Source organism: Lissotriton vulgaris, chromosome 12, assembly GCF_964263255.1.
Source record: "Lissotriton vulgaris chromosome 12, aLisVul1.2, whole genome shotgun sequence".
NCBI classification, from domain to species: Eukaryota; Metazoa; Chordata; class Amphibia; order Caudata; family Salamandridae; genus Lissotriton; species Lissotriton vulgaris.
The window spans coordinates 73,155,274-73,227,362 of record NC_141700.1 but is presented as its reverse complement, the minus strand read 5'-3'; the positions used below and the strand labels follow the sequence as shown (position 1 = coordinate 73,227,362).

Here is a 72,089-nt window from a genome sequence, read left to right as displayed (position 1 = left end):
GGTATTAGAAACCCAGCTAAAATAATTACACTGTGTAGGAGCGGAGCTATCCTTAGTGGCTTAGAGCCCTGTAGTGACATGCCAGAGTCAGCAGATATCTATGGGGTACTTGAATTATTTTGTCACAGGCATTAGACAGCTGACCTATCTACCAGGGCTCGTGTCTGAGACAGTAAAGATATCCATCGGGTACTTGGATTACATAGTCACAGGCATTAGGCAGCAGAGCTATCTCTAGAGGACTCTAAGCGTATAGTGGTAGGTCTGAGAAAGCCGGGATAGCCATCAGGTGCTTTGATTCTATTGCCTCCAACACTCGACAGCAGCGCTATCTATAGGGCTCTGATCGTATTATGACACTCCTGAGTCAGCAGAGCTATCCGTCAGGTACTTGGATTGTACTCACAGCCATTAGACAACTGAGCTATCCAGCAGGATTCTGATCAGCAGAGGAATCCGTTGGGCTCTTGAATTATCTCTCCGGTATTAGACAGGAGAGCTACCTATACTTGGGACTTTGGTTTTATAGTGACGTGCCTGAGAGCAAAGAAACCTATTGGGTTGTTTGGGTCGTATTGCCACAAGCATTGGACAGCAGAGCTTTCTACAGTGAGAGATATCTATTGTGTACTTTCATTGTATTATCAGCAGAGCTATCTTAGGAGAACTCTAAGCATATAGTGAAATGCTTCAGACAGCAGAGATATCTATTGGGCACTTGAATGATACCGTCACAGGCATTAGACAACAGAGCTATCTTAGGAGAACTCTAAGCATATAGTGACATGCTTAGAAAGCAGGGATGTCCATGGTTCCCTCTCATCATACTCTCAAAGGTATGAGACAGCAGAGTGTCCTCAGGGGACTCTGACCCTACATTGATTAAATCCGCATGCATGAACTGCTCTCTAAATGCTGTCTCCTGATGCACTTGAGCTTGCTCTGCTTAGCGGACGCAGCCAGATCCTTGATGGGGCTACCAGGTTCCGGATATGGATTGGGAAAAAATTCAAGTCTGGAGCAATGTTTTGACTCTACAATAGGTGGTTATGCCCTGGTCGCCTGACTGTGAGCATTAGCCTGACTGACTGGACATTGGTTTGACGCGTGACGCGGGGTGGAAGATTCCACTATTGCTGGTAACGACACACTCAATTATATCTTTTCCTGGAACCCAGAGCACTATTTTAAGCCCTGGGAAAGCAGCTGAATGTCCTGGGATATTTTGAGATGGATCCTTGCCAGATGCAAAATCTCCTATGTGCTGGCACCGTCACTTGCCCCTTCGAGGTGGCTAACCGCTATGACAGCTGCCCCTGTGGCAGTGGGAGGGTGGCGATTGAGTGGGGGGTGGACTGGTTGTGAAACCGGCGCGGGGCGTGGAACAGAACAGTCATCCCAGGGCTAAGCCCTGAATTAGTTGCGCCGCCTGTTAATTAGAGCATGTCGAATGGGGGCCCCCGGAAGTTATGCATACTTTGCAACATGGGCATTACCACGCATTATTTGTACAACACAGTAGTTACCCCGTAGGTAAGTGGCCCGCATGACATTTTCTGGCACGTTATAATGTGGTACTAGACCACATAGATAAGCATGTTTTAGTGACCATTAAAGAGGTGTAAGGGGTTTTCAGGGTTTAGGAATGGCTAAGAGTAATTGTAGGGGCTGGCAAGGGGTAGTAAGGAGTTTGGAGGGTTCGGGTATGTGTAAATGTATAGGGTTATGTTGCAAAGGAAAGCTCTGAAACATCAACCAGTGACAGAGAAGAACCCCACAACAGGTTGTAGGGGTTTTATTGTTGAGGGATGGGTAAGGGTAGATGGTTTTAAGGTTGTTGGGGTTTTGTAATAGGTAAGGGATAATCAGGGGTCATAAGCAAAGCTCAAAGGGGACGGGATCAGAGGTGGCACCACGTGCCCTTAGTTTTTTAATTTATGAAAAATCATTCCCCTACTTTTTGTTAAAAGAAACCCTTCCTGGGAAAGTTAATTCCCAGAGTTGAAATGCCTCCGCTGAAGTGAGATTCAGGGAGTCTCCTGTGCTGTGAAAGCGAAAGCGGAGACAGCTGAGAAAGAAACCAGCCTTCTTGCCAGGGTGCCTGCTGCCTGAAAGAAATGCAAATGTGCGCACCTGGTTATTCAGCAAATGTAAAGGGTGCTTGGAAACGGCACTGGCTTCAATTGATGAAATCGCTTGAAGCTATGTGATGAGAAAGATTTATTCTTTTTGAGTGGTAGTACAAGGGCTTTACCAGCTGAGCTGTTAGGTGCTTGCTTTTAAGGGACGGTTAGATTTTAAAAATTGCATTACGTACAGTCTGGGTAATACTAAAATCTGTACTTTGGAAGCACCATTTTATCGTAAACCTTTTGGCGCTTTTTGTAGCAGTCTATCTTATAATGTGTGTAATGCAAGTTTAAAATAATGACTCATATTCACAGTGCTTTCTGTCACAGGCTGGGACCTCGTAGCACAAAAATACACAAGTCCCTATTCTCCACTGCCCCTACCAAGATTTAATTCTGTGGCTCTCTGGTTACACCCAGAACTCTGCAGTGCATTAACTTATATAGATGTCATAATGTACTATAGTGCATTTACCTTAGATTCATTTTTTACATTTATTTCTCATTTAAGCTGCACATTATTTTATAATTAGCTACCTGAAGGTGATCGACCAAAAAAGTACAGAATATTTTGTTTTAGCCTCACGTTTGAACCTGCCCACACGTTCACTAACCCCACCCTACACCCATTGCATGCAGCATCACAGTTCCCATACTTTTTTTTAAAGCGCTTCGACTGATAGTCATAAGGGTTCCTGGATGGGGAAGGTATGGGGTTGTGAGACTTTTCAGGGTTCAGTCATGGGTAAGGGGCTGTAAATGGTAGTGAGCAGTAATTAGGTTAAGAGATGGGTAGTAAGTGATGTAGGGTATTTGGTAACATTTTAAAAGTATATATATATATGTGTGTATATATATATGTGTGTATATATATATATAAATATATGTGTGTGTGTGTATATATATATATGTGTGTGTATATATATATGTGTGTATATATATATATATATATATGTGTGTGTATATATATATATATATATATATATATATATATATATATATGTGTGTGTGTGTATTTTATACCAAATACCCTGGTAGCATTTTAAAAGTATATATATGTGTATATCTATATATATATATGTGTGTATATATATATATATATATATATATATGTGTATATATATATATATATGTGTGTGTATATATATATGTGTGTATATATATATATATGTGTGTGTATATATATATGTGTGTATATATATATATATATGTGTGTGTATATATATGTGTGTATATATATATATATGTGTGTGTGTGTGTATATATATATATATGTGTATATATATATATATATATATATATGTGTGTGTGTGTGTGTATATATATGTATATATATATATGTGTGTGTGTGTGTGTATATATATGTATATATATATATGTGTGTATATATATATATATATATATATATGTATATATATATATATATATATATATATGTGTATATATATATATATATATATATATGTATATATATATATATATATATATATATATATATATATATATGTGTGTGTGTGTATTTTATACCAAATACCCTGGTAGCATTTTAAAAGTATATATATGTGTATATATATATATATATATGTGTGCGTATATTATATATATATATATATATATATATATATATATATATATATATATATATATATATATATATATATATATATATATATATATATATATATATATAATACGCACACACACAATATCATGTGTGGTAACCAAACAACTGATATTCGCCCAGAAGTGTCATGGTAGCTCATTGAGACAAGTGGCCAGCACTGTCTGAGGGATATTTGAAAAGTCCTAGATCACTTGCGTATTAATGAACAATAAATTAGAATTGTAGCTAAGTATTAATTATATTCTAAGAAGGACTGCATTCATTTTGGATATGCATTTCTAGTAATTAAGTTCTCGACAACTGATACAAAAGACTTTGAGCCTTATTTAGAGCTTGGTGAATATAATAGTCCATCAGAACATAGCGGATGTCCCGTCCACCGTATACAAGCACCATACGACATCATGCATAATGGACCATCTGTCACATTTCCGACAAACTTTAAATTGGGCACTTTATTTCAAATGTTTTATGTACTCATTTCACAAAGTTTGGGCGATCCCGAATAAATCATTCCATTTCCTAGTGCTGAAGTTACCTGATCTGCTAAACTTTACGGCGATTAAAAAAAAGCTAAAAAAATGTGCCCAGTACTACACAAAATCGATTACAGTGAATATCTGAAAGGTTTTGTATCGCCAGTAACAGATATTGTTTTTTTTGTTTACAAGGATAACATGTTGATTACAATAATATGTCCATAGATTTTATTTTCGAATTTTTGGTGGAAACAAAACCTGGAAAAGTAACTAAGTACTCAACATTACTTTGGATCACCAAAAATATTCACTGCTCTTATTTCAATTGCCCTGCCAGGAAGTTAGTACCCTAATGTGATAGATGGGAAAGTGATTGTATCGTGACACGATTCTCGCGGAAGATGTGCATGCTGCGCTATCTTGGGCAAGTCACCATTTGTCCCACAGTTTCCGTAGTTGAGCTTGACATTGGGCACTCCTAAAAGCAGTGTCTGAAATATGCGTGTTGTGGTTGGTGCCTGGAAACTTGAATAACAATGCGCGCGGAATGAGTAGTCCTGTGCCAAACTTGCTGATCCTCATTGAATCTCCCAGCTGTCCTCTCTTAAAAAGGAACAGCACCTCCAGAATATGTAATTAATTAATTTGTATTTACTTCCAATCTAAGATCCTTCCTAGAAACCAGTCCACTTTTGGATATAAATAAGGTACTTTTAATAGTTTGTTTTTATAAATCTCTTCAATTCACGAAATTGTTTCTTAAAACATATATATTGATTATCTGGATAAGGCCCCTCTAGTACATTATGAATGTTTGATTTGTTATTAGTTCTTTTCTGGTGCCAATTGCTCAGCCATTAATTTGGTAGATCCAACTGTGGTAGTTCTCCAAAGTGTCTTAATCTGTCTCTCTCTCTCAACCAGATTATTTTTAGTACCAGATTAGACCTGTCGCTATTTTCGCACAGGCGAAAGAGGATAGGATTTTACACAGTAAGTATGAACTTTGGTGACAGAGCCGCAAGTGCAAGGATTATAAAATAAAAGAGTGGAAATAACTGTATTTTGTACTTTGTTTAAAACTGTGGGTTTAAGGAATATGGAATATTCTGCACATGGTTGCTACGGAAGAGTGGACTGGTAGGCTGACACAAAGTCTTAATTCACGACAAAAGCACACAATCTGATCATAGTCTTTATTATAATGTAAACGATACATGGGAGGGACTATGATTATTAAGGATTTTTTTTAAACTCAGAAGGCTACCTGCTGTTATGGGGAAGATGTCGCTTAGTACCTCGATTCAGTTAAAATACCAACCTACATGTGAAAACTTTGAGGTCATGCAGCTCCAAACATGCTCGTTAACTCTGGAGCCCGATTGCAAATTCGCTTGTATCAAGTTCAGAGAAGGAGGTGTAAGAAATATGATTCCCAATCTTAGCTATTCTTACTCTCCCCTTCCTGATTTCATTCACTCCTGGAGCCGGGCAGCCAACTGCGATTGGCTAGTGTTTTACAGCGTGTTCTCGCGTATTCTTTACAGATATGGAGAGAAGGCAAAGAGGATGAAAGGAAATCTTCGTATGATCAGCACTTGTGATCACTTCTTTGAAATATGAAGCAGAAAGTTATATATTTAAAGATTAATTAGGAATTTTGCACTTTTCCAAACATTAGATTGGCAGATGGCTTTATGTTATAATTGGTAGGGATCCCATAAAGGTTTGTACATAAACATGTTGGGCAACCCAATGTAGATTTGCATAAAAGGTTACTTTTTAGATCGATAGCATCTGGTTTTTAAGTCATTACTAGATTGTGCACAGTGTAGCAAGCAAGATGGGGGTTTGAGGAAGCGACGAAGGGCAATGTGGTTGTTATATGTTTTTCTTGAGGGCAATAGTTGGATTTCCAGTGTTTTTGGAATGCTTTGAAATGCTTCAGCTGACACGTAAGGCAGAGAGTCTCCTGTCCAGTGAAATCAAGGCCAACAGCTAAACAAGCCTTCCTGCCAGGGTGCCTGCTTCCCTGAAATAAATGAAAATATGGGCAACTGGTCAATCTGCAAATCTGAAGTGTGCTTGGAAGCCGGTACTGGCTGTAATTGATGGAAGCTTCATGATGGCACACTTATTGTTTGACACATATTGTAAGGGAGCTACCAGCTAAGGTGTATTGTGTGTGCCTTTAAAAGATAGTTATAAAAAAAGATTGCACTGTGTACAGTCTGGGTATTACTAAAATCTATATTTTGAAAGCCCTTTTTTATCTCAAACCTTTTCGCGCATTTTGTAGCAACCTATCTTATATTAGGAGTAATGGAAGTTAAAAATAATGACTTGCATGTTTACAGTGCTTTCTGTCACAGAACAGACTGTGACCTCGTAGCACTAATCATACACGTCACTATTCTCCACTGTAGCACAATGATTCATTTCTGTGGCTTAACTAATAGAGGTTTCATGATGTCTGTGTTATTTAAGCTTTGCATAATTCTATATGTAGTTTGCTGAAGGTGAAAGACCTAAAAAAGTTGCAGAATATATGAATATTTTTTTTTAGCCGCACCTTTGACCAATCCCCCTCGCTCGCTCACCCCGCCCCCATTGCACGCAGCATCGACGTTCCCATACTTTCTTTTAATGCACTTCGACCAATTGTTTTATCTTTTTGCAAATGATGGGCGGAGTGGGGATGCATTGCAGATGCTGTGGGAGCTAATTCAGTCATTGGGTGTGCTGATGGTAGTTCTTCTATTTCTCTGGATCAGCCACAGGAGTATTTTAGTCTCATCTTCTTTTTATTTGCTGTTCGAGTGTCTCTTTCCCCGTCCCTTCAAATTCTTGAGGGACTATTTATATCTGAAAAGCACACTATCTCATAACACATTTAAGTCCCTATCTCATTCATGCATGCATGACTTACATAAATAAATCGTTCCTGGTCGGGTGTCGATCTTACCCATTTGATTTTGATCAAATTATATATGTAGTACGCTTACATATAGGGGCTCTCTCCCAGCCCTCTTCATCCATTTGTATGTTATTACATCTTTCACATTTTGTCTTCCGCCCACTACAGCATACAGCATTGGGCATTGGGCAGTGGGCAAGCTCAATTTAGTCATTGGCTGACCTCACTGTGAGTGACAGCATTCTGCCATTACACAGGGATCACATCCACTCACAAAGTAGCTGTTCCCTTCTTGCCAGGGACTACTAGGTAATGTGACAAAATACTTTTGATTTTAGCCAATGTTTTTGCTTTTCAAGGTTGACTAAGGCATGGCAGCTTCTCCAAAAATAAAGTTATGCAAAAACAATAAAAGCAATGACCCAGCCAAAAGTCTGGTTGCCAGCGCCAGACTTTTGGCTTTGCAGACACTTGTTTTAAATCGTTTTGTGCTGTAAAGCATGTTTTTCTAACTTCTGTCAGCGCTCCTGTGTAAACATCAAACCGGTTGGCTTTGCCAATGCTTGTTATTCACTGATGTGGGAATCCCACATTTAGATCTTTGGCGTAACGAAGCCCAGTTATGGCTGGTGAGTATCCGGACAAGCAGGAACCTGTGGAGGTAGGTGTAATAGAGGAGCAATTTTATTGCCTGGAGTTTACATCCGGCGGTAGCTGCTACCTTAGTGGTGGGGAGTAGACGTGATTGTTTTGCCCAGATTTTGTCTACTGCCTTCATTGGACTGATATAATAATGCAATGTAATTGTTTTAAGTGATATATTTTTCATATAATTGTTAGATGCAAGTGGCCACAGAGGAGATAGGCAAGGAGTGGTGTAGTGTGTGACGTAAGGAACATCACGCAAGGTTGGCGGGTGCGGCCTGCCTTCAGTGGGAATTGGAAGAGAAGAGGAGAAAGGGTACGAACATAAGGGGCATGAAAGCAGAGGCAGTTAGCGCACTGTGGTGGGTAGTAGTACGTAATTATATGGTAATAGTTGACAAATGGCACTATGAAAGTTCAACCTCTTGATGACACTATCAGCCAAGGGTTGCAAGGGGCGAAGGAGGGTGAGCGGTTGTGAGGAATTGGTCAGTAAGAAGGAAACAAAGTAAGCAAGCAAGATGCCTTGCTTATTTGTTTTCTCTTTTTCCCCTAAGGTTTTTGCGTAAGTTGTTAATTGTGGGCCTATTCACTAAGTTATTTTTCTTTGTAATTGTCCCTAAATCTGGAACAAAATAGTAGTATGTCACACTTAAGTCAGGAATAAGTAACAACTACTGGCAGGAAAATGTTTATGAAACTGTACTTAAAACCAGCATTGGCAAAGCCAATCGGTCAGACCTTGATGGCCAGCGTCTTGGCTTTGTCCATGCTTGTTTTGGCATGTAATGGTTTTTGCAAAAACTTTTATTGTTGGGGAAGCTGTTGGCCCTCGTCAATCGAAAGAAGAAAATCAGTGGTTGAAGGCAAAAAATAGGTTTAACCACCAAAACCACGCATGCCATAGTAGTGCCAGCACTGAAGGGAACTACTGTGTGTGTGGATGTGCTCCTTGTGGAAGGGCAGAATACCATCAATCCCAATAAACTTAGCTAAAGGCAGAAGCTGACTGACCCACTGCCCATTCTACATCCTGCAGAGGCGGAACAAAAATGTGAATGACACAAGAACAGACAAATGGATGAAAAGGGCTGACTGGAAACCATTATATTTAAGTATTTCACCCATATCATTTTGGTTAAATCAAAAGGCCCATGCCAATGTCAGATGTAAAAAGAATAGCAACCCACTCTTGCGCCTTGCAATCACATAAATACTGTGGAAGAACGTAGGGGCCTATTTGGAGTATATTGTCATACCTTCGCTTGTACGTAGGGCAGACCATGCAATTGAAAGGCGCGGTGGATGCCCATTGAAACAGTATTGTTTTGCTTATAGTGATGACCCATTATTGGAGCACAAATGAGCAGACCCTGAAAGGAGAACACACACTGAAACAGATTAGAATCCGCTGCAGTTTAGACAACTGATACCCCAAGGATATGTTATTTTTTTTAAAGCGCGGTTTATCTCACTAGTTTCTTGAAGGTGCGGAGGGCCTTGTGTAGTGGACCATGATTCTTTTAGTTGGGGCGATACTGTCTAACCTATCGGAATCCATTTTTGAACACATATATTGAATCTCATTCCTGCAGCGAAGATTGTTAAGTACAATTGATCTTGCCTGCCTTGATATTCCTCCAGGCATGACCCATTAAAGATTTGACAGTTGGTTTCCTAGCTCCGTATCCAACCCAAAGCCAGTCAAAAATAAAAGACTGCCCTGTAATTAGTCCAAGTCAAGGGTAGTGGGTCTTTAGAGTTGTATTTTATGAATAGAGGTAAAAATTCAGGTATAATGTATGCCCTCCTTTGTCTGTGGAGAAATTGACATATTTGGTAATACCCCGGGTGTCGCAGTTGTTAGTAGGATTTGACAACTTCAGCCTATCAGGACTATCAACCCACATGTTAAAATCTCCTAGAAGATGTAAATTAGCAGACAATAAAAAGAGAAAAAAAATCTAATAACAGAACTGAACGGCCGAGCGAGTACATACCAAAGAAGTTCTGTGTAAGTGATCTGTGGTGAGAGAAACATTTAAAACCTAAAAGCTCTGGCCAGTGGAAGTTTGCCCCTCCTTTAGAGAGTGTCTACTGCCCTCACTAGATTGGCTACGAGAGACTGACAAAGATGACCGCGCAATTAAAATAAGGAGCTATGTTTTTAACAGCGCTTCTGTGGGGAAACGACCTACTGGGTCCCTGTGTTTAAAACCACCTTTTATTCTCATCCATCAGGTTCAGCTGTGTCCTCCTTAAAATTAATTTCTAGAGATGCGCCTTCCCTTCTTCCAATTTAGGAATCCCAAAGCTGGTTATGGTGACAAGCCATTGAAAACAGCTAAAGGCCTCATTGGTTCACTGGGAAAAAATATTTCTGATAGAATTGGTCTGATCTGTACGTTATTAAAAGTCATGATAAACACACTAAGCCTAACATATTGGTTGTGAAAAGCATGTTAAAAGTCAATGAGCGTCTATAACTAGATTTGTATTACTCTGTATTAAAGCCTACAGATGAATATTTGCTTATAAGAAATTTCAGCTATTGCTTTTTTAGGGAGAGATTTTGATATTGGTGACCGCCTCAGAAAAAACTAAATTTGTACTGTAATAATTCCTTTTAGAATTTTTTCTTACCTATCTGCCAAAATCTTGTAAAAATATGAAATCATCCATACATATATTCATATAAATATATCTAGATTAGTAAATTGCATTTGAGTTGGATTTGTTCTGCCAGTGATCTGTCATTTGCACAGTGTACTGCATTGGGTAATGGTTCAGTCCACATCAGTTATGGCTCTTGCCCTGTGAATGATCACATTTTCTGATCAGATGTGTACATCCACATGAAAACGAGTGTGCTTCAATTCAGGCCAGTTTGACTAATCCTTTAGTTTAATTTGTTCTCCTTTTATATTTCCCCTTTCATTTGTTTACTTCTATATTTATTTTACTCTTTCTTAAGAAGACACTTCAGATCTCCACATAATGCTAATGAGTTGCTCACGTGTCACTCATTTAATCTGCAATGTGCCTCATCGCACATGCCCACTTCCTCTAAACCAGGAGACCCTTACGGAACTCTGGTGCCACAGTGTATCATTGTTTTACCATTCCAAGGTGGCCAACGCATTAGCTCTAAATGTGGAGGCCATGCCGGAACTTTAGAACAAATGTAGACTATTTACAACACTTCTACAAGATGGCACCCGCTGCTCTATTTGGTTTTATAATCGCAATCATATGCCTGCAATGTTGATAGGTATTGTGTTTTTTTTCAACTTGTACTGTTTCAATTTATTTTGCATATGTTGCTTAGTTTGTGTGTGTTTCATTGGAATTGTCAGAGGGTGACTGTAAGAATGAGTGAGTGGATTGATGAATGGATGCATGAGTGCAAAGATGAGTGAAAGTGCTTGTGTGATCACTTATTGAGTCCCTAAACCCAATGTCAATTGGCATTGCCAATGCTTGTTGATTTTATCAAAAGTGGCATGGCAGTTTCACATCTAACCACTAGGTGGCATTATGATGTTGGGCATGGTAACCTCTATTTAACTTTTTTACATATTTTTCTTGCATTTTAATAACTTTAACCCACTCAAATCAAGCAAACAATTCATACAAAATCATCACACCACAATGCAACAATCAATAACTACATATTTCCTATATGATTCAGATATGACGTACTATAAATATTGAGATATAAAGTGACTCATGCATTAATTAACTATACGCCCGTTGATAAAAAGGGGGGGGGGGGGGTCCAGCCATGCTTTTGTTTAACACAGCCTCCATACTGCCATTGCCAAAAACATGAATGCTTGTGCGTGGGTGGGCACCAATTCATTATGGACCACAAGTAACACACGTTTAGGGGTTACCTCAGTTTTAACACCCCATTTTTGTATCCAAAAATGCACTAATCTCTTTTTAAAGTCCCCCAAGTACTGGGCACTCTGCCAACATATGTACCAAATCTGCCCCAAAAACCTGGCATTGGGAACACAATGTGACCACCCACCCCTCCCCTATTTTAATATTTTCTCATGGGTTATGTACAGATTAAAACATGTTTTAAAATGTTGGACTTGTAAATTGTCAGCTATTAAAGTTGATTGAGACAGATCTAAAGAGTCAACCAAATCATTACCTCCTGCATGTAAGTTCTCTTGCCACCCTCTTGCATGTTTGACAATGTCACCAGGCTTTTCAGTGCCCGGTACAGGGCCCTTTCTGAGGTCTCCCCACCATTAATCAACTCTACAATTTCCAATTTAGAAAACCCCGCTAATCCCTCTTCCTTCTGCCCCGAAAAATCCAGGATCTGTAGATATTTTAAAAATTCATTATATTCAAGCTTATATTTCAGCCCAATAGCCTTAAATGTATTTACAGTCTTGCCTAAAACAAAATCTCCAAATCTATAAGGTCCATGTTCTAACCAATGTTTAAAATAAGAGTCCCAAAAAATACTTGGTAAAAAGGGATTACTGTGCACCAGTGTATAATAAAGTGGTCAATACCCACTTTTTCTCGGACCGCTGGCCATATTCGAAATGCACAACAGAGTTTCTTAAACCTCACGCTCTTAAAATACCCAAATTCTGTCGTAGCAGACACCCCCAGGCCTTCTCTCCAACCAACAGCTCATATGTTGTGAGGGAGTTATTCACCAAGACCGCCCCCCCCCCCCTTAACTTGAAGAATGATAGCTATCTATGGGATTGCTGATGGACAATATTATAATCTAAGCTTGAGAACTGCTCAGCCCCGACTTTCTCTTGGGAGGGTCATAAATGTTAATGCCCTTCTCGGGCTAGCATAAGTCCACAATAATTGTGATATCAGCCCATCCAGCTCTTTAAACCACTTATTTCCTATTTCAAGAGGGGCGGCCTGGAAAAAATATAGCGTTTAGGCAAAAACATGTTTTATTATAATACTCCTACAAATTAAAGCCAGCTGTAAATTATTAAATCATCCAAATCAATTTTCACGATCCTCTTAATTTCTGCCTTAATATAACCCAGATAAACTGCAGCGTCAACCACCGTCTAGCCACAAACTCAATTTTCCTATTGCACAAATTACTACTTGTGTAACAATATATCTGTAAGAGACATTAGTTAGTGATAGATTCCATACCTTAGAATATCCCCAGGCGTCAGACTGGATCCGGAAAGTTTTACTTAGCAGTATCCCTGCGCGTCAGTAGGTGGCGTCCTGTGGCCCCCAGTCCGTCACTGGCGCCATCAGCGCCGAGATGTCGTCACGGAGAGTAATTAGGCCCACCCATGCACGCTGACGTCAGTTCTGTACACGACTTTCCGCGCCAAGAACACAGAGCCATGCAAGATACTGATCATTGATGCATAAAACTAAGGCCCTGAAAGGGATGACCCTAACCCTAGTAATCAGTCCGCAGAATAGGGAGGATGGGTGGGGGGGGTAAGGAATCTATCACTAACTAATGCTCTTACAGATATGTCGTTATGCAAGGAGTAATTTGTGCATCTGAAAGGGACACGTTCGTGATAGATTCCTTACCTTAGAATAGATGCCCCAGCAATACCAACCCCGGAGGTGGGTCTGCGAACAGGATTACACCAGAAAGTCATGGAGCACAGAACGGCCTAACCAGCAGTCTCTCCGGACCTGACTGTCAAGGCAGTAGTGCTTTGTAAACGTGTGCAGCGAAGCCCACATAACTGTCTGACAAATGTCTTGCAAGGGAATGCCGCGTCCCAAGCCAGTAGTGGCTGAAGTTGCCCTGGTCGAATGGGCACGCAGCCCCACAGGAGGCTCCTTCTTGGCCAAGGAGTAACATGCTTTGATGCACAGAACGACCCACCGGGAAATGGTCCATTTGTGCACAGCCCGACCTTACTTGGCGTCCACGTAGTCAACAATGAGTTGATCATCCACCCGGAACTGTTGTGTACGCTGCAGATAAAAAGCAAGCGCACATTTGGGGTCCAGATGGTGGAGCCTCTCCTCCCTGGAAGATGCAGAGGCAGAAAGAAGGTGGGCAAAGTGATGGTCTGCCCGATGTGGAAGGGCGTGACAACCTTTGGCAAGAAAGGAAGGGTCCTTAAAACCACCTTGTCCGGATGAACAGAAAGGAACAGAGGTTTAGAAGAAAGAGCCTGGAGCTCACTCACTCTTCTTGCAGAGGTGAGAGCAACCAGGAAAACAGCCTTTAAGGTAAGAAGACATAAAGGACAGTTGTGAAGCTCCTCAAAGGGAAGTCAAGACAAGATTCAAGTCCCACTGAGGCATTCTGAAAGGCACGGGAGGGAACGTGTGTGTAATGCCTTTGAGGAAACGGTTAACAACCGAGGACTTAAAAAGAGAATGCTGATCAGGAAGCCTCAGAAAGGCGGAGATGGCAGAAAGATAACCTTTGATAGTGCCCAGAGCAGAGCCCTGCTGGGCCAAAGTCAGAAGAAACAGAAGAACCTCAGAAAGGGGGGCAGAAAGGGGATCCACAGCCTTTGCTGTGCACCATGACACAAATTTGTTGCATCGGCAGGCGTATACCGTTTTAGTGGAGGGACGGCTGGCTGCAAGAATGACATTACAGACTTCAGGAAGAAGGTCGAAAGCCGTCAACTGTCACCCCTCAATCTCCACGCATGGAGGTGGAGGCTGGACAAGTTCGGATGAAGGACCGTCCCCTGCTGCTGCGACAGAAGATCCTCCCGGAGAGGCAGACTGATCGGGCCATCGATGCTCATACTGAGTAGCTTGGGATACCATACTCTTAGAGTCCAGTCCGGAGCCACAAGAATGACTTGGGTCCGGTTGCGCCTGATCTTCAGCACTCTGGGCAGAAGTGGTTTAGGCGGAAAAGCATACAACAGACCGCAGCTCCACTCTAGACAAAAAGCGTCTCAGAGTGAGTGTCGCCTTGGAAATTCCAACACGCAGAACTGATGACATTGCGCGTTCTCTTCGTGGTAAATAGATCTAACCAGGGCTCTCCCCACTGCAGAAAGAGACCCTGCACCACGTCGAGTTCAGACGCCATTCGTGACCCATTATGCACCAGCAGCTGCGTTCGTCCGCCCTGGCGTTCAGAGAACCTGCCAGGTGTTGAACCACCAAGGTAATGCCTTGACGTTCCAGCCATGTCCAGAGGCGCAGAGCCTCCTGACATAGGGTCCACGACCCCACCCCGCCCTGTTTGTTGCAATACCACATGGCGGTGGTGTTGTCCGTGAACACCTGCACTACACTTCCCCGGACAGAGGGAAGGAATGCCTTCAGTGCAAGTCGGATCGCCCGCAGCTCCAGAAGGTTGATATGGAGCCGGGACTCGACCAGAGGCCTCAGATCTCCACCTCTCCCAAGTGGCCTCCCCATCCTAGGAGGGACGCATCCGTCACTACTGTGTGCTTCGGTTGGGGAAGGGAGAGGAATCTGCCTTTGACCCAGTCTCGATTTGTGAGCCACCACTGCAAGTGACGTGCAGTGCCCTCTGAGATCTGGACATGTTCGGACAGGTTGCCCTGATGCTGTGCCCGCTGCAACTTCAGGTCCCACTGCAGAGCTTGCATATGCCATCTGGCATGTTGCATTAACAGGATGCAGGAGGCCATCAAGCACAGGAGCCGGAGGGTCATCCTGACAGAAACCCAGGACAGAGGCTGAAAGATCGGAATCATAGCCTGAATATCCCGGACTCACTGCTCGGGAGGATAAACCCGAAACTGCGTCGAATCCAGAACCGCTCCGATGAAAGGGAGCTTTTGAGAGGGACTCTGGTGCGACTTCGGCACGTTGAGAGAGAACCTCAGCAAATGCAGGAGGTCGGCCGTAGTCTGAAGGTGGATGACGACTGCCTGGGCCGAGCCCGCCGTCAACACCAGTCTTCGAGGTAGGGGAAGACTGACACCCCTGACCGGTGCAGATGAGCTGCGACCACCACCATCACTTTCGCGAACACCCGAGGGGCGCTGGTAAGGCCGAAGGGGAGCACGGTAAACTGAAAATGCTCCTGGCCTACCTTGAACGGCAGGTAACGCCGGCAGGACGGGGATGTGAAAATACTCGTCCTGCAAGTCCAACGCTACCATCCAGGGTCGAGGGCAGCTAACACCTGAGCCAGAGTCAGCATCTTGAACTTCTCCTTCCGGAGGAAGCGATTCATGTCCCGAAGATCCAAGATAGGACGTAGACCCCCTTTGTCCTTTTTGGGGACTAGAAAGTAGTGGGAATAACAACCACTACCTACGTCAGGCCCAGGAACGCACTCGATGGCCCCCTTGGCCAGGAGGGCAGTGACTTCCTGTCGGAGAAGAGCCAAGTAATCCCCTGACATGCAGTGGCACCGAGGTGGCATGGCTGGAGGGGCGGACTGAAAGGGAAGGGAGTAACCATGGCAAATTATCTGCAGCACCCACTTGTCTGATGTAATCTCGTGCCAGTGGGAGAGGTGGTGGCGGATCCTGCCACCCACCGGCATGGGGTGCTCCCCGAAGCTCAGATTAGGAAGGTTTGGAGGTGGAAGCAACGGAGTTGGAGGTGGACGGACCTGCACGCTGGTTCCCGGACCTGCCCCTGCGGAAACCACGGCCGCGCTGGGGCTGGTTCTGCACAGGCTTGGCGGATGGGCACGCCTGGCTGCCTCTATCTTGGCCACGAAAGAAACGAAAACCAGGAGAGGCCGAGCTCTTAGTAGGAAGACCTAGGGACTTGGCAGTAGCCCTCGAGTCCATAAAGCGCTCCAGGGCACTGTCAGTCTTGTCGCCAAACAGGCGGGGGCCATCACAAGGCATGTCCATGAGTGAGCTCCGGACATCGGATGAAAGCCCAGTCGAACGCAACACCACAGTCGTAGAAATTGCCCTGCCCAAGGAGTCAGCGTTGTCCAGCCCACACTGAATGGCGAACTTAGCCGCATCCTTACCCTCGGCAATTGCCTGAGAAAGGACAGTATGCACCTCCTCGGAACACTGAGGCAACACTTGAGCAACGGCATCCCACACCACGTGGGAGCAGCGGCCCAACAGGCAGGCAGTGTTCACCGACTGCAGCACTAAGCGGGCTAAAGAGAACAACCGCTTCCTAAACTGGTCCAGTCTTTTAAAGTCCTTATCCGGGGGGGCGGTAGGAAAAGCACTCTGTGACTTCGAGGCCTGGATGACCAGGCTCTCAGGCGTAGGGAGAGTGGTGAAAAAGGCGGGGTCACCAGGCGCTGGTCAGTGGCATCTGGAGATGTTTTTATCCACCGGGGCCCTCGTGGCTGGCCTCGACCAAGTGCCCAAGAGGACGTCTGTAAGGGAGTCATTGAAGGGAAGCAACGGCTCCGATGAAGCAGACGTCGTCTGAAGCACCTCGGTGAGGAGTTTTGTTTTGAGGGCCACCATGAGGAGGTCAAGGTTGAGGACCTCAGCAGCCCGATGGAGTACCATCGTGTCGGAGGCACCGGCTTCCATCGTAGGGGGGTGAGAGGCGAACCCCTGGTCAGAGGAGACATCAAGGTCGCCTGCATCCTCCACCTCTAAGTCATCCATGTAATCTTGCTCTGAGTCACATTGCCGGGCAAGAGTCCTCGGACCCTTCCCAGTCTTTGTCCGCCTCTGGAGAAGAGGGGGCCGGTCACGGCAGCAAAGCCGGAGACGGGACGAACGGCGTCTGGAACGGTGCCGAGAACGGCGCCGGACCGGCGCCGCCTCCCAATGCGGATTCCAGGCCGGAACAAAATGGTCCTGGGACCGGGGCTGGGGAGGGAGGCCGGCAACGCTGCACCTCATGGCGCCGAAGCCAATGACGCAGGATCATGTGGCACCGGAGCTGGCACCGGTGGCAGAGCCGCCGGGCCAGCAGGATCTGGACACTGGACTGCGGGGCCCAAAGGAGCGCCAGCGGGAGCCAGAGGCCTAAAAAGGCGGTCCATGGCAGCAAGGAAGTCTTGCACCTGTTCGGGAGTCGCCGACGGACCCGGTTATGGCAGGTAGGCCGCGGGACTCAAATGCCCCAGAGGAACCGCAGGGGCAAAGCCCCCTCGTCCTCTCCTGGGGAGCGACGGGGGGACATCGAAGCGTGAACACGCTTCTTCAACTTTTTTATGGCATCGCTTACCGGAATCCGAAGGCAAAGACTTGGAGCCCAAGGAGCGACGGCTCCAGTTCCGTGAGCAGTCCCGGGAACGACCCCTAGACCAGGAGCGGCGGCGTGACGAATGTTCGAACTCCAGCAACTTCCTGCGCCGCTCCTCCAAGGCCTTGGGGACCATGGCTCAACAGTCCCGGGAGTCGTGGTCGGTTTCCAGGCAGTAGAGGCAAACATCGTGGGGGTCCACCACCAACATATTCCAGCGACAGGCCCCACAAGACTTAAAACCGGGCGTCCCTACGTGAACCAGGAGAAAAAAGGGGGAGACAAAGTCTCAAAGTAGTAGTCAAAAATTGACTAAGGTACGTGCTCAATCCGGATCTGCGCTTACTGGCGTGGAAAAAGTAAGAACTGATGTCAGCACGCATGGGTGGCGCCTAAGTACTCTCCGTGACATCATCTCTGCGCTGCCGACGCCTGTGATGGACGCGGAGCCGCAGGACGCCACCTACTGACTCGCAGGGGTACTGCTAAGCAAAACTTTCCGGATCAAGTCTGACGCCTGGGGTTATTGTAAGGTAAGGACTCTATCACTAACGTGTCTCTTTCACATAATAACATTAATTGAGGTTTACTTTGGAACTCCAAAGGAAAGAGACGTCTCACACGCTTGATTTATATGAGACTGGCAAAGGCAGAAACTCTCCTGATGAATGCAGTATCAGGGTCAGAGATTGACTCTGCACAATTGAAAGTGGCAATTGCTAAAGCTGCAATTATAGACATCTGCAAGAAAAGCTGAAGACAAATATACTGTATGGAGACAAAAGTTTTACAAATTCAGTGGAAGGGTGGGACAATTTTTGGCAAGTCAAATAAGGCAATTTACTGTTATGGGGCAGATAAAGGAAATGTGTGATCCCCATATGGTGTAATATCTGATTCACAAGGAATACGGGGGGGCTTATCAGAGGTTCTGTCAGCAGTTGAATACTATTGATTTGGGAGAGCTTTGACCCCTCCCATTTTTACTGCTAGCTTTAATGACCTACCTATTTGACTATGCTCCCTCATGTACCCTCTCTTTGTAAAGCGCTCGGATATCTGCAAAGATCTTGTTCGCGCTATATAAAACTTACAAAATAAAATAAAAATAAATAAAATAGAGATAGTTGAGGACATGGGTGGAGGGTTATATGGACTCAGTTTTATGTGAAATGCTGAAAGAGGACATGATGTGTTTAGAACTGCCTATTTCAGGAGGAAATTGGGTTTGCCATTTCTAGTTTAAAGTCAGGGAAGGCAATTCGGAGGGATTTTATACCAGGGTAGTTAAATAAGACCTTTTCGGCCATCCTTAATGTGTAGAATGCAGGATTTGTTTTGACAGGTCCAGAGGGGGGTAGACCAACCTGATTCGTGGTCCTTGCCCAACATAGTAGTCTTTCCAAAGACAAATAAACCAGCCCAAGAATTAGGATCATATTGCCCGATTATGCTGATGAGATTACCAGCAGTCATTAGTCAGCTAGTTTCCCCTCTGCAACACTGATTTATCCGGGGAAGGGGCACAATCGACTATATCCAGAAACTCAGCAGACCCTATGGCGTTCAAGGCAGAAAAGGCGTTTGATAGGGTCTCCTGGTCGTATCTTTAGGCAGTTATGGCAAAGAGAGGTATAGGCCCTGGGTTTTTTAAGTCTGTGAAAGCCCTGTATCAGAACCCAGGGGCTAAGATCTCCCTGATGTGGGGGTTTCTCAGAGCCAGTGGTGAAACAGCATGGCATAAGGCAAGGATGCCCATGCTCCTCATTATTGTTTGCGCTCTATACTGATCAGTTGATCAGGAGCATAGTAAATCATCCAGCAACCTTTCCGATCTGTCATCAGGGATGAGGAACAAAAATGTTGCCATATGCTGACAATTTGGCAGATACAAGGGCTGCCCTGACCGAAATTGAAAAGGAGGCGGGCAGATTGGGTAGGTTCTGCAGCTATTCATTGTACCAAGACAAGACGCAGGTAACCTCGATTTTAACTGCAGAACTAAATATTTTTTCTAGAACATTGACCTGGCTTTTTGGGAACAAAACTTTGTCTTTGATCATGAATACTTTGGTCCTTTCCAAAGATTACATGTTCTTTACGCCTAAGTGAAACATTATCTGTGTAAGAAATATTTTGTACATTCTGAAGTGACCAAAGCTCAAACTAAAAACAAATACCTACTTATTTCAAAAAGTAGGACAGAGTACTATATTGGGGGATTCAGAATCGTGGACACTATACTAATTCAACACTAATCCTCTATGGGTCGCGGAGTAGTGTGCTAATCGCCGAAAAAGCGCTTAGACACCTCGTCAAAGGTAGTAAGCGCTATATAAATGCTATTACAATACAATATAGTAGCTAATTTTTTTTTTATTGATCCTTTTCATGACAAATAGACAACAATCATCACAATCACATAATTTCGTAGTGATATCACAGGTAAATGACAGAGGAGGTGCAACTCCCCAGAGAAACATCAGTCATATTGATTACAGTTGCAGCGTGCTTAGTCGTTGGGCAATGGTATCATCCTTAGTCAACGGGGATTCGCAGATCCCACCCCTGTATGCGTTATAACAGTACATTTTTGTTGCTAGTTGGGGAGGCTTTTCATGTTAGGTGGTTATGATGATTGTTGTCTATTTGTCATAAAAAGATTTAATAAAAAAATAAATCAACACATTTTTTTTCTCCGAACGTAACCTATTGTTTTAACCTTTACTTCTACACAACATATTTTTATATAAATTATTTTCAGTCTGTTTAGGTAAACCAACCCAGCTGTTGTGAAAACTGGAAAACGGGTACTCTTTCCATTAACCTGACATGGTAATGATGGCTTTCTTTCTCTCCATTAGCATAATTGAGTTAAACGCCTTTTCTCAACCACTAGGTGGCAGAATAAAGCACAGCAAATGAACCACGACACTGTTATCCTTTATTAGTAAAAGCGTGTCTTCTGTCATATCATCGTGTGTCCAGGTACCCATAAAACACTTATTTCAAAGTTATTAATTTTAAACCTATCAATATCGTGGAAATTATGTTGCTGTTTTAAATAGCTTTTTTTTAATGTAAACCTTTCTATTCACTGTAGGGAAATGATTTTTCAAATTATAAAAATTGCATTAAACATCTTGAAAGTTCACTTAGCATTTTAAACCTAATTTATGAACCGGGTTGTATAACTAGAAAGAAAACTATTGCTATATTTTTAATTGACATAACTCAATCTTATAGTGGCTGTCGGTTGTAAAGAGGATTTTGAAAACACATTTTAGCAAAACATAATAGGGAAATGATTTTATCTCATTGTAGCCCCTCATAGATGGTTCTTAAAAAGTGTCATATCCAACAGAAGCCCCCATTATATGTTCTAAATGGGACAGTAAAAGTTACCAGTCCCATTGGTCGAAGGAGCTCAAATCTCCTGGAAATCCAGGGGTAGGGGATGAAGGAATGGCGTATTGTAAACATATCAAGCATAGTATTCCTGATTTCCACTGTAATTCTTTTTGCAGTCTGCGTGAGGGGTTTCCAGCTACAAATCCAGGGCATACGAAAGGGGCCATGTGACAACATCAAACAGTTCTGACTTTATATCCAGCAGTTTGTGGGTTTGCGGAGGATTTACAAAGCCCTTCAATGTGAAATCCAAACAAGATGTAGAATGGAATGGAATGTGCTTGCGTCTAACATTCCCAGATTAGCTGAAAGCATCACATGACACAGTGCCTATTTGGAGGTGTTCGCAATTAACTGTCTCTAGTCTCATCAGCCTTATTGTCTGAAGGTGGCACCTTGCTCTCCAAGGATATCAATTTCCTCTTCAGTATTTTACCAAGGCTGATGCCGATTCCACACTAAAACGTGTTTATCACCGAAATTGAAAATAAATGTAAAACATAAGGAGAACTGCCTTGTATCGAAAAATACAAATGCATGGTTTAGAAATCAGCACATATCCTCTCTAAGGTTGCCGCACTTATAATGTAGAACAAAAGCATGCACACTCAGGGATTGCCTTCAATAGCTTGATCATTGCACATGCAAAAGAATTGGCATAAATATGTAGATATCCAATCTTCCGCCGAAGCATCTATAGCAGTAGACAGGAATGGTGATGGTAAAATGAAATTAGGGAGAGATCAACATCAGAAGAATTTTTGAATATCCCTTTGAAGTAAAATTCAGACTGAATTGCAAATCCTGGAGTAGTCCCAGCGCATATCTTTTGATACAATTTAGAAGTCAAAAGCTGTCAAATATAATGTCTTTAGCTATAATCTAACAATAAAAATACATTCTGTTTAAACACTGATAATCTAAAAATTAGTAGAGGTCCACTCCAAACACATTAAAAACTGGGAATGTTCTTTTTTTAGGTCGAGCCTAGCGTTGCAGCGCATGCGTTGCTCCCTTTGCGAGGCGTGCTGTATTAGGGTATGTATCAGAAGTGTTGTGGAAGTCCCGCCGATATTTTTCATTGGCTGGCGTCATCGTCCATGGTAAATGCAGGCTTCTGATTGATAATGATGCTTCTTAGTCCCTCCTTGTTACTACCCTGTCTCCTTTTGGGACCACCCACCAGGCCTAGATCTTTTACTTGCTGCGTTATACTGTCTCTTTCAATTCGTCGTTAAGCGCTTTTTTTATTCGCACAATGGCGACAGCTTGTTTTCTTAATCCAAGTTGCACAGCAGCAAGGCTGAAAGTTTTTTATTTTGAAAGCACTATGACGCGGTTAACAATGGCACGTCGCAGATTAAATATAATGAAAAACTAAATATAAAGTTAGAAAAAAACGCTATTCCACGGAAAGTGATGTTCGCGTTACAGCACTTTTCAAAATTGTTTTTAATTTTCTTTTCGCCGTGACCCGTTGTTGTTGGCCCATGTAATCTCCTTCTCCGACCTGCTTGCTCCTCCTGTCACACCACAAAAAAACATTAAGAAAGCCAATAGATTTCGAATAGCAAAGACCTATCGGCTTTACCAATGCTAGTTGGTTAACAAGAGGCAAGAGAGTCTGAAAAAAATATTTTCTCGGACTAGACAGTGCTCAAAGTTTGTGGCGACCCCTATACTTAATTTTGCATGCCATTGTCACACAGGGACACCAGACGCCTGTAGGACGCTCTGTGCCCCCAGCTCACTTATGCTCAGTTATTCAGGGGCTGCCAGCGTAGCTCTGCCGGGAACTATGAATTCTTCTTTTCACACAAGTCTGGAATGAGCATTTTTTTAAAGAGAAGGGGCTTGGCACAGAGAGACGCCGAATCCCCACGTCTGAGGGTGCCAACGGTCATGCCCAGAGACTGCCCAGCCCATTGTCCAGGGAACCACTGGAAGGCCCGAAATCAAGACAACTAGGCAGAGGAGACATTGTTCACAAGTGGCCCACGTCAGAGCTGAGGCTATCAACGCATCTTTGAGCCTGGATGGTCAGAGGGCATATACTGTTCCCCAGTGACCTCCAACGTCATCCCCGCGGCTATCATCATATCTGTGTCTAGCCTGCTGCACTGAAGTGGTACATTGTCACTGAGTGACCCCCAGCCCACAACTAAGGCTACCACTACATCTCTATGTATAGCGTGGGGCCAGGCAGTAAACATTGTCCACGTGTAATCCCTACATCAGCATTTAGTTTGTCACATCTCCGTGCCAGGCTGGGCGGGACGGATGGCTTCCAGGACCCCTCAATGCCTCCATTGTGAGACTCCATCCTCTCCTTCCCTCTCATTGACCTCTGATACGTGGCTCGGGCCCCCATTCAAAACCACTGTCGGTAAAGCACTGTATCATTTTAGAAACTGGTAAACTCGGTTTCATTGACCTGTTATCCTTACTCTGGAGTCAATACCGTTGACTCTTCTTACTACTGCCCGTAGTTGTTACCGCTGCAGGGTGGCATCTTTGCGCAGCCTTCCCGTTAAGCCAGTGTAGCCCCAGATTACTGATTTTATGTGACATATATAATTACTTAAAAGACCATCTATTTCTGAGCCCTACACCCATCTCAGGGTACAGCTGTTGCATATCTAGATTAAAACCATTCTTGACCTTGAGCAGCGTACACTGTATATTGTAGTCATGAGCAATGTTTGCAAGTTGTCAGACATTCTGCTTGTGACCTCTCCTACAATGTTAGTACATAGAAATAACATACTTGTTTGGTCTACTCTGTGTTACATTATAGAAAGTTACCAAGAAGTCCTTACTAAGAGGAGCAGTTGTTTCTTCCAAAAAGGTTGGAGGGATATCAAAAATAAATGTTGTGGCTCGGACCATCTTACAGAAAGGCACAAATGTTTAGGCTTCTCAAGAGCGTGATACTGTAAGTGTGTGACCTTTTAACCCCTTCGATGCGGGTGACAAAGCCAGCTCGTCATGGGCGTTACCTGCGCTGCGCGCATGACGAGCTGGCTTTGTCACGTAACCAGCGATTTTCAAATGTCAGCGCACAGCGGGAATACCCGCTAGCGCGCATGCGGTTAAGGGTTTATTAATCTTAGTACCATGAGGGATTGTGGTTCGTAAGGCTGATAGAACTGGTCATGACTCTTTTTTAGGTCCAGCCTGGGCAGCGCATGCGCTGCTGCGCGAGGCATGTTGTATTAGAGTATGTACTTGAAGCCCCGCCCATATTTTTCTTCGGCGTGTGTCTTTGTCCTTTGTGAATGCTGGCTTCTGATTCGGTAATTGGCTTGTTAGTACCACCTTGTCTTCATTTGTAACCTCCCATAAGGTCTGGCCCTTTTACTTCTGTTGTTGCTCGGTACGTCTTTTTAGGTCGAGGACTATCGGTTCTGCCGTAAGGCAGAAACCGGATGTCGGAGATCTAATGATTCTTAGAGTGCTGCATTTATCCCTCCCTCTTTTTGCTCGTTCTCCATTGGCTGGCTTCCTAAAAGGAGGCCAGCCATTGAAGGAGAGAGCCGTCCATCCAAAGAAGCTCCGTCTTTTTCGGATTCGGGGGCGTGATTTTTTGCATTCTTTAGCCCTGTGACGTCGTCTGTCACTCAGGGCGCAAAAACACGCCCCCGAATCCGAAAATGGCCGTGCGTGTCTCCGAGGCATTGTCTCCTTGCCTCGGAGAGACGTGGTCGTGTTTTCGTAGTTGCTCGCCTCCCTTCCCTGCTGCTTTTAGCAGCTGCTCGAATCCGCTCGCCTCCCCCCTCCCTCTGCCCTCCTCCGTTGTGCTCTCGCCTCTTCCCCCTCCCCCCTCCCTCTGCTGCAGCTCTCGGCCCCCACCCCTTCCTCCCCCCGCTTGTTTGATTTAGTGAGCGGAGACAGCCACATCCTGATGCGCGAAGCCGACCCGGCCTTCCTCGGAGGTCCAGCAGCAACAGGAGCCCGGGTGAACCTGAGGATTGGGCTGTCGAGCCCTGCTGGGCCTGCCACTGCATCACAAATCGCATCAGGTAGGTGGTCCTTGATGTTGTCTGTGTTTTTGGGCTCCTGATCCAGCGCTGCTGAGACCGAACACTGACCAGCCTCGCTTCCGGGGTGGCCTAGCTGAGACTGGGCTGGGTGGTGCCATGGCTTTCCATTAGCGACCGTGCAGCGAGGAGACACAGTGAGGTTTCCCCCCCGTCAGAGACATCCTTCGCCCTGTAGTAGGGTGCGACGGGGGTTCAAGTTCAGGGCTGCGGGTGAGTTTCTCCATACCTTTAGGAGATCCCAGGCTATATTATCCTGCGGCCTTGGTCGGGCCACCACTTGCTGCCTGTGCGTTGCCTGCAGCTCTAGTGTGCTACCGCCCTAAGACCCCTGCTTCTCTCGGGGGTCTGGATACCCTGCGCTGGGCATTGCTGTTTCCCCTCTGGGGGCGCGGTGGGGGGGGGGGGTGAGCCCCCAGCTGTGCTGGAGCGCTTCTAGCCACATCGTACTCGCCACTCTGGGCCCTGCTTGTTGGGAGCATACTGGCCCAGCTTCCACACATTAAAACCCCTGCATCACCGGACAATAAAACAAACCTCTGCCTACCAGACCGGTCTCCCTGGTCCACGTACCTACATTCCTGAACTGCATTAGAGGCTCCTTGGGGGACAATGCGCCACACGTGCTGGATCACTCCCACTCTAACGCACTTTGCCAGCCAGTGCCTTCGTGGTGCCCCTTTTTGGACCACGATGAACTGCTGTGTGTGGGGCGCTTCAATCCAGTGCCTCGAACTGGGCCTGTACACCTCCTCCTCTGCAAAAGCCTCTGCTAATCATCCCCTATTGCCACCATGGGGAGGGGGGATCCTAAACAATGTAAGCTCCCATTTGAGAGAGACAAACAGTCTGATAAAGCGAAGATCATGTAAGACTCCTAGGAGCAAGTGTCTGATCATGGAGCTGTGAAGCAATTAACAAGGACAAATGCCATCATGGCAGAGTTGCGGGCTGGATTCTACTCAACAGATGCTATTTCAAAACATTAACCAGCCGCCTAGATCGCATGGGAGAAGGAATTGAACATCACAGCACTCACTTTATGGGGCGGAGGAGCGTATCGCAGGCCTGGAGGATAGCACTACCTTCCTTAATAAATGTCTGGATAAGGTGGAATGACTTCTCAAAGCAGTTGCTGCTAAGAACGAAAGTCTGCCTGTTGAACTTTGGGGCCAGAGATACAGTGCTCCGTCTTGCTCACGAGTGGGGCCCATTACAGTATCTGCCAGATCCTTATATCAAGATGTCAAACCTCTCCTGTGCACAAAAGGCTTCAAATATGGTATGTTATACCCTGCTTGGCTCTGGGTGGATGTAGACTTAAAGGATAGGTTCTTTGATTCCCCAGCTGAATAACTTTCCTTCTATAAGGACCTTCCATCTAGCAGTGCCCGGTCGCCGCTATCCACTCCATATCGTGTCTTGGCAGATTTGCAGGACTTGCAGAGTGTGGGCCTTTTCCCCCTGGCTGAGATGCTTGTACTCCGTTTCTAAATAGTGTTATTCTTGGATGATCATCTGCTGAGCAGTCTCTTACACTCACCTTCACAGTAATGTCTTAGACAGGACAATCACACATATGCCTGTAGCCATATAATGTATCACATCAGATGTTTATTCTTGTGGGCTCCGTTTCGTAGAGTTGTCCACTCTTGTGAATACCATACCATAATTTGTGTGTTTTTTATTTGCTTGTTGGTTTATTCGGGATCTACCTAGCAGTTTGGTATTCATTTTACTTGTAGATTGTTGTTGTCTTTTGTTTTTGCACTTAACAAATGCCTGGAATGAATTACTCTCGCTGTTTTATTATGCAAATCATACATATTCCATTACAACTGTGACTTCAAAAGGGCGATCTTCTTTTGCTGAGATAACATTTCTGGCTTGGAACGTCAGAGGCTTAAATAAACACCGCAAAAGCAAGCAAGTATTGGCTTATCTCAATAGACATCGGTCAAAAATTACTTTCTTGCAGGAGACACAGCTCCCTCCACAGGACTCCCCCGGATTTACAAAAACCTTGGGATCTCACAGATATTTTTCTAGCTACAGTACTTATTCACAGGGGTGAGGGGTGTACATTCATAAAAGCATCCCCTCCAGCCTTATCAATAACTTCATTGATAAGGAGGTCCGTTATGTTGTCCTTGCTGGTCATTTGGCTGACCACTGTGTACTACCAGTGAATGTGTATGTCCCTAATGTGGATACCCCTGATTTCTTTCACACGCTCTCATCCATACTGGGACATTTTGACGCTGCCCCTTTTAGACTGGGAGGACCACAACAGGGTGCAGAGCAGTGAGTGCAGGTGCAGAGTGCTGTGTGCTGTTGAGTGCTGTGTGCTGTTGAGTGCTGTGTGCTGTTGAGTGCAGAGTGCTGTTGAGTGCAGAGTGCTGTGTATTGGCAATGTAAATGACAATGCCATTTATTTGTGATTTAAAGAAAAAAAAAGAAATGTCGTCGTCCTGCTCTGCCCCCCCTTCCCTCCGCCCGCAGCTCCGTCGTCCTGCTCTGCCCCCCCCCTTCCCTCCGCCCGCAGCTCCGTCGTCCTGCTCTGCCCCCCCTTCCCTCCCCCCGCAGCTCCGTCGTCCTGCTCTGCCCCCCTTCCCTCCGCCCGCAGCTCCGTCGTCCTGCTCTGCCCCCCCTTCCCTCCGCAGCTCCGTCGTCCTGCTCTGCCCCCCCCTTGGAGTAATGTCATGCTAGCTGCTCTCAACTAAACACGTTCAAGAAAGTAGTTGCCAACACTGAGAAGTGATTACACAAATTAAGCACTTGCTATTGACAGTTGTTGGGATTTGCAGATGGCATAATCAACTCGGCCTTTCATCCTTCCAAGGCACATAAATTAACTGCTTTAAATACTTGCGGCAATAGTAAGACGTGTCATTTACAGCTCTTGAAAATGACTCAAAACTGTGAACTAGCGCATTACATAAAAGTAAGGAGATCTTGCAAGATAGGGCAGTGGAACCTACAAAAGTGTTCCGAAGTGAGGTCAAAATATCAATTTTGTTTCATTTGGTTGCAAAAATATTGTCAAAACCAGGTGAGTACAGGGCCGGTGGTAAATTTTCCATCCACGCAAGGTTTACTAAGCTTCAAGCTCAAAATGACAAACCTCACACTCTTGGTTGATGGGTTCGCTGGAGTGCTAGGTAGTTACTGCCGGAACAGGGGAGGGTGCCCAGATCTAATGCCCCTACCTGAAATGTAAATAACCAGGAGACAACACTAAGAGGAGGAATTTTCACTATCTTTGACAACCTAAACCATACCTCATAGCACTATCTCTTAGGTATTTGTGACTTTCTAGAAACACACACGGGTCGTAAGTGGATTAAGGGGCGTGGCTACGTTTTTTTACAAAATCACTTCTCTTGCCAATTGATTAGGCGTCACAAGATCAAGCGGGTCAATAGGTGACAAGCTCATGGTAGGATCTGCCCTTTACGCTTCCAAACATGTATACCTCCCATTGTCACCAGAATTTCTTGATTAGATCCTAAGATTGACATTCCAGCTCTCTTCCATACAGATCCTGCTCTCAAATACTCGGAGTATGCTAACCGTTGTAGGAGACTTCAATAATAAGTTTTCACAGTCCAGCTCTGTCCTTCCCTCCGCACGCAGCTCCGTCCAGCTCTGCCCCCCTCCCCCATCACTCCGCCCGCAGCCCTTCTTCGCCCCGGTCCCGCTCCCCCCCTCCCTCCGCCCGCAGCTCCTTCGTCCTGCTCTGCCCCCCCCCCTCACTCTGCCCGCAGCTCCGTCGTCCTGCTCTGCCCCCCCCTTCCCTCCGCCCGCAGCTCCGTCGTCCTGCTCTGCCCCCCCTTCCCTCCCCCCGCAGCTCCGTCGTCCTGCTCTGCCCCCCTTCCCTCCGCCCGCAGCTCCGTCGTCCTGCTCTGCCCCCCCTTCCCTCCGCCCGCAGCTCCGTCGTCCTGCTCTGCCACCCCCTTGGAGTAATGTCATGCTAGCTGCTCTCAACTAAACACGTTCAAGAAAGTAGTTGCCAACACTGAGAAGTGATTACACAAATTAAGCACTTGCTATTGACAGTTGTTGGGATTTGCAGATGGCATAATCAACTCGGCCTTTCATCCTTCCAAGGCACATAAATTAAATGCTTTAAATACTTGCGGCAATAGTAAGACGTGTCATTTACAGCTCTTGAAAATGACTCAAAACTGTGAACTAGCGCATTACATAAAAGTAAGGAGATCTTGCAAGATAGGGCAGTGGAACCTACAAAAGTGTTCCGAAGTGAGGTCAAAATATCAATTTTGTGTCATTTGGTTGCAAAAATATTGTCAAAACCAGGTGAGTACAGGGCCGGTGGTAAATTTTCCATCCACGCAAGGTTTACTAAGCTTCAAGCTCAAAATGACAAACCTCACACTCTTGGTTGATGGGTTCGCTGGAGTGCTAGGTAGTTACTGCTGGAACAGGGGAGGGTGCCCAGATCTAATGCCCCTACCTGAAATGTAAATAACCAGGAGACAACACTAAGAGGAGGAATTTTCACTATCTTTGACGACCTAAACCATACCTCATAGCACTATCTCTTAGGTATTTGTGACTTTCTAGAAACACACACGGGTCGTAAGTGGATTAAGGGGCGTGGCTACGTTTTTTTACAAAATCACTTCTCTTGCCAATTGATTAGGCGTCACAAGATCAAGCGGGTCAATAGGTGACAAGCTCATGGTAGGATCTGCCCTTTACGCTTCCAAACATGTATACCTCCCATTGTCACCAGAATTTCTTGATTAGATCCTAAGATTGACATTCCAGCTCTCTTCCATACAGATCCTGCTCTCAAATACTCGGAGTATGCTAACCGTTGTAGGAGACTTCAATAATAAGTTTTCACAAGTCTAATCCTTGGAAGACTAGAGGAAATGTGACCGGTACTTGGGAACCCCACAGAGATAGTACCTTTCTCTGAGCCAGTCGACTTAAAGAATGTGTGAAATGATCACAACTAACGAAATCCTGTTTTGCTGTTGTCCAGACATACACTCTGTGTTTCCAAGGCTTGACCCGTTATTTCTACCAGAAACAAAACACAGGCTAGTCGGTATGCATTTCTGCAGGGAAAATGCATGCTAGTTGGTAAGGCTTATTACTTAAGGGAAAAAGTCTTGGATCATATAGTACTTGTAATGCCTACGACTTAATCGATCCACATGTATGAAAACTTCTAGGTCTTGTGGCAAGAGACGATTTCACCTCCTATGGTGTAGAGTAGACAGAGTATGGAAAGTGGTAATGACCAAGAGGGTAGAAACTGAAGCATTTCTTATAATTAGGAGCACCCTTCTTGTATTGACCACCAGAGACCTGGATGAAAGTCTAATGATTTGGGGGATCTATATATCACTAGAGGGAATTCTCACTGGAATGAAGATTATAGGAACAATTCCCCTGAAACATATGAATATCCAAGCAAGTCCAGGAATCAAATGGCATAGCTGGACAGGCACCAGACTGGCAAGGTTCACAAATGATTGAGAAATCAAATCTATTTTCGCAATATTTTATAAATCTGCATATGTTCAGAGCAGTGTGTTGAGGCATATCATGACTCTAAGAGAATTAACCCCTTATGAAAATCAGATTCCAGGACAAAGACCTAGTCAAAGCTGCAGTTTAATGTACGAAAAATGGTACCAACTATGATATTGGTTGTTTCCCAAAAAGCAGCACTCAGATGATGGTGCCTAACTGATGTTCATGGTACTTAGATAAAATGAAGCTAAGGTACATGCGAGGAAGCTATCAAATGGAATTCTGAGGTTCGTGTCTAAACTTTTTGGATGAGATTAACTGTTAGCTAGATGTTGGGTCAACTGACCCCGAGAATATCCCATTGATTACTGTTCTGATTCCAAAAGATTGGTAATTCATTGATCGTAGTATCCTTGAACTCAGAGATCGCCTCCCACTCCATTGTGTTTGGAATACATGCTGAGAAAATGTGAGCTAGATGTTCAAAACATGTCCAAAATTCCACTTAGCGTTCTAGTCTAAGCATTTCTGTGTGGTGCTCTATCAGCAGGGGGAAGAGGATGCAGTGTAGATGGAAGGCTGCATTCTTTGTTGCATTGTTTACCTGTAGGCAAAATAAACAGAGTCTACGTTTATCCTGGGATTACTAACCTAACTGGCTGGTGCTCCAGACTATATTGTTAGTGTACATGCTGAGCTTCTTCACCACACCTGGCACGTGTCACCTGCAGGTCACAAGACGACCCCCGCAACAGGCACATTAACACTCGGAGCTGCTTCACGTTGTTTCAAACGTGGTACCAGAGCAAGTCCATTAACGCTGGACATACCTCCCCAGTACAGTGCCCGGAAGCTTACTGCAGCTAGACTAGATCTGTGCAACAGGTCCCTTAACCCTGTCATCTATCTACAAAGCAGTCTGTTGGTGACGAACAAACTGAGCCACAAATTACTATAAGTTCCCCTTTGTTTTCAGATTATTTCTGCAGAGTTTATATAAAGTCAGACAATCAGGCGGCAATACTGTGGCTCATATAGGAATGCATTACAACCACTGCATTACAACCAGGGTTGCTTTATCCCTCCCTCTTTTTGGCTCACAACTACCTCACAACTTTACTCTCTATCTCACTCTCTCTCTATCTCACTAGCTCACTCTATTTCTATTTCTATCTCAATCTCACTCTCACTACCTCAGTATATCACGACTCACTCCCTCAAAAATTCACTAACTCACTCTATCTCACTACCTCACAACTTCACTCTCTCTCTATCTCACTACCTCACTCTCTCTTTCTATCTCACTAAGTCACTTTCACTCTCTTTCACTACCTCACTCTCTCTCTATCTCACTACCTCACAAACTCACTCCCTGTTTCTATCTCACTACCTCAGAACATCCCTCTACCTCACTCTTTCACTACCTCAGTCTCTGTCTCTCACTACCTCACTCTATCTACCTCTCTCTCATTACATAACTCTCTCTACCTCACTACACCACTCTATCTCACTACCTCACTATCTCACAACTTCTCTCTCTCAAAACATCACTACCTCACTCTCTTACTACCTCACTCTCTTACTACCTCACCCTCTAGCTCACAACTTCACTCTCTCTCTCTAACTCACTACCTCAATCACTCTCTATCTCACTACCTCACTCTTTCTATCTCACTAACTCGCCATGAAACCCCTGGGTGTCTGTGCGCTTAAAAAGTTTAGAATAACATAACTCACTTTCACTCTCTTTCACTACCTCTCTCGCTCTCACTACATCACTCTATGCTTATACCACTACCTCACAACATCCCTCTCCCTCCCTCACTCTTTCACTCCCTCACTCTCTATCTACCTCACTCTCTCTCACTACCTCACTCTCTCTCTATTTCAATACCTCACTCTCTCTCTCTCACTACCTCACTCTCTCTCTCTGCTAATGCAATAGGTATCACATATGCAAAAAAAGCTAATGCCGATAGAAATGACAATGCCATTTATTTAGGGATACAAAAAAGATAAAAAAAAATAATGAGCAATACCAATAGCTCTACCTATAATATTGCCGAGACCATTGCATTGTAAATGCTTGTTTAGTTTGTAAGCACTATTTCTTTAGTGAGTTATGTCTTACTGCAGGCACAATGTGCTTTTCAGCAACATTCAGCGTGCCATGCGCGCTTTCACTTTCCAAGCAGCCGGGACAATGGGGGCCACTTCTTTAGAATGCCATAGGTCTTTAGAAGAGTTTGAGCTATTGGCATTGTAAACTCTCGCAAATACGATACCTATTGCTTTGCAAATATTTTTTTTGTGGGATGTTTCAGAGTGTCCCATGCAGCACTTACACTTAATGGAGGCCACACCATTTTCTTCAGATGCAGCTCGTCTAAAGAAAGGGACGCTCTATTAAGTGCAAGCGTGGCATGGGTTACTTGGAAACAAACAATATTTGCTATTCTCACATTTGCGAGAATTTAGGCTATTGACATTTACAGTGCCAATAGCTCAAAGTCTTGTAAATGTGAAACCTATTGCATTGCAAATGCTTGTTTAAAAAGAGGAATCATCCTTTTGACATATTGAGTGAAATGCAGATGGAACTACTTTTTCAAAACTTCAGTACATCATCCGTAAGAAAAAAGACAAAAGGACAACCATAACCTGTTTTAAAGCATTTATTCAACTCTTACAAAACAGAATACAAAAAAATGTGGTATCCACGGCATTACGGAAAGGAAATAACTTCCCAGTGGAACCGTATCAGATGCCTGATACAAACAGTAAAGTGCTTATTTTTTTTCTTTCTTTTTATATTGTTTTTTTTAACAGTTTCTTTTTCTCCTCTTACAACTGACCCCCAGACACAAAATTCCCAGAGGCTTCAGATGTACAAAATCGACAGTGCATTTATTACACGTACTAGCGTGGAACCAGCTTTTTTTGGCAGTCTTCCTTTGCCACCTCCCCGATTTCAGTAAGCGTAAAAGGGGAATAAACAAGGAATGAATTCAGTTTTCAGAAAGACTTTTAATAGTCATTGGAGAGAGAAAAAAACCGACATTGCAATGTAAACCTTAGGACACACCCTTCCCCCTGCCCGTCTGAAGGGAATATGTGAGACATAGAGCGAAAAACATTAATTTTGATGGTCACCAACGTTAATATTTATTCTTTCATGTTACTCTTGTCTTTAATGGCAAATGCAGGCAACAACATGCAATCACCTATGTGTGCCCACAACAATGGAAGCGCTGGCTAGACCGTAGCTTGCATTTTTATAGCTTGTTCATGGAATTTTCCTTCGATCTGAAGATCTCAAACCAAACTTAGTGCATCATTTTTACCAACAGATGTAATCACAGTTGGTGGCTAGCTAGCTAGCATTTCCCAGTCAACAAAAAACACATTTACAAGGAATTTATGGCAACAATGTGCTTTTACCACAAATTAAACAACCAAAATTCAAGAGGCGAACTGGGCTCTATGGAAATTTAGACACCGACATGCCAGCTGGACTTGCCAAAGAACCCATAGTATGTTAAGTGCATTTATATAGTATTAAAAACCCCGCCATGGTGATAAAGCGCTTTGTGATTGGTATGTACTTTTTGGTGAAAAGGGGGAGTCTCAAGTGTTTTGAGGGGCAGGCGGTGCCTTCCAATGCTATTAAGTCTGGGCAGAACTAGCCACAGCTCTAATACCAGCTGTTTGTAAAAGATCCCAGAGTTCCTATAGGCCCACCTGTCTGTGGCAGGTGATTCGCCCTCCCGATATCATATACCTTTAGGGTCTGTCAGATAGAGACTAAACTTAACATACTGTCGAGCTCTAACTAGATCTGAGCTCAAGTGCTGTAGAAAGGCACTCGGCGCGATAGGCCTGGCAACTCAAGTCCTAAATTAAACAGAAAAGCACGTGCATGGGTAGTATGCATTTCCCCAGGGAGGGCTTCTTCAAAAGTGGTTAGGGGCTACATTTCACATACAATCAGTATCTGGAGATTAAGACTGTAACTACATCTTGTAACTTGCTTTTGTGGTGGTGTTTGAGGTGCGCATGTCCTTAAGCCATCTAAGAATGATCGCATTCACTTTCGTCCAGTAGCTCCTGCTTGCTACATGCACTTTGACTCACTGTCCCCCTCAACTCAATAGTCGACCTTATTTTTACAAAAGTAAACCAAAAAGGATTGCCGTAAACCAAATTTGGCAAGGAACGCAGAAGCCCATTCTCTATCCTTCCAAAGACAGACCTTGATAGGAGATCTTATCAGATTGTCAACAATAAACAACAGTTTGTGGCTACCAGGTGTTGATTACTTTCCAAAATACAATGGGTACATTCCCAGCCAAGGTCATTCCCCTCCCCCTCCCTTTTAACCTGACATACATGTTCTCTCGCCATTCTTCATCACAGCCGCATGAGCACAGAAATGTACTGCAGCTGTGGAAACACACAGCCAATGGCACAACAAAACTTGAGGGGAGCCCCCGCAAAGTACATGGAGGCTCCCCACGCAAGCTCTCAGGCCCCCATGCCCAGTGCCAGAAGGGGACCCTCTGAAGCCCAGGGCCCTCCACACCACGGGGGCCGCCAGAGGCTAATATTAGGCCACTGAGCAAATCAACTATTTTAACATCCCATTTGCCTGCATCATGTCAGACTTCAGAATACACACCACCAATAGATGCTAAACCTCAGGGCGGTGAGCTCACAGCTCCAGGTGCACTGGAGACAGTGCCAGAACACCACAAGGGTGTTACCTCTTGTTTATGGGTTGTTCACATCTGTTTTTTTTCTGCACCATAATGGAAATATATGCAAGTGCCCATCATGTGTGTCAGTCTGTGTCATTGCTATAACAAGGCAGAAAAGACCACTTACGCTTTCATGGGCAGAGGCTATCTGCCGCCGACACATGCTTCTTGCCGTGCAACCACAACACCTTTCGTGCCAAAATTTACCTGCACAGACCTGAATAAAATCTCCTGCCAAAAATATAATTATATGGCTCCCAAGCGTTCAATCACATGGAGGCACTAATTTCAAGGAATAATGTCCCTTCAGTTAATGAAATCATACTGGACTAACACTGTGGCTTATTGCTGCAATTATAATGCCCCACCTTCAAAAACCTATTCAAGTATTTATGGTTCTTCAAGCACCACCTGGTGCCAAGGTCACTTTATAGCTCAATTTGCACGTTTGACATTTACATACAAGACTGCGAAAGGGGGGCTCTGGCTCTTCAAGAACATTTTTCTTAGGTTTTCACCTTCGGGATAATGCTGGTGCCGAAACCTGCCTGCAATTTTGTTTTTGTCCGAGACTAAAACTAAGAACAGCTTAGGCAGGCTAGTGTAACAGTGGGACAAGTCTGATTTTAACTCCTCTCTAAATTCAACAATGTTGATCAACAAAACCTGGCAGCCACAAAAAGAGAGATGGATCAATTCTCCAAATATATGTCTGCTTCAAAAGGGAAACGCTGGTCAGAATCGACTGCAGTCGACAGGATTCCTTCCAAGTAGCCAAGCCACATAAAGGAACCGGTTAATAAGAGCTTAGATATGGGCAACTTCCTATTGTGCGTAAAATGTCCTTCCCACATGCCCTGCACAATAGTCATGTTGGGTACATGTGAGAAAAACTACATGGGGAGGTGATTTGAGTGCAACTGTCCTCCTCTGGCCACAAACATTAGCCAGGCGTGTAACCAAGGCTCTGGCAGCGATTTACAGTAAGAGAGAAAGTATCAGGGGATTGATCTTTCTTTACATGAAAAGCATCTTGCAATGATTCTGTGAACATTATGAATATCTGAAAACATCTCTTCCACTGTAAGCAGCATGTCTCGAATTGCCATAAGACTCCATGTCACCGGGATGCCACTTTTTCAGTCTTGTACTTTTCTATTTGCACATCTTTAGACATCTCCAATTGCTTCAAATTACCGTAACATAAACGACAGTTCTCAGAATGCAAAGATATATTAAACAGAATGGAAAAAACATTGCTCGTTTGCAGTGACGTATCGCAGGAAAAGAGTGCAAAAATGGATCCTGAGCAAGTCAACAGCTGTTTGAGAACCAAAGGTACACTTGGTGAAAGAAGCAGCTGTTTAGTTTTCAGATGCTCCTCATCCCTGCAAAATTTACCAATAGCCCCCCCCCCCCCTAACCCCCCCGAAAGAAGATATATAAAAGTCTCATAAGGGAGAGCACATCTTCAAACAAGAGCAACAATGTAACGCGCAGTGGAAACAACCCAAGTGGGGTCCAGTCATGACAACCCCCAGTACAATACACATGCCCTGTTCCCTGTCCCCACAAGAGGGAGAAATTGTGCGCAAAAGTGTAGAGCAAACTAGCTTATCAGAAAACTGGGAGATGTCTTTGCAGACCAGAACCTTTTTAATTTGTATTGGGAAGTTACGCAGAAAGGGGAGAGGTTGGGTGTGTGAGACTTAAAACACAATCTAAATAAAACATAGGGTTGCCCACCTGTCATCGTGAAAAGAGGAAAAGACGGCCATATCTCAGCTTTAGAGATTTGCAGGCTACAGAGCGCCCTAAACGTATGAGGCGGCTACGTATTATCTTTAAAATGAATTAGGTGAAAACCTCAAGTCCGGCAAATGGATGCACTTCAAGGCACAAGTCCGCCAACAGAGGGCGCCTTTCTGACCAATTAGTAGGAGTGGATTGCACCATTGTCCGTACGAGTTGTTGTTGCACTAAGTCTCTCCAAATCTGAGAAATTTCTACTGCTATCTGCCAAATGACCACTCTCTTCACAAGTGAGTTTACCAAAAAAAAAGAGGAGGAAAGAAATCTACCAATGTTTGATTGGGTACAATTTTGTACTAGCAAATACATTTGTTGGGCGCTTTGGTGGTCACTGAGGATGGGCATCTTTATTCAGTGGTACAAATATATGCAGTTCTCGAAAATTCATTTTTGTCTATTGCCGAACCATCATGAGCCTTTGGGCCCACACCATACATTCTAAGGAACGCATAATCGAGTGTGGTGGGAGGAACTTTCACCGTTGCGTGTAGTTGGAAATTAGAACAAATCTTGTCTGTCCAAAAGATCCAAGTCATTATGAAAAAAAAATACAAAAACCAAATAGAACACTGGCCCCATTTTTTTTTTTTTAAGAATGTTATCGTTTTCATTTTTACTGAAAACGTTAAGAAACCTTCACGGAAGAGTAAAAAGATATAATAAAGTTACAACTGCTTCTTCAGAAGCACACCAGAAGGCAGAGTTTGCTGCTTTTAACTGTGGTGCTTGTAAGGTGCGACTGGCATGATTATTGCAGCCTGAGGTTTACCAGTCCCAGGGTGAAGTCCCTCCTCCCCCAATATTGCACAGCACTTTCTCCCGCCTCATTTTTTCATCCAGCAATAAACACAAAGCAGAAAAAAAATGCAGTGGTAACTAATTTGGGTACCTCTGTGTATTTTTTAAATGTTATTTATTATCGCTAGGTTTGTAGATCTAAAATATTCCTGGTGTGATAAAGTGTTCTCAATAGATGAACACAGCTTGCATAAGGTCCACACCAATCTAGATGTGCAGAAGGTGCAGGAATGGCACTTTATCGGGGGTCAAATGTATCCCCACACCGTGTGCACTCCGCCCAATACTCTGCTAGGTAGCACTAGGTTTATGAAGACAGAGGAGATTGCTCCAGAAACACCAGGAATCAAGGCTGAGGAAGGGATGCACAATTATCATGGCCCAGCCCAACACAAGTGTTTGACTGCAAGGAGTCTTGTCATAAATGTTTTGCTCTATTCTGCTCTCTGGAATTGCCTAAGAAAGTCCACCTGGGGACATGCCTGTCTCAGAACCACCACCATACTGCTCAATTCAAACCGGTCAACATCAGGTTCTTCTAAAACCTGGACTTCCCTAGGCTTTGGCTAGTCCCCGTCCTGCTTTGCCACTTGAATTGTGGAGATTGGGGGCAGTGAAACGGTGCACGCATACCGGTGGGTTAATGGGCCGGGATTCCAGTGTTTCACTGACACAATCCCTTCTGCCAAGCTTTCACTTTTTAAAAGAGAACAATCAAAACTAAGAAAAATCCTAAAAAATGTAGGACCTTTCAGCACCACTGAACGTGGATTCAACACTTCTCAAACTAGGCGCCAGGTTGCACAATCGTGCAGCGGGAAGGGGGGGCGGTGGGGGGGTTTTGGGGCTTTTACATTCAGTCCAATGTACCATTCATACTGAAACCCAAGCAAAACAAATTTCGCCGAGTGCTGAATGGCAGAAAAAGAACATGGGGATTAGACCGTCCAGTCAATTGATCTGGGTGTGCTCTCATTTGGCAACAGCAAAAAGCTGCCATCCTACTAGTCTCAAAAGCCACCAGGCCAAATGAAGCCTGTAGCTTAAAGTTGTTGTTAAATTGTTTCAATGTTAAGATACACTTCTGGACCAAAGCACTAACTTGCTGGATACTGCACAGCAAGCGGTTCACATTGAAAAATTTAGGGGCGGGGTGGAGGGAGGGGAGATGGCTGCCATTCCCGGCAGAAGCAGCCCGTGCAGGTAAGAGAGGTCGGGTGTGACGGTCGGGTGTGTCGTGTGTGACGGGCTCGACAGACGAGGAAAAATTAAATAAATATTTAATTTTCCGTTGTCGTCTGTCAAGTCCCCCCACTCTTACCTGCAAGGACCGCTCCTGGTTCCTTGCCACATCCTTCTGAACTTCCCGAACGTCAAAGGCCTCTGCTGACACCATCAGTGGAATCTGACTAAATACTAAGAGTCGATTACAATCCTAGTGTAGCACATTGCATGTGTCCAGACTGTGTGGCAACGGTACAAGACTCGATCTGAAAGCGGGAGGCGTTCTTGACTATGGTTGACGGTTTGGCGTGCACAAACTCCCTGCTGGTCTATAAACCCCCCCCACTTTGCAGTACCTCCCATCTCCAAATATTGTCATTTCCATCCTTAACTTCAAGATGCCAAGTACATGGCAGAGCTATCTTACAAAAAGAAGAGTGAACTATGAACAATTCTTCAACTCTTTTGGACAGGTGGAAGTTGGACAGATTCCCAAACCTCACCCCTGAGGTCTGTCTGATCATCCAACTGTGGAGAACCAACATTTGTAATTACATTCCCGGAGATTCATAGAATCAACCACATCTAAAACAGTGTGGCCTTGGTGGGAAAAAAACACCTGAAACAGGAGTATAAAACTCCCGCATCGAGCTAGCTCAGTCAAACATGGACTTCTGATCCCATGCAATTTCCACTTCCGCGGTCTCTCTTGCTTACCTAGCTCTAAATGCCAACTTGGAACATGTTTTTGCGACTCTTCACTCAAGAGCAGAAGGAATATGAATCACGTCTTAAGGAGAAAGTGTTTTTTTATCAGACATGATCCAAGTAAAATGTCCAATGCAGGTTAAGGAGGACTGATGTCATCATGAGATTATTCATGCGATAAAATTATACATGTAAATGAAAATCATTTACGCAGTTATCATGAAAATCTCTAATGACCCCAACCATATGAACATAGGTTGAACACTCCCATAAACAATCTGGTCTTAGAAAATGTGTAGAATTTTTTTTTTTTTGTATTTTTTTCCACGTGGAATTTTTTTGGAATGATTTTTTTTATGTTAATTTTTTGTGTTTTTTTTAGCATAAAATAATGACCATTCGCACCCCAAGTTTGCAACAACCAGCAGTGACAATACTGGTAATACACAAAATTGCTACATTTCTCTCTGTAACCCCCAACCCTCTATGGATTTTATCCATTCCCCTCCCGACGCACCCAGTTTTGAAAATATGACCAAAAGTCTTTCACAGTTTGACGGGAGCAGAAAATACTAAAGCAATTGTTATTTTTTATAAAAATAGTCTTTTTTTGAGTACAAAACCCCCCCATGAAGTTCAGTTACTGACTGCCCCTTCATGTCCATGAGATAAAGCAGGATTTTCTTCAAGTTCAATTTTTTCTCAATATCATAAAATAAAAACCTTCTTTTAAAAAGAGAGTTAGGGGACTTGCCGAGATGCATGGATCAATAATATTTGGAAACCAGCCAGTGAAAGGAAATACTGACCCAGCAATCGGCACCAACATGATTAGCGAAAGAAATAAGGGGTAGGGCCGAGACCCTTAACATACATACAACAGACAGCGACAGGGGGAGTAGGAAAGAAAGTGCGATTTTACATGCTGTCGACCATTGCGCCGGGTGATGGGCTGCCAGCCCCGGACAAGGTCTTCTGTCTCCGCTTGGCCAATTTGGATTCGGATGGCGGGGACAGTCGCATGGAACATGAGGTAGCTTTAATGACGATTGGTCGGTTCTCCTCTTCCTCCTCCTCATCCTCCTGGTGTTGGGTCAGCTGGCGATTCACTGCCATGGCTTCTGCAGCAAAGGAGGTGAGCTCTTTGGCACTGCTGTTCCTAAAGAAAGAGACAAAAGTGTAAACCTGTTTTAGAATGACAAGCAAAAATGGTCAAAATATGAGCGCACGCTTATAATGCAACAAATGTACAATATTAAGCCATCTATAAGAATGGTAAAATTTACTGTAAGTGTCCACAACCCTAATTTATTTTGAACTTTTACAAAACATAACCAGATTCATTCTTCTGATGCACAATGGGAAAGTAAATTAAAAAGCATGGTGGTTATTAGCCAAGCCTGCAACTATTGGAATGCAGAACAATAAGCCGCGCCAATCCTTTCTACGCCACCACAACAGTGTGTGGAGTCAGGGTCCTGTAAATGAATGAATGTTTAATATTGGGAAAATGTGGGCAAGTAACTTGGTACTATGCTAACTTGATAAAAGTAACTTTACACTGCATTCAGTTTTTGTGGAGTGCCATGAAGACTACTCAGGGTTGTTGGAAATGTCCTCTTGACATTTCAACAATTTTTGTCTAAAGAAGTGAGTAAACCATGAGATGTTGTTGGGAGGATAACAAGTCTTTTTGTTGGATTCATTATGCACTGAGATTTGTTAAAGATGTTCCTCAAAACATGACTGTCGCTAAGCGCATTAGAGGTAGTGCCAAAAAGATTACTTTTCCTTACTGCTTACAGGCCAGGTGATTATTTATTTGAGTAACATAGAAAAAACGAAGGTATGTTACTGCTGAGGCAGAGCACCTACCTTTGTAAGATGATGGGTGTTGGGAGTGTGTTATCTGGAGCACACTGCAACATAAAAAGAGACTTCAGTTAGATTCAAGGTACACCTCCATCAAGAATCTCTACTCGTGTCCTACTGCTTCATTCGGTGTGCCAGATATTGTGAGGATGGTAGTGATTTAGTTGCAACTATCATATTTTGTGTTCAGATAAACCTTACAATTCTTTTGCTAAGTAAATAAATGCTAAATAGAGGCAGGTGGTTGTCCTTGAAAACTTGCGACCCAATCCCCGACCCCTTCCCACCCACAGACACACCGGACATCAAAGCCACTCCAGTAAGCTATATCCACTACATCTAGCCTACACCACTGGTCCCACAGATAGACCCCGTCTAAACCAAAGAGGTCATTTTCGAACGGTGGGAGGTATAAAAACAAAACCACAAACTAAATTCTAAACAGATCACTCCATCCTCTTGCATCTAAGTGAAATACTTAATGCAAATTGCAGGAGGCTAATTAATGTTCTGCTACAAGAACACATTTTAGGTTGACAAGAGATAACCTGCCCCATTATCTGAACTGGGCACATGCAGCACTCTTAGTAACAAGAGTCTTCGTTTATACACTTGCAGCTCCCTCCCAACATCAAGACAAGGCAGGAAGTATAGATGACTCACCCCCTGCACCCAAGGGTGCTGCAGCACTTGGGCAGCACTGAGACGTTTCTTGGCATCTCTGAGAAGCAGCTTGGAAATGAGGTCTTTGGCGCCGAAGGAAATGTGGGCCCAGTCCTTGTCAGGAAATTCGTACTTTCCTTCTTGAATACTCTCAAACAGCATGTTCTGCAAATAGAATTTAAGACAGGACATCAGAGTTAGACACCCGAGAGATAGACGCACCCACCGCACATGCCAACCAGTCCCATGTGCCCCTACCTGGCAGGTATGGCATGCCTCTCCACGGTCCCAGCCACAGTCACTGCCACAGTGACCAACGAAGGGTGGGTAGCCACTCAGCATGATGTAGAGGATGACACCCAGACTCCACAGGTCACACCGCTTGTCATAGATGGACGCCTCCTCGCTGAACGCTTCCACCACCTCTGGAGCCATGTACTCCGCAGATCCACACTGTAGTAAAGAAACAAAAGTGGGACTGTGAGCTGGCAAGCATGTATGTCACAGAAGAACAAAAGGCCAAACACTAAAGTACAGATATAGCCGGTTACCATACAGCATGGCATTTGTGGAGGGCGTGACTCCGCCATAGAAATAAGTTACTTACCTGCAAGAATGGTTTTGCTGCTTGAAGCAATATAGTGGTTGATTTGAAAGCTTTTCTCTGGATAGATGTCAACAGAGGTTGGAGTCCGGCCTTCACAGCAAGATAGAATTCCATAATATAGACTAACTTGCCAACAAACGGCTTTCTAGAATAGCTGGCCCCCTTTAAAAGGACAGATCTTCACTACAACGTGGTTAAATAAAGTTTGACTTCACTGAAGTATGGTTTTCAACACAGGATGGCACACATACAACCATAAAAACAGCACAGCTTTGACTAACCCAGCAGGTCCTACACAACTCCCCAACTGGGCATAGCTATACAGCACTGTGCGAGTCTCTTAACCTAGTGCCTCTTCAACGCAGCAAGTAGATTGACAGTATATATATATAAAACTGAAGCGTTCATAACATTGCACAGTGATATTCCCATAAACAAGGCTTTCTCGCTGCAGCAACTTGGACCCAAGCCATTAGCGCGGGCGGACTGCCTTCTGGGCGAGTAATAGGGGCCTGTGGAATGTGTAGTCACTGGCATCAGTAACTTAGCTGGGTATCGAAATGTCTGGTACAACATACAGTGTATTAGGCTTAGAGGGGCGGTTACCCACCATCTGCTCCTAATGGCCCTGTGGCCCAATGGGAAGCGTGTTTCTGTCTGTGCAGAAACTTTGTTTTCATTTTTTTTTCCTTCCACCTTTTTGATATGTAGCCAAGTATTTCAGCACTATGTCCTCACACTTCTAGGAAAATACATTCCTTTCCGAGAAGGGAAACAGGCGGAAAAGCTAAAGGCCTCACAGCTATTCACAGTACTTTTAGAAGGATGGCTTGGAGCCAAGAACTGTAGCAAGCCCCTCCCAGGGTTGCAAAACACTTGGTTGGCTGCCAGAGAAAACCTGCCCAGGTAGATTTCTGCACCTCCCCTTAACAGGGGTTTGCCGTCTTTATCTGAGGCCAACCGAGGGCATTAACCCTACCACTTACTTTCTTTTTTTTTTTTTTACCGCTAAAAAGCTCCAGGGCCACATTACGTCTAGCAGTGTGGCAAGTTTCAAAAAGCAGCAAAAAACAGGGCGTCCTGGGGTAAACAGAGATGTGTTAAACCTCAGTTCCCAAAATGACAGCTAGTCAATTTAGCGTATATATATCAACAAATAGTAGGTACCGCCCACACGTCAGAATTTTTTATGGGGCCAGCCAGAGAAGGGAAAACAAAAGGTCTTTTTGCCCAGCCCTGCCATCACTAACAATCACCACTAAGCATTCTATAAGTGTTCCTTTGGTTACATCACCGTGGGTTTTGAGGTACATTTTGACATCATTCATTGGACGTCATTGGACAGCTCCTTCAAAGTTGTAGGCACACTTCAGAACCCAGCCACCAGATAGTGCAATAATGTCCTGCATGTAAATCCAGATTACATCTATGCTGCTAGAAGGACACATTTTGCCAACAAGCAAGGGTAGGTTTTGAATGGCCTTGAATTTATTGCATGATCCCTACTTACTTTTCTCATGCACCTTTCCAGCCCGTCTCCTGGCAACAACCCAGGTAGTTATTAACATATAATCCACACCCTACCGTGCTGTAATAAACAACTCCAAAACCAGGTCAGGTAATTCCCATGAGGAGGGCAGTGTTTGAGCCATGTAAACAGATACCCAATCTTCATATCTCCCTCCGAAGCACTGCCTTTGCTTATTTTTAATTTTCTTGCCAATTAAAATGGCCACCTTACATGCACCCCCCCCCCCCACCTACCCCCCCAGCCTGGGTAGTAGTTTCAAATCACAGCTGCTTAAAAAGTTTGTAGAGCGAGTGCCTCAGAAATCAGTGATACCTGCAGTTCTCTCATTAGAGTTGAAATACTGACTCCCCGGTAGGAAGCCCATTCAAGCTCAAGTTCAACTTTTATTTTTATTTTTTTTTAAATGGCGCTGCTACATCCCGAAGTGTAGCAGAGCGCTTTATAGCAAGGGTTAATGGAAAATACAAACGTTTTCAATATCAGCAAACGGAAGAGATATTGCGTTTGCAATTGGAAGGCAACTAAAAGCTAAATATTTGTGGGTTTTAATCGGTAAGCACTTAGGCAGTGATTTTAAACATTTATGGAGTAGTTGCATGCATCCCAAATGTTCAAACTTGGAAGTGGGAGATATTGCAAAATAAATAAATAAAAATAAGAGTCGAGGAACTGTATTTTCCACATGGACTACAATAGTAAGTTTGGGATGAACACCTAAAGAGTGAAAAGCAGCATTAGTTGTTCAGCAAGCAAGCCCTCCACACCAAGGACCTATAGACCAGGCAATATTTTCATTGCTGGGCTGCACTTTGGGCGGGCCAGCCAGCCAGCCCCAGTGACTGTCTTTATGACACGCTCACAATGGTCCTCATGCGAAAAACAGCGGATGCGGGGTAAAAAAGCAACACTAGAGCAAATAACCATTAAACATGTTTTCTGGACTCCCACCCAGTCATGCGCCTTTGTTCTCGCGACGGTTTCTCTAGCTGATCACGTGGCCCACATCATCAAAAGTAGAGAATATAACACCCATAGTGTTTCTCTGGGGTGGTTGGGCGGTATCGGTTACTGCTTTGCTATGTGTTCAAATAAAACAAAAAACAGCCGGCTGGGCACAGGTCCCAACTACCGGGCTTCGCCTGCATACTGCAAAGCGCACAGTCAGCATTTTCTGCTCCAGACCCATGTCCCCAATAGACACAGAGTAGGTCTTTGTTCTACTTTTATAAGCTGTGGCGCTCAGTCAACAGCTTGCTTGCCAAGGTAAGAGCGTGCAAGAGACGTACATGAGTTCAGAGGCGGGCCCACACTTAAGAATCCTTGTGGCAGACTGTTCTAGCTTAATTAACGTTTGATCTGAACCTGGCGCAAATACGGTTTGAGGTGTTTACCATATCCAAAAGTAATCCAAAAGGTTATGTTTTTGCTAGACAAGTTTTTCAGTTGTTGGCCCTCAGAGTATCGGACACAGGGCAGCCTATCAATAAAAATGTAAAGTGCTTCCCGGGACCAATTCCTGATATGTGTCTAATGGCATCTATAGTTTTTGGTTGGTGTGTAAAATAGTTACTCCTTTCATTGTCTGGTTTATAAATTGATAAACCTCTAGTTTTGTTGTCCCGTAAAAACCAGTAGATACCTGTCAAAAGTGAATTTCTCTAGGGTATGTTGGACTATAAGCTACCACAGAGCTTACCCTTCAGAAACTTTCTGAAAGAAATTCTGTGAAATTTTTCAAACCAATTCAGACATTTCAAAATAGTTACAGGAAGAGACACAGAATCAGTATTACTTATTAGATTAACAAGAAGTTTACCGGGCGGTGGGGTCCGACCGTCTTCATGGGGATTGCAGGGCATGATAACGTCACCTTTTCTTCACCATTTACATCACCCATTCTAAAACAATGGGTTAGATTTACTGAAACCCCAGATATTCGTGCCCACTGCATACAAACAGTCTCTTGAATGGTAGTGTATGCCACACCACCAATCTCGGACACGAGGAGTCCTGACCTGCGCATGTCAAACTCCAGTAAATCCCATCCCCCAGACTGCTGATCACCACTTTCCTTCAACACAGCCCTGCTGACTAGACACCACTCGCTTCCCCCACCGCCACGTCAGCTGCATCATTTTCATAGTTGAGAGTAGGTATTTTCAGACATGGAGCGCGTGTGACATCTGTACACCCACCATGGCCTCTTTCTAAATTTCTGAGCTCTTACTGATATACTTATTCCTGCTTCCCTGGGACCCTTGCCTACACTAACCCAACCGATACCCTCATTTTTAAAAAAGCACAAAAATGTGCAAGCATCTCCATTGCTGGTGGAAATGCCAGAAAGATTAATCTGGCACAGAATGTGATCAACATGACTTGAATCAAGAAAAATATCTAGTACCCCTTATTATCGTAAATTCCTTCACCTGGAGTTACTGCTTGTCGGATCCAACATACAAGCCCTAATAGAATAAATAAACAGAAGTTCTGATGTTGTTCACCCTAAAGGTTCCCAAAACTAGAAATGTACTACTAAACTGAGAGGAAAGTACTTATAACATCACCACAAAAAATATCAGCCGCCTGTCTGCAATGGAAATTTCAGACCCAACTGGAAGGCCACAACTGAACTGCCAAAAGAGCCACAAGACCATACCAGCAAGCTATACAGATCCCAATAACATAGTTCTGTTTCCGATCAGCACTTCCTGGACCAGGATGTACACGTCTAGTACCTGTGCTTCCCAAACATTGCTGTAAAGTGTAACCCAATACCTTTTCTGATGTCTTGTACACTTTCTGATTCTGAAGTAAAGACTGCTCTAGTTCCAGTTTAAATCTGAGCATCTTAAATCCTGTGTATTGTGGGTTATTTACATGCCGGATACCTAACAATTACAGTGCAGATTCCCCAGAACAGCTGTGACCTTCAAAGTGTGGTTTGGATAAGGCTGCATGAGTAAGTGGTTATTTCAATAGGTCTGTGTTGATCCTGTAAGGAATTGACACACTCAACAATCAACACTCCATGGCAGTTTGTTGTAGGAATAGTGTTTAAAACAGTTGACTGGCATTACTAAAATGTTACAAAAGCTGGCAACGATTCCAATTACCAGGATCTAAAATTCTATGGAAACAAGTCAATTGTAACCCATTCCTGCATGCACCAGATGTACCAGACAGCTAATTGTACAGCGGGAACTTCTAGGGCTAGGGTTTACTTTTTCATCTTTGTTTTCGGGAGCCTCAGTCAAACTGGTTTGGATTGGCTGATCTAAACCACAAGTTCTAACATGCATTAATTAGGTGGTTGAATTCAGGCTTCGGACTGGAAATAGATGTTAAGAGATGACAATTCTTCTGGGAGACTGCATTGTTTAATTAAAGGAGAAAACCATCAATGCACTTAAATGCTACGGTTGGGGTGCTCACAATCAAACTAAAGCCCCAATTATATTTTATACGCAAAATTGAGGGTATGGATCGGAAGCCGGTAGGTGGAATTTCCTGGGTGTCGAAAATGTCCTCTACAAGTCAATTATTGAATGTAATAACATTGTTCTGAAACTTCTTAAATCCAGTTTAGAGATATTAAACCAGGGAACAAGGGTTCCGACCCTAACCCGCTTTTAGGCATGATTAACGCTGGTATTAAATAAGATTGCAAATAATGTTAACTTTGTGTTGCATCTAGTAAGTCACAGATGGCTGCACTGCCCTGCGAATTTACAGAGGTAACAGAAGCCCACTGTTACTTACCCCCTTGCTATTTTTCCCCAGTGTGGTGTCTGGGTTAACTAGTGGGCAGATACTTCTACTTAAATTGTAATTCGTTTTGTTCTATTTAGGTGAATCCAGATGGGGAGATGTGGCGTCTTAGTTACCAGTAGCTAGGTAACAAGATGCTACCTGTTCTAGAGTGATGAATATGGGAGCAAGGGAGGCATTTAGAAGGAGGACTGGTGCTCGGAGGACGCTGTATTTATTGGTTGCTCTCATTAAAGATATGATCAATTACCTTCATTCGTGAGGTCTCGCTTTCTACACACGGGAACGCTCCACATGCCCACCTTTTAAAACTAGGAAGAGAAATATTTATTTTTGAAAAATGAGTTGGGCCTTAATTTTTCCCACTCAGTCAAGCAAAGAAAACTTGAGGCGAAAGACAGCCAAAATAAAGCCATATTGGCTTAGAATCGGGAGTCTCCCGGCTGTATCGAGGTTTTTTGGCACGTGCCTTTATTCGTTGTATTTTTCTTTCTCTAATTGCAGAGCTTATACTAGTGCACCAGGCCTTCCATTTCTACCTCCAATAAGGAGCCGCTCATTTAAAGATGTTTATGTGCGGTCTAGTTGTTCTGCGTTCCCACGGACTTGCAGCGCGCGTCACGCTCCGCCTCATCGGATGACTTTTGTGTGTGACGCACTTTTGAAAACAGAGGCACGCCTCCCCCGCGCGCCCCGCCTTGGCTTCCCATTGGGCCGCCGGCTGTTGCTACCCGGAGTCCGCGTCTGCCTCGGTGTTTTTCCCCTGTGGTTCTTATCGTTGGGGCCTGGCAGAGGCCCAACTGTCAGCGCCGTGCAGGAGGGAGGGGAGGGGAGCAACCTGCACAGGGGCCGTCACTGGAACCAGGCCTAGCAGAGGTGTAATTCAACGCCCCCTATTCACTGCGAGACCAAAATAACTTGAAAAGAAAGCGACACACTTAAGTTTACTAAACATTTGTTGCCCCTGCGCTTTCGAGGTTGCGCCATCTGTGTTGGTTGTGTAACCGACAGACCGAGCTGTTCAGACCTCCCTGCTGGGCGGGGGGGCTTAAAGGCCCCTCTGTGTGGTGGTCAACGCAAACGCTTGTTGCCCTCGAAGTAGGGTAAACGAAGCTTGCCATTGTGCAGCAGGCCACAGACCAAACTGTAACTTTGTCAAGTGCTCAAAAAGTGTTTCAGGCCACGCCACCCCACAAAATAAAGAAGTCTTCCCGATTAGGACTTCCGCTTGTTAGCTACCAGGTGGGGCTTGTATTATTACCTTCTGGGGCTTGTATTTTTCTTGCTAATTTATAGACAGGCGCCAAGGCTCCCCATCCATCGCGCTTAAAGTGCTATTGGGTAAAAAAAAAAATCAAAATGGGCTCGAGCTCACTTGTCATCAGAGTTCCATCTATCACCGCATATGAAAATGTTCTTTCGAAGTGGCTTTCATTCGGAGCCGTTCAAAATACTACCGAGCATTATGCCGACTATATTATACAAAACCCAAAACGTGCAGAATCTGGCATGGGGAGAAACGGATATGGGGGCTTTTTCTATCAACGTCAGGATTACATTTGCCTGTATAAATTGTAAGATGGAAGCTGGGGCGAAGGCGTTATCAGGTAAGGGCACTTAAGTGCCAACTCCCAAAAGTAACAAAAACAAATGTGTCCGTATATTTCTGCAATTTGAATTGAGTTCAAATTAGTTTCATGTTTCATGTGTTGAGGTGTGATGGTTAACTACAGGGTATCTTAGTTTTTTATTAAAGCAAAATAAATGTTATTTGGCCTGGTAGTAAGTGTTTGTTGCTATATCTGAAAATGTTGCATGTTTATGTAATTTTGATCACAATCTAGGATTGCACAGCATGTACTCATGCTTTATCAGAACTGTGCACCCCATTAGAAATGTGGCCTAAGACTGACTATATGTGCAAGCTTGTTATCGCATCTTTCGCTTCAAGTGGTGTGTAATTGTTACACAATGATTAGACCTGATTCTCTGCTCGGAAATTCAGCCTCACTCCTGGCCCGATTAGCATTGTAATGTCTTTTACCTAGGCTTTTTTCTTTTCTTTTGGTCTCGGCTAGACAGAGCATGCACTGTCTCTGAGAGGTGTGTTTTATCTGTAGACTTACAGGCTTGTCCATCTACCATTGGTAAACTTCAGTGTTGCTTGCATTTTCTTTGCCATTTGGCATGAGGTGATATACCCTCTTCTTCTTTAGTCGGCTCATAGCGCATAGACTACATCTCCCTCCTTACAAGGCTCTTAGTTGGTTTTTTTAAGCACTTCATAGGAGCCCTCGTGTTTTTTCAGACCGTAACCCTTGTACGCATGTGTACTTTATCGAATTCATTACTTGAACAGGTGTTAAAACACAAGCACTTGCATTATTTTTTATTGCAAAATCTGATGATTGAAGCGTTCGCATCCGTTTTGCCATAGTGCGAACACAAGCCAATGGTATTGGAGCGCTTGAAGGGCTTACCAGTTATATTACACAATGCAACATTAATTTTGGTCGCTGATCATATTAAGGTTTTCTTTTCCTGTTGCTGCTGTCCATCTCCTCGTGCGAAATCTGTCTCCCCACTACCTCCCTTGTCGCTGCTACTTTTTTTGTGTGTATGCAAGATCCAGTGGTATTGGAGAGCTTGGTCCGTCCTCCATCTTGTGCTTACACCAGCTGATGGTATTGTTATTGGAGTGCTTTAAGTGACCATCAGTTACTTTACACAATGACTCATTCATTGTTGTAGGGAGGGGGATTGTTCGTCCGACCCCAAGATTTGACCCTGGTTCCCCTGTTGGCAGCTTTGGCCGCTATGCCACGTCCTCGCTTCACTCCAAAGCTCCACAACTGTTTATATCACTTCCACATTTGTTCAGCAATACCATGTCAACACTGAACTAGCATTGACCAAGCCAATAGATCTCAGCAATGCCCAAGCTACTGGCCATGTCAATGCGAGTCTTTTAGCCATGTTGACTAGCAGCATATCTGCTGTTCAGCATGGCTGAATGTCACTGAAAAAAGCAATATGATGATGCCCATCCAGGCCACGTCATGGTTTTTTTGTGTGTGAGGACCGGACAATAAACTCAACCTGGGAGAAGAGGCTCAGCATCAACTTAACATCCTCTGTTTCTGGACTTTAAGCTATATCCGACAACATGGCTCAAAACAGACACATTGACAATGCCAATAGCTTGGGCATTTCCGGGACCTACTGGGTTTGCCAATGCTCGTTTTTATTTACTCACTGCTTGACCCAAAAAGCCTAATTTCACAGTTGTGAGCTATAGCTTGCTTTACCAATTTCAGCTCCAATAAAGTGGTCTAGTTTTACCACCTCGGAGATTTCCTGCGAATTTTTAGATCTCGTCTGGTGCACCATGAATTTATAGTGGGGCTTAGATTAGAGCCCACCCTCTACTTCTATTGGTTGGCTGCACCACTTATTTGCTTGCTTATTTGACAGTGTTTCCTTTCCCCATATTGTTTCTCCCACCGCTGCAAGAGGCATATCTCCTCTTTACCATCCTTCCTTTTGCCAGGTTGACTTGTATCCATCCACTGCTCACTTTTTAGACTACTCTTGATTTTCGTTAATCATTCCACAAGTCCACTCTAATTCGCTCTCTTGTGTGCTTCTCCACCCGTGCCAAATACCCAACCCCACGCTCTGTGCTGCTCTCTACCACAATGCAGTTGTGTGCTTTGCCTCGTATATTAGGTGATGCTAACCATCCAACACCCCCCGCCCCCCACGACCAACTCTACCCCACCCACTTCTTCACAGCTACCAACACTTGCAAGCATTTCCTTTTTGTAATCTGTTGGGCCACACCTCTGCTGGACACCGCATTACAGGAAGGAACTTTAATAAACGTAACATTTCAATTTTTTCAGCAAATCTAAGTGGTGCCCTCCATTTTATATACATCAATTAAAAAGAAATGGCAAATGGCAACTGCGTCCTTCTATAGGCGTGTGCAGTAAAACATGACCATACCTATTCCATAATGCATGCACAACCACGTTTCACCACATATACGAAGGCCTACAGATTATTCAAACTGACATTGGCTACCTCGTTCCTTTTTATTTTCCTTCAGCCAATGATCAACATGAAACAAACTGCCTAAATGTAAATCCCACTATAACACACGGACAGACTCCAACATTCACCCCATTCCCAGTAGACTAAAACTGAGGTGACCCTGAACCACATCTTACCGGGGTCAGCAGCTCTGGAGTGGAGATGGGGGAACAGTCACTGTTGAGCTTTATGCCACTTCCCAGGTCAAAATCACAGATCTTTACTGGAGACATCTGAAGAGGTAATGCAAGGAGATCAATTAACAGTTGCATCCAGTCAGCCATGCTCATGTGACAAGGGACGGACTGAAGAGCATAGTAACTTTTATGTAGATTATAAATAACGTTCAAAGCTCTACCTCATTTGTCTACTTGGACCCTGATCCCAGATCGAGAGCCTAGCATTACACACATTTAAAATGACTCTTGTGTATTGAATTAGCCCGAGACCAACTGCCTCTCTCCAAAATTAGCAAACGCACTAATATTGTCCATATGTTGATGTACAGTTAACCTGTTTTCAAGCGTGTATTTTTAAACTGAGGCAAAATAATTTCAGTCGAGCAGGGAAGCTGGTTTTAGGACTCGAGCCTGGTTTCCCTAGTAGATGAAAGCGTGAGCCTGTAGGCTGCTTTGAGACGGCAGGGAATGCTGCATTTATACTGGCACTGTAGGAACAGTGGCTTACAGCGAACAGAGTGACCATTCCTTCGTCCTGGGCCCAACTCTGCTCTCTCGTCTAACCGTCTTCCTGAGAGTCCTCTTTTAACTCACCTGCTGTGGACTTTCGCAGAGAATGTTTTCTGGCTTCAAATCTCGGTGGGCTATTCCTGCAACAAGAACACAGGCAGAGTTACAGCTGAACATTCCTAACAAACCTAAACAGAATGGGGTCGAAATCTCCAAACTTTGTATCTGACAATGTATACTATAAATGAAGTGAAAACCCCCATGGATGAGTAGGGAGAGATGGATTGAGGTACAGGCTTGAGCAATGCGGAGAAAAGCAGAAAACCCAGCGACACCAAGGTGGGACTGACTACCTGGTGATGGAAGAGCATTTGCAGCATGGTCAATGTGCCCCCTTAACAATAAATACCTTTATTGTGCAAGAAATCGAGGGCGCTGGCGATGTCCTGCACCACCACGCTGGCCTCCTTCTCGTTAAAATGCCGCCTCCGATGGATGTGAGTCAGAATCGATCCTAGAAAGGCATGAAGAGGGGACACAGGTGTAAGGTTTGAGTGGAATGAATGGTGCATACAACTCGCTCTACTAGTAGCCACACTGAAACCGAGATGGCGGCACTGACCTCCACACATCTTCTCGAACACCAGATAGAACTTGTCTTCCTCCTCGAAGAACTCTATCAGCTCCAGGACGTTCCTGAGAGAGGAGAGAGAAGGAAGCAGGTCACCTCTCGCCCTGCAGCAGCTGCAGCCCGCCCCCATCCTTCCCCGGTGCTTGGAGCCCGGATAGCATACCTGTGTCCCTGGCACTGGTACAGCATCTCCACCTCCCTGAACACTCGGTTGCGGCTGTGCCCGGGCTGCTTCTCGATGATCTGCAAGGGATTGCAAACCTGGGTGAGCTTCAGAGTGAGTCTGCCCGCCTTCAAACCTCCATACACTTGGGGCCTGTTACACAACATGCTGGGCCGGCATGGCCATTAGTTTTTCCCCATCTAGTACTCCCTGCCACTCTCCCATCTCTCTCACTGACCCTGTAAACGTTGAATAATCGCCCACAGGATGATTAGCCAGGCCTGCCCTGCCAGGATGGGAGCCTGAGCCTTGCAGAAGTTGGCAACAGCACCTTTGCTAAACATTTACTCTTGTGGCCTGTCTGAGATCAAACAATCTTCAGAGACAAACAGCAAGTGGGCCGAAGCTTATCAGAGCTTGAGAGACGCCAACATCCAGGAGCGAAGGCCTCTGGACGTGGAGTTTTGGACCAAGCACTGCTGTGCCATGCATGCACGGGAATAACCCTAGGCGGCACCTCGGGCGGTAGGACCCTGTGAGACGATCTGGAGCCCGCCGCTCCCTAAATGAGCAGCCCTATTGTGCACAAGGCACCGGGAGGACACAGTTGCGCGCTCACGCCTCACCATGTGGCGTGTAGGGCTCGCTGGGACGCAGCGTGTTGGTGATGCCGCCAAGGCTCAGGCGCCTAGAGCTCTAGTGTGTGTACAAGCCTCCGACCAGGCCCCATCCTATAGTTTAGCAAAAGCTAGACTTAAGTATTGGCTTTCTTGTGGACAAAGCACCCCTTCCACCCCACCCTCTGCACAGCAGTGACTGCCAGCACTTGGTATCAGCAGCCTTTCCGCCACTGGAGGAATGCAAGGGGAAGGGCGATCCCTTCTCAAACACTGTTTGTCTCCTTTTCTCTCCCTCTCAGGCTGGCTCTGCTCCAGTTACGGGGTGGGGGTGCTCGCGCCAGCTCCTGCCCCCGCCATCACTGCATTCACAGGCTTCAACCCACCTATGCAGCTGAGCCTCATAACCCCGACTTTCATGTACACTAGCTCGGAAGAAGTTCACGTTGAGGCATCGTGGTTCGGTTCCCCAGCTCTAGCAGCACTGGGGGGCGCCACTCATCTCTCCCCATGTCTTAAACTGGGGCCACATGCAGTTCAGTCCTAACTGCGCACTTGTCTGTGGTATCCTCTTTCATGCGAGAAGTTGAACCACGTGGCCTTGTTGTAGAAATAACTAGGCTTTAAAAAGAGGGGGCAGGAGCGCCCAAAAGCAGTATTTGACCCTTGAGCTGGGCAAAGCCACCATTTGAACAGGAAAAGTGAGCGCCACAACAACAATGTTTGGAATGTTGATGTAGGACCGTGGCCAATTATTGATATTTTGCCTTGTCTCTCGGGGCGCATGCATTTTGTGCTGTTTTGATATTTCTATCGCCATTGCAGAACCTGTCGAAGTTCTGGATCGGTGGCTCACACGGTTTGTTTACCATTGTACATTAGAAGGGCAAAACGTTACTGTGGGCTCCACACCCTGCATATGTTTGGAGAACATGAACAGTGTTGAGTTATACATGCCCCCGCCCAGCAGTGCATGAAATAGATGGCAAGGAGCAGTAAGCGCTGGGGTGGGCATAGCCACTGGCAGTAATGTGCTGCGGGTGTTTGTTTCAACTTGTGACTTACTCTTCCTCAGCCCCACTAGCCTTTCAGAACAACCTACCTTCACGGCGTACTCCTTGTTGGTGATGACATTAATGCAGGACTGGACTCGAGCATAGGCGCCTTCTCCAAGCACTTCCTCTTGAAGCTGGTACATATCTGTTGGCAGGCAGATAAACACAACTAGATGAAGGCAAAGAAAAGGACGGGGAACAGTGCGCTTCTGCCAGGCAGCCTGTCTAGAATGTGGCACAACAGTTAAATGACGCCGTGACAGGCCCCCACAACACACAGTTACAGAATAGAGACCACCATACACCCAGGAACCAACGGCCCCCAGCCTGGGCCTTTCACAGTCAAAGGAAATGATGGACGGAGAGTTGACAATACAAGCACTCACCCCCAGTCAACTGATCTGGGTTTAATCCATCACCGTTCTTTAGCCCACTCTGCCACCCCAGTTCAGACATGGCCATATGCAAATCAGTCAACCATCGGTCTTGGATTTATTGGTGCTCCCCTGGTAAGGTTTCCCCACCCCACAATGTTCTGGGCGAAAGATGCTCTCCTGGTGCGTGTTCGAACCGACCTTACTGAGTTACCCCAGCGTGGGCCGGCTGGCATAGCAGCCTCCAGCAACTGCCAGCAGAGGTGGCTTAAAATAACCAGTTTAAACCGCTTGTCACGGGCATCCGGACTTGGGAGAGTTCAAATCCGTTCTCACAAGGCAGTCCATGTGGACAAGCCCCTTGCATGCTGCGAGTGGTATGGCGACACATGGCCAGCTGCCCCTACCCGCTCCGGAGCTACCCCCACTGCACGCACAAAGGGTCGGTCTCCCATAGCGCCGGTCGCCACCAGAGCAGATTCAAAGCCGGCCGATGCTCACCTTCAAAGCGCCCCGAGAAGCTGTCGGTGGCCCGGCACCGTTTCTTCTTCTTGGTCCTCTTTTTGAAATCGGGGATGTCAATTGGTTGACTAGATGGCATGACTGTGGAAGCATCAATGGAGGAAAGGGGGTATAAAGAAGAAGCATTAATGGGCAGACACGACTGTTGGAAAGCAAAGCCCAACAACAGCGTATGCACACGTGCGCAGTACACACAAAGACGAGAAGATGGCACAACCCTGCCTCCAAGTGTAGCCTACACATATGCACAGACCGCGAGAGCAGTGGGCACACAGGAGAACCTGGACACAAACCGCATGGGAGGCAAAGACTACACAAAGGTGGCACTTGAGTCCAGCTCCCTGTGATGGGCGAGTGGAGCTGCTGTGCTTATGAGGTGTCCTGTAACGTGACTGCACTGGTTTCACTAAGAGGCAGGCTACACTTGGAAGCAGAGATGTTGGCCTGCGAGCAGCTGCCTGCACCGACAGAGACATCTGCTTCTTGTACACATGCTTGCAGAGTCCTGCTCTCCTCGTCACGGTCACGCTGGGTAAAGGAGGATCAGTGAACCTGGCAGCAAAGAGAAGCCCTGAAATAGATTCTGAGAAAGGGCCCCCACCCCGTCTCTAAAAATATCCGACCCCCGTTGTGTTCAGTGACCTGAGCGCCCCAGGACTCCATTCCACTCACACTAACCATAAGAAAGAGTAACTTACCTGGTCGGGTTGGGCAGTCGAAATTGAATACGGAGTCTAGGTGGCCAGATTCGGTGTCATTGTAGCCGACCAACTCAAAAGGATTCTGCCCCTGCATGGAAGAAGAGAAGGTGGTCAGAATCAGATCTCCAAGGCGCTCTCCTGTCCATGCATTCATAGTCCACGATAAACCATGGTTGGACGGGCTTTACATGTAATCAAACCAGGATGCTCCTAGTAAACAGTTTCTCTAGCAGAACTGACCAGGACAGGCCAAAATGCAAGTGGTGGAGGCTAAACTGGCTGCTTCCTAGACAGGCCTGGCCCGTAACAAACGGGCAACAGCACGAGGGAGGTGGGGGGGGGGGACGGGGGGGGGGGGGGGAGAAAGGAGAGCAAATGGGGCCTGCATTCATACAGCCATGGGATTGTGCTCGAGAGCCTAGGACAGACAAAACTCCATAGTGTCTGGAGGCGGGTATGCAAAGTACATTAACTCGTTCAGTCGTAGATTGAAAGCCATCACATCAAGCAAACGTTATGAGGAGTTTTTGCGCAGTAACCACCAACAAAGTGTAGATGGGGTTTATTTGCCCTACAAACCCTGTCGTAAGTGAATAAGATGCTTAACTACAGAGTAACGGCCACCAAGAGAACAGTAAGCGTGTCTTCTCTGGTTAGCTGGCTGGTTTAGGCAGGCGCTTCTAAAATATACTCGCTAGGCAGGCGCTTCTAAAATATACTCGCTTCTGTTTGTCCGTAACCAATGTCCCATAATGCATATTTAATCTGGGAGGCTGTATCCACACACTAATCATTTAATTCACTTTGTCTAGGATGCGGGACCAAGTAAAAAAACGTGTATTTGATAATGTACACAACAGCTTCCCAGAGGAAAGTAATTCCTTTTTTTAGATTTGTGGAAAATACTGACTGCATAATGTGAATTCACTGGCCTAATCATAATAGCGCCCACCTAAGCATAAAATGTATTAACTTATTTGCCCTCAAGCAGTTCAATACCAAGTTAATTCATTAAGGATAGCCACATGACTGGTTCTCTAAGTGTTATTTGCAGACCAGTATCCCGCTACTATATAGCAACGTAGAAGGTGGACCACAGATACCCAACCAGCAGATGACGACATTTAGCTATACCAACACCATTATTGAGAGATGGAGGCACTGATCTAGCTGCTGTGTACAGGTGACATGGAAGAAACTGCGTGTCTATGTTCAGGAGGGCACAAGCTGGGGAAATTATTAGGCAAGAAGAAAGAAAAAAAGCAGTGGTTTAGCCATACTCTGTGCTTACTTCAAATGGTCTGGACCAGGCATCTGGAGTGAAACAGGACGAGAACATGGGCTCCTGCCATTTAGAAGTTTAACACCCTTACTGAGGCCATCTAAAAAATCCAGGTTTGTTGAAAATAATAGAAGGTGCAGAGGCATGAACTGTTTTCCCTTAGTTCAGGCAGACTGGTCTCCAGAAGGCTTTTTTGGTCGAACCTAGGCAGCACGCATGCGCTGTTTGCAAGACCTGTTCTTATCAGCTTTTGGCATGCCCATGAATTGCCATGTTCGCTGTTGTGCCATTTAGAAATACTGGGTTTTTATTGGTGCATTCGGTCTGATTCTCCCGCCTTTGTATGCTTGGGCCGCTCTGCTCTGCTACACTCAGATGGTATCCTAGTACTCTGCATCTATTAGCGCATTCAAAGGGCCCTTAGGAGCTCACAATGTTAAAAGCTGCTCTGTGCTTGACGTCTTCTATCTAATCCAGCGCCTCCGCTGACTCGTGATCAGGATTGGCCACAAACTACTAAAGTTTATCGAATGTATTGCGCAACAGACTTAATTCCGACACCCAGCGTAGCATGCTTCCACCCTTGAGGTTTGGGGAAAGTACAGGGAGGTGCGTTTTCAGATGTCTCGGCATGCTGGGAATTACAGGGTGTTTCTGCTGGGTGCCACCGGGTAGCCCTGGAAGGTAAACAGTCTGACGCAAGGATGTCAGAGCCACACGTGGGGCCCTGCAGCAGCTTTTGGCACAGTGGGGCCTGGACCTTTCTGTTGTAGTGGTTTATCGCGACTGCGGTGGCCAGAGCTTTGGTACCACATGCCCATAGAAACTTGTGACTATTAAAAACATCAAATGAAATAATGGAGTTGCGTGCCCAGGTCTCATGTACCTTTAAACATTAGTCCACCAGCGACCACTGGCCAATGTGTCTGGAAAAGAGACTTGTCAAGCAAATAGAATTTGAGAACTGTAATGCCAGCTGGACTACTGCAGAACACATGCTAACCCGTGACTTGCACAGAGTATGCATGCGACAACAAGCCTTACTCCTTCGGGGGTTTCAGGCTTAGGACCACCATAGAAGGCACACAGCGTAGGCACTCTTCACCAGACTGTCCCACTGTAGCCACCCCAGTGCTCCAAATATACTCTCGCCAACTCGGATCTGGAAGTCCATCGCGCAGGTCCCACTCCTGGCTGCCTCGCCAAGTGTTTGGAGACACGCAGGCCAGAGGAAAGCTGTGTAGGACAGCATTGAGGTAATTAACACATGGACAGACTGGTGAGCTTTGCTTTCGGTGGAAGCTGCTACAAGCCGCATGTTGTAGGCGGGATTCAAATAACCCAAGCTAAAAACCAACGCTTCTTCCTTGCAGGGCAGACCTAGTAGATGGGTTCTTAAAATGCAGGCTTTCTGGTCCAGGCCTCAGGCCAACCTACAGCACGCACAGGTCACCGCTCGGCCATTCGGAGTCTTGTTTTGAACGAAAACAAGGCCTGCGCGGCGGTGAGACTGCACCCAGGCCTTTGTCTGCTGCGCCCGCAGGCAGCTCCGAGGAGGCTGGGCTGGAACAGCTGCCAACACAACTTGGCGCAGGCCCTCAACGGCTCACGGCTCCTTCGACGCAGGGGCATGGAGCCAGGCTATGGTATGCACCATGTGTAGCATGTAGGGCTGTGGCAAGAGGGTTACAGGCAGGCCTTTAAGTGGGCCGGGTCTCAGACCCGACAGTAATCAAAAACTGCCATTGAAACGGGTCTCTACCTGTCCCCATTTCAATGATTTAGTCCCTGTTTATATTTCACCTATTTTTCTTTATCTTACATTCCCTAAGAGTGTTGGCTATTTCCAGGATTATGTTTATGTATTTTTGTGTGTGTAACATTACATTTGTAAAGTGCATACTATTAAACTTTGCCGACAGTTGTGAGCTCTGAGTTGCCCTGTATTCCAATTAAAACTGTGATTTTGTAGAAAAAGTATGTCGAGGTAAACAGTTGTCAAAATACTGGTAAGGCGAAAGTTCATCCTACTTAAGACCTGGTTACAGTGCCTGTATGGAAAACTGCACTTCTGTTTGTGAGGTGCACCCCACCATTCATCAGATATGCACTTATTAACTGGCTGGAAACAAACTTAAGTGGTGATGCTCTGTTCCTGCGGAAAGCGAATGTTGGTCGGATCAATACTGTTGTCGGATTTACATGGCACCGAAGCAGCCCAGAACTCTGCAGGGGTGCATGAAATCACTCCCCAAGCCCAATGAAGCGGGGAGAAACTGCTCCACGCGTGGCCCTCGCTCCTAACTAAAGGGAGTGTGTGCTGTGGGAATGCGCCTGGCAGCGAGGCAACCGAGCTCTTGCAGATCCTTTAAGCCGTTAACCACACTGCCTTGTGGCCTACTTCGCATTGCAGAATCAGCCATCATTCGTGTATCAGCCCCCAACCCCACATATCCTGTTTCTGGGTGAGTCCTACTCGAGCGAATACACGGACAGCTGGAGGTGCAGCAGGCCCATGCCCACTGCCCCGGAAGAACAACCATAAAGTGCATTAGCATTCATTTCGTCATATCAATCTGAACCAAAGGCCAACACACAAAACAAACTAATGTGCCCACATTGTTCCCTCCAATACGAAGCTGCTCTGCAGGGCAGGCAGGCTATGTAACCTCGTACCTTAAAGGAGCGGTGGAATCCTTTGACTTCTGTCGTCTTCTTTTGCACCATTTTGACGGATATTTTGGATTACTCAAAAGAATGAGTAAGAAGAATGGATCTGGGACCCCAGAAATTAGGAGGGGTGGTGGAAAAAGTGGAGTGAGCTAGTCCTAACTGGCTGGAAAGAGACCCTGGGAAAAGATAAAAATGCGTATTTGGTGAAGCATTCTAGCATTTTTTCATAAAATAATAGTCTCAATCAGTTCACGCGTTACACAAGTCGTTGACAGTTAAGTGAAATGATACTGATTGTTCAGTACATATTTTTTAACTAAAGCAGACACGATTGGTATAAAAGTAAACATTTTAAGCACAACAGCACCTTTCTTAAAATAATAAAAAAGAATGAACCAATGTTGAAATCGATCTAGTTTCGTGCGCCCAAAAGTGTAGCCATAGTATAACTTTTGGAACTAGCACTATAACAGAAAAGCTACCTGGAGCTCAGTAAGATGGCAGCAGGCACCCCCAGACCAAACACTGCAATAATATACAGCTGCCTGACCCTTTAACTTGGCTATAACAAAGCAATGCTGCGTGCAGGCTCAGCCTAAGCTGTAATGACAGACACTATCGTAATAACGGGCCCCGACAGCACAACAGTGCAGCCTGGACTGTGCTGCGCGTATCATAACAATGCAGCCTGGACTGTATTAACACTGCTAGCTGAACGCCTCATAATGCAGCCTGGACAGTAATAACTCTGCTAGCTGAAAGTATCAGAACAATGCAGCCTGTACTGTAATAATTGCTGTCAGCAGAAAGTATCTAAACAATGCAGCCTGGACTGTAATAACTCTGCTGGCTGAACCCATAGTAACAATGCAGCCTGTACTGTAATAACTCTGCTGGCTGAGCGGCTCATAACAATGCAGCCTGGACTGTAATAATCTGCAGCCTGAACCCATAGTAACAATGCAGCCTGGACTGTAATAACTCTGCTGGCTGAGCGGCTCATAACAATGCAGCCTGGACTGTAATAATCTGCAGCCTGAACCCATAGTAACAATGCAGCCTGGACTGTAATAACTCTGCTGGCTGAACCCCTAGTAACAATGCAGCCTGGACTGTAATAACTCTGCTGGCTGAACCCACAGTAACAATGCAGCCTGGACTGTAATAACTCTGCTGGCTGAACCCACTGTAACAATGCAGCCTGGACTGTAATAACTCTGCTGGCTGAACCCACAGTAACAATGCAGCCTGGACTGTAATAACTCTGCTGGCTGAACCCACAGTAACAATGCAGCCTGGACTGTAATAACTCTGCTGGCTGAACCCATAGTAACAATGCAGCCTGGACTTTAATAACTCTGCTGGCTGAACCCACTGTAACAATGCAGCCTGGACTGTAATAACTCTGCTGGCTGAACCCATAGTAACAATGCAGCCTGGACTGTAATAACTCTGCTGGCTGAACCCACTGTCACTGTAACAATGCAGCCTGGACTGTAATAACTCTGCAGGCTGAACCCACAGTAACAATGCAGCCTGGACTGTAATAACTCTGCTGGCTGAACCCACAGTAACAATGCAGCCTGGACTGTAATAAATCTGCTGGCTGAACCCCTAGTAACAATGCAGCCTGGACTGTAATAAATCTGCTGGCTGAACCCACAGTAACGTTGCAGCCTGGACTGTAATAACTCTGCTGGCTGAACCCACAGTAACAATGCAGCCTGGACTGTAATAACTCTGCTGGCTGAACCCACTGTAACAATGCAGCCTGGACTGTAATAACTCTGCTGGCTGAACCCACAGTAACAATGCAGCCTGGACTGTAATAACTCTGCTGGCTGAACCCACTGTAACAATGCAGCCTGGACTGTAATAACTCTGCTGGCTGAACCCACAGTAACAATGCAGCCTGGACTGTAATAACTCTGCTGGCTGAACCCACTGTAACAATGCAGCCTGGACTGTAATAACTCTGCTGGCTGAACCCACAGTAACAATACAGCCTGGACTGTAATAACTCTGCTGGCTGAACCCACAGTAACAATGCAGCCTGGACTGTAATAACTCTGCTGGCTGAACCCACTGTAACAATGCAGCCTGGACTGTAATAACTCTGCTGGCTGAACCCACAGTAACAATGCAGCCTGGGCTGTAATAACTCTGCTGGCTGAACCCACAGTAACGTTGCAGCCTGGACTGTAATAACTCTGCTGGCTGAACCCATAGTAACAATGCAGCCTGGACTGTAATAACTCTGCTGGCTGAACCCATAGTAACGTTGCAGCCTGGACTGTAATAACTCTGCTGGCTGAACCCATAGTAACAATGCAGCCTGGACTGTAATAACTCTGCTGGCTGAACCCACTGTCACTGTAACAATGCAGCCTGGACTGTAATAACTCTGCAGGCTGAACCCACAGTAACAATGCAGCCTGGACTGTAATAACTCTGCTGGCTGAACCCACAGTAACAATGCAGCATGGACTGTAATAACTCTGCTGGCTGAACCCACAGTAACAATGCAGCCTGGACTGTAATAACTCTGCTGGCTGAACCCATAGTAACAATGCAGCCTGGACTGTAATAACTCTGCTGGCTGAACCCATAGTAACGTTGCAGCCTGGACTGTAATAACTCTGCTGGCTGAACCCACAGTAACAATGCAACCTGGACTGTAATAACTCTGCTGGCTGAACCCATATAACAATACAGCCTGGACTGTAATAACTCTACTGGCTGAACCCATAGTAACAATGCAGCCTGGACTGTAATAACTCTGCTGGCTGAACCCATAGTAACGTTGCAGCCTGGACTGTAATAACTCTGCTGGCTGAACCCATATAACAATACAGCCTGGACTGTAATAACTCTGCAGGCTGAACCCATAGTAACAATGCAGCCTGGACTGTAATAACTCTGCTGGCTGAACCCACTGTAACAATGCAGCCTGGACTGTAATAACTCTACTGGCTGAACCCATATAACAATACAGCCTGGACTGTAATAACTCTGCTGGCTGAACCCATAGTAACGTTGCAGCCTGGACTGTAATAACTCTGCAGGCTGAACCCATATAACAATACAGCCTGGGCTGTAATAACTCTGCTGGCTGAACCCACAGTAACAATGCAGCCTGGACTGTAATAACTCTGCTGGCTGAACCCATATAACAATACAGCCTGGGCTGTAATAACTCTGCTGGCTGAACCCACAGTAACAATGCAGCCTGGACTGTAATAACTCTGCTGGCTGAACCCATAGTAACAATGCAGCCTGGACTGTAATAACTCTGCTGGCTGAACCCACAGTAACAATGCAGCCTGGACTGTAATAACTCTGCTGGCTGAACCCATAGTAACAATGCAGCCTGGACTGTAATAACTCTGCTGGCTGAACCCACTGTCACTGTAACAATGCAGCCTGGACTGTAATAACTCTGCTGGCTGAACCCACAGTAACAATGCAGCCTGGACTGTAATAAATCTGCTGGCTGAACCCCTAGTAACAATGCAGCCTGGACTGTAATAAATCTGCTGGCTGAACCCACAGTAACGTTGCAGCCTGGACTGTAATAACTCTGCTGGCTGAACCCACAGTAACGTTGCAGCCTGGACTGTAATAACTCTGCTGGCTGAACCCACAGTAACAATGCAGCCTGGACTGTAATAACTCTGCTGGCTGAACCCACAGTAACAATGCAGCCTGGACTGTAATAACTCTGCTGGCTGAACCCACTGTAACAATGCAGCCTGGACTGTAATAACTCTGCTGGCTGAACCCACAGTAACAATACAGCCTGGACTGTAATAACTCTGCTGGCTGAACCCACAGTAACAATGCAGCCTGGACTGTAATAACTCTGCTGGCTGAACCCACAGTAACAATGCAGCCTGGACTGTAATAACTCTGCTGGCTGAACCCACTGTAACAATGCAGCCTGGACTGTAATAACTCTGCTGGCTGAACCCACAGTAACAATACAGCCTGGACTGTAATAACTCTGCTGGCTGAACCCACTGTAACAATGCAGCCTGGACTGTAATAATCTGCAGCCTGAACCCACAGTAACAATGCAGCCTGGACTGTAATAACTCTGCTGGCTGAACCCACTGTAACAATGCAGCCTGGACTGTAATAACTCTGCTGGCTGAACCCATAGTAACAATGCAGCCTGGACTGTAATAACTCTGCTGGCTGAACCCACTGTCACTGTAACAATGCAGCCTGGACTGTAATAACTCTGCAGGCTGAACCCACAGTAACAATGCAGCCTGGACTGTAATAATCTGCAGCCTGAACCCACAGTAACAATGCAGCCTGGACTGTAATAACTCTGCTGGCTGAACCCACAGTAACAATGCAACCTGGACTGTAATAACTCTGCTGGCTGAACCCACAGTAACAATGCAACCTGGACTGTAATAACTCTGCTGGCTGAACCCACAGTAACAATGCAGCCTGGACTGTAATAATCTGCAGCCTGAACCCATAGTAACAATGCAGCCTGGACTGTAATAACTGCAGGCTGAACTGTAATAACTCTGCTGGCTGAACCCACTGTAACACTGCAGCCTGGACTGTAATAACTCTGCTGGCTGAACCCACAGTAACAATGCAGCCTGGACTGTAATAACTCTGCTGGCTGAACCCACAGTAACAATGCAACCTGGACTGTAATAACTCTGCTGGCTGAACCCACTGTAACACTGCAGCCTGGACTGTAATAATCTGCAGCCTGAACCCATAGTAACAATGCAACCTGGACTGTAATAACTCTGCTGGCTGAACCCATAGTAACAATGCAGCCTGGACTGTAATAACTCTGCTGGCTGAACCCACTGTCACTGTAACAATGCAGCCTGGACTGTAATAACTCTGCTGGCTGAACCCACAGTAACAATGCAGCCTGGACTGTAATAAATCTGCTGGCTGAACCCCTAGTAACAATGCAGCCTGGACTGTAATAAATCTGCTGGCTGAACCCACAGTAACGTTGCAGCCTGGACTGTAATAACTCTGCTGGCTGAACCCACAGTAACGTTGCAGCCTGGACTGTAATAACTCTGCTGGCTGAACCCACAGTAACAATGCAGCCTGGACTGTAATAACTCTGCTGGCTGAACCCACAGTAACAATGCAGCCTGGACTGTAATAACTCTGCTGGCTGAACCCACTGTAACAATGCAGCCTGGACTGTAATAACTCTGCTGGCTGAACCCACAGTAACAATACAGCCTGGACTGTAATAACTCTGCTGGCTGAACCCACAGTAACAATGCAGCCTGGACTGTAATAACTCTGCTGGCTGAACCCCTAGTAACAATGCAGCCTGGACTGTAATAACTCTGCTGGCTGAACCCACAGTAACAATGCAGCCTGGACTGTAATAACTCTGCTGGCTGAACCCACTGTAACAATGCAGCCTGGACTGTAATAACTCTGCTGGCTGAACCCACAGTAACAATACAGCCTGGACTGTAATAACTCTGCTGGCTGAACCCACAGTAACAATGCAGCCTGGACTGTAATAACTCTGCTGGCTGAACCCACTGTAACAATGCAGCCTGGACTGTAATAACTCTGCTGGCTGAACCCACAGTAACAATACAGCCTGGACTGTAATAACTCTGCTGGCTGAACCCACTGTAACAATACAGCCTGGACTGTAATAACTCTGCTGGCTGAACCCACAGTAACAATGCAGCCTGGACTGTAATAATCTGCAGCCTGAACCCACAGTAACAATGCAGCCTGGACTGTAATAACTCTGCTGGCTGAACCCACTGTAACAATGCAGCCTGGACTGTAATAACTCTGCTGGCTGAACCCATAGTAACAATGCAGCCTGGACTGTAATAACTCTGCTGGCTGAACCCACAGTAACAATGCAGCCTGGACTGTAATAACTCTGCTGGCTGAACCCACAGTAACAATACAGCCTGGACTGTAATAACTCTGCTGGCTGAACCCACTGTCACTGTAACAATGCAGCCTGGACTGTAATAACTCTGCTGGCTGAACCCACAGTAACAATGCAGCCTGGACTGTAATAACTCTGCTGGCTGAACCCATAGTAACAATGCAGCCTGGACTGTAATAACTCTGCTGGCTGAACCCACTGTAACAATGCAGCCTGGACTGTAATAACTCTGCTGGCTGAACCCACTGTCACTGTAACAATGCAGCCTGGACTGTAATAACTCTGCAGGCTGAACCCACAGTAACAATGCAGCCTGGACTGTAATAATCTGCAGCCTGAACCCACAGTAACAATGCAGCCTGGACTGTAATAACTCTGCTGGCTGAACCCACAGTAACAATGCAACCTGGACTGTAATAACTCTGCTGGCTGAACCCACAGTAACAATGCAACCTGGACTGTAATAACTCTGCTGGCTGAACCCACAGTAACAATGCAACCTGGACTGTAATAACTCTGCTGGCTGAACCCACAGTAACAATGCAGCCTGGACTGTAATAATCTGCAGCCTGAACCCATAGTAACAATGCAGCCTGGACTGTAATAACTGCAGGCTGAACTGTAATAACTCTGCTGGCTGAACCCACTGTAACACTGCAGCCTGGACTGTAATAACTCTGCTGGCTGAACCCACAGTAACAATGCAGCCTGGACTGTAATAACTCTGCTGGCTGAACCCACAGTAACAATGCAACCTGGACTGTAATAACTCTGCTGGCTGAACCCACTGTAACACTGCAGCCTGGACTGTAATAATCTGCAGCCTGAACCCATAGTAACAATGCAACCTGGACTGTAATAACTCTGCTGGCTGAACCCACAGTAACAATGCAGCCTGGACTGTAATAACTCTGCTGGCTGAACCCACTGTAACAATGCAGCCTGGACTGTAATAACTCTGCTGGCTGAACCCACAGTAACAATGCAGCCTGGACTGTAATAACTCTGCTGGCTGAACCCACTGTAACAATGCAGCCTGGACTGTAATAACTCTGCTGGCTGAACCCACTGTAACAATGCAGCCTGGACTGTAATAACTCTGCTGGCTGAACCCACTGTAACAATGCAGCCTGGACTGTAATAACTCTGCTGGCTGAACCCACAGTAACAATGCAGCCTGGACTGTAATAACTCTGCTGGCTGAACCCATAGTAACAATGCAGCCTGGACTGTAATAACTCTGCTGGCTGAACCCACTGTAACAATGCAGCCTGGACTGTAATAACTCTGCTGGCTGAACCCACTGTAACACTGCAGCCTGGACTGTAATAATCTGCAGCCTGAACCCATAGTAACAATGCAGCATGGACTGTAATAACTGCAGGCTGAGCGGCTCATAAGAATGCAGCCTGGCCTGTAACAACGCTAAAAGCTGAACGCATCACTACAAAGCCGCCATCCACGTCACATCTACCTTATGCGAGTTCTGATGAGCAGCAATCTGCCCGACTTACCCTGGTTACAACATAGCAAGGCAGCAGGCTCAGCCTGCAGTGGAATAATGCAGTTAGCAGACTGTATCACAATGAAAGGGCTCACTTGTGACGTAGTATTGCAGGTAATAACTGCACTGCAAATGCATCACAACAATACGGTTATGGAGCAGCCCACGGCATCATAACACAGCAATGTCTGCGAAACTGCAGCGGTGTGGCTGGTTTAGCATTGTTTATAAGGGAAAGCTCAGTCTGTGTTGTAATAATGCTCCGAACCAATAGCATTGCAATAATGAACGGCATCCTCTGAGTGTGGCAGCTAACACTATCACAACAATGCAGGCAGCTGACCAATCCGGCTCCGATATCAGGGCATCGTGCAGTCAGTCAGTCATGTGGCTTAAGCTGTGATACTGCAGACACGTAGAACTGTACCAAACCGCTCCAGTGCCTAATCCGAGGCGCAGGAACCCCCCAGGCACGGCAGCCGGCTGAGCTCGGTGTGGTGGGGGGACTGGGCACCTACGGGCCTCTGATCCTCGCAAGCAAGAGTCCCAGAAACCCACCGAGGAGCCGGGCCCGCCCCCCGCCTGCTGCAAGCCGAAGATCAGGCCCCAGGTCTCGGCCATGTTTGCCTCCGTCCCACGCGCCGCGGCTGTAACCTGACCCACGCGCCGCACGCCTCCCGCCTCCCTTCCGTCCGCGAGGCCTTTCTGGAAACTTCCACCCTAGGCGGGCCGGGCCAGCAGCACGGGCTGCGCGCTGCTGGCCCGGCCTGCACCGGGGCCCCGGCGCTACCTACTGTCCCCTCTGCAGCGTCCCCCGGCCCTGCACCCCATGCAATGCCTCCCGCCCCCCACCCGTCCGAGCCGGGCATTCTGCAGCGTCACCGGCCCTGCACCGCTGCAATGCCTCGCAGCCGTGGGCCAGCCTCCGTGTCCAGTCCCATCCAACCCCAGCCGGTCCGTGCGCAGCCTCCTTCCTTTGTGTGCGATTCATCGGAATGAGGAAGGGGCGGCGCGCACAACAATAACAAACGGCGCACGCACTGCACCGAGCGCTCGCCCCGGCTCTGCCACTGCACGCACATGCACGCACGCAGCGAGTGCATGCGGGTTACAAAGCCTGCGCACCTCCCCAAAGCCACACAAGCAGCAAGCGGATGGGGGTTGTATTTTTCCCACCGTCCATATCGCTCCCTTTTACATGGGTAGGGGACGTATGCATCCCCTCGGTGCACCCCCAGATTGTAAGGGAGCAGCCCCTTCCCCGCCACCCTCCGGCTCGTCCTGCGCACACCCCTCTTACCGTGGTGGGCTCTGCAGCAGACTCTGCTGGATGGTCACAGCCGGACTCAGCTCATGGATGAGGAGTTACTTTCACATCGCTCGGAGCTCCGGGCGGGGGGTTATATACCGAGACAGACGCCGCCTCCCTCGGCCCTGCCCCCTGCCGGAGCCCGGCCTCCTGCCCGCCCCTCCTGCCCGCCCCTCCATTCTTCGGCAGCCTGCTCCCGCCCTCTGCCTGGGCTGCTGACACCCAGCGCCTGCCCCCAGTGGCCCTCGGAGACCACGGGTCACTGAGAGGCCTGCTGATGACACCGCTCGCACACACTGCCTTCTCAAGCCCTCCCACTGCCGCCATACCAGTTTAAACCGCCGTCTCCCCTCCCACCTCGCAGGGTAATTCCCCAGTCCCAGCTCTCACCCTCGCCCCGCCCTGTGTGCAATGCCCAGGCATGCTCAGATGACAACAACGGCTCCACCAAGGAGCACGTGTACAGCGCTCAGTGCACTGCAGGCGGAACATGCTACACTCAAAACCACTTGTACTGCAGCAGATGCTTCGTGCTCTTGAAACGAATACTATGAGAGGGAATGTTAGTTATATGTATTGTTAGAATATGTTTACATGTAAATTCCAGTTAAATGGCGCTTACGACCCTTGACTAGGCTAGGCATTTAAGTGCGCTGAGCACGCTACCCGGGAGCCCAAAGTTAATGGTCATGTTATGACTGTATGTATCAGTTCCTAACAGGTCAGTACATTCATTCGTTATTGGAGTTAGTTTTACATAATCATTCCAGGCATTGAATCCAGGTTGTTTGTGGTACATTAGTGACACAGATGTGATCAATAGAGGGGGCTATGTGAGAAGCAGCGGGTAGGCGTTAGATATACAGTAACTTGGACACAGAAGAGTCAGGCAGAACGTAGAACGGCACTTAAAATAAGGAATGGAAGCAAGGCTTTCAGGTGCTGAGACGGGTCCCTACTGGGCTCTCCATTTTTGCCCTCACCCTCCGGATAAAAAAAAAAATATCTTAACCCCTTCACTTCCTTTGATGTAACTTCAAAGCGACTTGTTATTTCTGTCTGTCTCATCTTTTCAGAACTGAAACAGTTAAAATATTCTATAAAACAAAGCCATAGTTGTTGCTTATTTGTTTTATGCAACTAACAACCATTGGAAAAGTCACTAGGCCTGGTTTGTTGTAGGCGGAATGTCACTTGTATTATATATCTGAAGGCAAAGACAGAAGCAGCAAATTAGTGGGGTGGCACACTATGCTAAGCACACATTTTTAGTTTACACGTTTTAAGCCATGCCCTACTTACATCGGCCATGCCCTCTGAAAGACTGCCCCCCCCCCTTTCCATTGTTTTCATCCCACTTAAAAAACGGGATGGAAGTAAGTAAAAGTTTCACTGAAGGTCAATTTGCCATTCAGAATTTTAAGGAATAAAGCAGAGTGAGAATTTTGGCATGCAATTTGTGGGTGAAAACCTGTGGAAAGAAAGTGTTTTAATTTCTGATCCTAAGGAATGTAGCTTACACAATCTTTCTAGACACACATACTTCCCACAGTGACGAAGGAAGCCCAGTGCTTTTTAAGACCCCTTTACTTCAAGTAGTGCGACATAAAGGCACATCCTATTCCCATTAATTACAATTTGAGACCACCCCGGAGAGACCCCTTTTATATACGTACTACAGCAGTATATTCAATACTATAAAGTATCATTACAGTTTATGCAAATCATAAGCACCATACATAAACTATACAAGTCAAGTCAAATATAGCTTTATTCGATTGTTAAAAGCAATCATAAAAGCATGCATAATTATCAAAATGTCACATTTCAATTCATTTTACAAAATCACCATCTCATTAAAAAGTAACATAAAAAGAGCAATTCATTGGTGGCAAAATTCCATTAAAGACCTCCTTACTAAAACATAACTTGA

The 72,089-nt window shown here is 45.6% G+C and overlaps 1 protein-coding gene across 1 annotated transcript; it reads right to left on the bottom strand.

The window, feature by feature from the left end:
- Window positions 1-40,257: 40,257 nt before the first annotated feature.
- MKNK2 (MAPK interacting serine/threonine kinase 2) lies at window positions 40,258-70,256 on the bottom strand. The gene is made up of 14 exons (XM_086947178.1): window positions 70,148-70,256; window positions 61,424-61,596; window positions 57,463-57,553; window positions 56,744-56,845; window positions 55,916-56,013; window positions 54,197-54,276; window positions 54,025-54,098; window positions 53,812-53,916; window positions 53,487-53,542; window positions 52,851-52,946; window positions 42,968-43,162; window positions 42,710-42,874; window positions 42,050-42,093; window positions 40,258-41,333 (listed from the first exon to the last, which is right to left on the bottom strand). The coding sequence occupies exons 2-14, from the start codon at window positions 61,472-61,474 to the stop codon at window positions 41,093-41,095; spliced, it is 1,398 nt and encodes a 465-aa protein (XP_086803304.1). The 5' UTR covers window positions 61,475-61,596; window positions 70,148-70,256; the 3' UTR covers window positions 40,258-41,092.
- Between the last annotated feature and the right edge of the window lie 1,833 nt (window positions 70,257-72,089).

Excerpts from the sequence above, each read along its gene's own strand:
- MKNK2 (XM_086947178.1), bottom strand. The coding sequence starts at position 61,474 with ATGGTGCAAAAGAAGACGACAGAAGTCAAAGGATTCCACCGCTCCTTT. Across the intron at positions 57,554-61,423 it reads GATTCCACCGCTCCTTTAAG|GGGCAGAATCCTTTTGAGTT; the intron begins GTACGAGGTTAC and ends TCTTCCATGCAG. Across the intron at positions 56,846-57,462 it reads CGACTGCCCAACCCGACCAG|TCATGCCATCTAGTCAACCA; the intron begins GTAAGTTACTCT and ends ATGCTTCCACAG.